Raw genomic sequence first — 72,089 nt, forward strand, 5'->3', positions numbered from 1 at the left:
CTTCACTGAGGTGCTCCAAGATTTGAACCTTCTGGACTCTTTTCACCTCACCACCCTCGGGAGGCAGCGTGTACCTGGAAAGAAGCCAGGCTGAACTGCTCGGGCAACATTTGGTAAGTGAATAGCTCCCCAAAGCGACTCATGGGGACACTCATAGTGTATTGCCACAGCCCTATCTTTTGGTGTTCAGGATTTTACATCTGCCTCTCTGTGCTTTCCTTCCCAGGAGCTTTCATGCCTTCCTCAGGCTGGATTCCTGGGAGGAGGCTGGGACGCTGTGGGCTGCAGGTTCAGAGTATTGCCTGTTATGTGCTCTGGCCAGCTGGATGGCTGGGTGTGCCGGCCTAAACTCTGTTGGTTCCTGCAGGACTGGCTCTGGTGCTGGCCCCATGATGGTTTTCCTCTAGGCTGCAAGCTGCGGCCATCATTTTCTGGACCACGTGAGTCACTGAGCCCTGGCAACATGGTGCCACCTGGTGTGCGCCATTTTGGCTACGGGCACTGGAGCATGTGACTCTGCCAAGATGATGCCCACCACTCCAACCACGTGAAGGGGCAGTGCCTAGATAGCTAGCCCCTGCTCTAGTCCCGGGGGCCACATGCTTCCCTTTTCCCCTCTATTCCCTTTAGCTTTCTCCTGGTTTTTCAAACAAGCTGTTTTAGTGTTTTACCATTGTGGGTTTGTTCCTTGCTACTGGCTGTTTCTCCACTGCCCAGGCCTAGGCCAAAGGCATACAGAAGCCAAGCCCGAGTAACTGTTAACTTTTGCCTTCCAGTGATGCTGCCACCGGAACTTTCTGGGACATCTCTTAATACAGTTCCACCGCCAGGATGTTCCAGCCTGAAATTCCAAATCTTTAAAGGTTCCCTGATCTGCTGAATAGACATTCCTTCCCTTCAGAGATTTGAGAGTCTGCTCCTGCCAGCAGGCACGTTTGAAGGCCATGGGGCCACACCACACAGTGGCCCTCCTAGCTTGTGATCTAGAAAGCGGTCGGACCAAAATGTCGGCTGTCACGACTGGTATTTGACCCCTTCCGTGGGCGAGGGCACCTGCCTGAGGCTTCAGATTCACGGCACTCCAGACGTGCTTGCTGAATCTGTGGTTATTGACCTTGAGGCATCAAGAGCTCAATAGCCTACTTGTTATGTGTTTTCTAGATGGGACTTACCAGCTCGATACCCAGAAATTGCCCCCTCAGATGTATCCTGTTCAATTGGGAAAGATTTGATCCGGGAAAGCTGGAAAAACAGAAGCTGATTACGCTATGCAATTCTATTTGACCACAGTATGTTTTTGAGAAATTGTGGCCAGCCAATGGTACACTTTCCCTTCGAACCCTGCAACAACTAGAACATTTTTGTGGAACAATGGAGAGGTGGTGGGAGAATCCGTATGTTAGCACATTCTTCCTTTTGAGGAAGAACAAAGATCTTTATTCCCGGGGCACTCAAGACCCCCTAAGGGACCCTGTACTAGAGGGCAACTATTACCCCAACCCTGAAACAGCCCAGAATATTCTACCTGAAATAGAGGCAGCAGGAGAACTTGATTCCCCAGGCAATTTACAAGCCTTTTACTCTAATTGAACCCAAGCAAATTAAAAACAACTTGGGCGGTTACTCTAACAAACATGAACAGTACATAGACCACTTCCACCACCTCACTCTAGCCTGTGATTTAACTTGGAAAGATGTTATGGTCATACTGGGACAGACTATGACAGACTTTGAAAAAGAACGAGTGCTTAAAGGTGCTAGGAAGTGTGCAGAGGACTTACATGTGATGAATGAAAAGTACTCTGTAGGGGAAACTGCAGTACCTTTAACAGACCTTGCCTGGAATCATAATGTGTAAGGAACTGCGTGTCCCCCTACCCTGGATTTGAGCCATGTACGACCTTTATGAATTTACTCTGTTTCCTGACATACAAACTGCCCTGTGATTTTACTGCCCTTTGTCTCAATTCCCACCAGAGGGTGACTGCCTGGACCCTTGCTAGGATTGGTGCTCTTTCACTAGCAGCTGCTATGTTCATTGGTTAATACGTGACTGGTGGCATCTCCAACCAGGCGTAAGGTATGCTTCATTAGCATACTTACCTGTTTGATCAGTTGCCCACCATTTCTTCCTTATTTGGAGATGCACGACAATTGGCTACCTCAGCTGTATCTTATTTTACATGTGACGTAAGGGTGCCTGCCCTTCGCTGGCTATTTAAGCCTCTGCTCTCAACTCAATAAATGAGGCTTGATCAGATTCCTGTCTTGCGCCCTTGTCCATCTTCATTCCCAGTCCCTCTTTCAGGTACCCACGTTGTTGATGTCCCACGGGATGGGACATTTTGGCGCCCCAACATGCCGCAAGAACGAGAGAAGCCTCAGCTCCTGCAACGCTGGCATCTGGCTGTATTTCTAAGCTGTATCACTGAGCTGAAACGCTGAAACAAAACGGTGCCACTGGTGCCCCACTGCTAACGCAGCCCCGCAACTGAGCTGACACTCTGGGCTGCTAACGCTGATGCTGAGCTGGCACTATCGCTGAGCTGCTGCTAAAGCCACGCTGAGCTGTTAACACCTGCATACAGAGCTGCTAGCATGGTTGCCAAGCGAAAGGCTCACGGTCGCTGAGCACTAGGCGCGAGCCCGACGCTGCCATAAAGCGCGCAGCCGCCTTGGGTCCCGCCGCCCGCACCCGCAGGCTCCCGCTGCGCCTGCCGGCTCCCACCGCGCTACACCCGCTTCCGCAGCTGCCCGCTGTGCCCGCTTGGCTCCAAAAGCAGGACTCCAAAAGCGCCGATTTGCAGTGATACTCTGCAACATCCAGCCGCCGTGCCTTTGTCGCTTGGAAGCTTTGAGATGCTCCTCATTCAAGCAGCCTGAAAATGAGGGAATCCACTGAGGATGCAGACAAGTCAGCAAGGATAGGCCGATCGACATATCAAGCCCACTACACCGTCGTTGTAACCTGCGACGACGAATAACCAGGTGAGTTTTTGTCTGACGATGGGTCAAGAAATTAGTCAGCATCAATTATTCATAGGACAAATTACGGTGATGCGTTCAAGGTGCGGGGAGTAAAGGTTAAAAGTTGTGATTAAAATCAGGATCCCATAACAGACACCACTAAGTAGCACAGCCGTGTTTATTTACAGAGAAAATTAAGAGTAAGTGGTGAAAATTTGGAAGTAATAAATAATGGAAGAGATTTCTAGTAAATAAAGATATGTATGTAAATATGCTTCAAAATATGTTAAAAGCCAAAAAAATTAAAATAAGCTACTAAAGATTAGAGAACTATTCAGATTTTGTGGCTAAGAAAAGTTCCCTCTGCTACTGAAGCCGCTGAAGGTTTGGAAAGCGGGCCGAAGCAGTTAGAGGGTGGGTCAATACATTATCATGATAAGGATTTAGGACTTTGAAACCTGGTGCAAGAGATTCAGTCCTGCTGGGATGAAACTATGGAAAATGTGGTAGCCTGGGAGCAAGAGTATGAGTCATTAGCTTGTTGTGGAAATCAAAATTTCTATAGAGTTTTCAAAATACAGCAGATATAAGCTGTTTGTGTGAACAATGTGTGTGTGTGTGCGCGCGCACGTGCACATATGTGTTTGTGTGTGTATTACATACTCTTTCTCTTGTATATACAGAGAGGTTTTTCTGAATGTTTATTTTAAGGATAAAATCACTTTTGCTTGTGTTTATTACTGTTTGAAGTTGAGTCTTTTTTAAGTATTTAAAAAATAATTATACCAATGGAACTACTCTCTCAAGGAAAATATTGCCATCATTTGTAGACTATGTAACCTTCAAGTATGTGCTAATTTTTGTCCCTTTGTCTAATTCAAATCAGAAATTTTATTAAAAAATTTAAAAATTGACTTTTTAAAAATGCAAATTCTGCCTTCCAGGTAGTGAGTGCTGAGACCTTTAAGAAACAAGGGCAACCTGTCGAATAATATCAAACTATGTTTAAACATTAAACCTTTCTTTACTCAGGGCTTGCTATAGCAGTTGCTTTGCAAGGAAAAACAGTAAAGGAGGATTAATGATACTGTGGAATTTATGGAAGCCCTGCAGCCTGGGCTCCCTTCCCCCTTTGCTATTCCAGTCAATACATATAAAATCATTCTAGATTTAAAAGATTGTTTTTATACCATTCCCTTGGATTCCAAAGATTATAAAAGATTTGATTTTAGTGTTCCTAGTGTTAATTTTAAGGAAGCTATGGAACGTTATCAGTGGAAAGTCTTACATCAGGGAATGTCTAATAGCGTCACCTTATGTCAAAAGTTTGCAACTGAAGCTATAAAGTCAGTAAGAACTTCTGAAACATCAGTGTTTATCATTCACTACATGGATGATATTTTGATGGCTCATAGGGACCAAAAGGTGGTTCTCTTTATTTTTTGACTTATTATGAGAAGCATTAAAAAGGCTTTAGTTACAGCAGAAGAAAAAGTATACGTTATTGAAACTTACAAATATTTGGAACATATTTTACAGAAAGGTTTTGTTAAACCCCAGAAGATAGAAATAAGAAATGATCACTTACAAACTTTAAATGATTTTCAAAACTTGTTAGGAGAAATTAATTGGCTTAGACCATATTTAAAAATAAGTACTGGGGAGCATAAACCTTTATTTGATATTTTAAAAGGAGATCCTGATCCAAATTCGACTCTGGAAATTTCCCATTTAGCAGAATTTTAAATTTAGTAAATTTATGTATTCAAGAACAACAAATAATGTACATTAATTATGGTAAACCTTGGTACTTTTACATCTGGTGTGTTATGGCAGAAAAGACCATTGTTGTGGGTATATTTAGCTTCTTCAAGAAAAAAAGAGTTCTGAACCCTTATTTTGAAGAAATAGCTGAATTAGTGATGAAAGGTCATGCCATGAGCCTGGGTTTAGTTTGGCCCACCCAGGTGTACCTCCAACCTGGCTTGGGGCTTAAGTATCAGCATGCTCAGTTTGGGGTCTTCATAGGTGTGTAATGGGTGCCTTACTTCTTTCCAACCACTTCAATAGGGGCCTTTCAGGCATGAGAGGGACAACTCCCTGTCCCTAAGTTAGGAACTTAGCAAGAGTATGTGTTAGAACTTAAATTTCTGATTTCTGCATTTGAGGAAAACTCTGGTTTACATTGGGAACACTAAATCTATTTCGGAGTCTTTTTCTAATTGGCAGAGATCCATATTTATACCCATTCCAAAGAAAGGTAAACCCACAGAATACTTAAATATTAGAACATTATGAATGATATCACATGCAAGTAAATTTTGGCTGAAAATTACTCAATAATGGTTGCAGATGTACATTGACAGGGAGCTGCCAGAGGTTCAGGCTGGATTCAGAAGAGGACATGGAACAAGGGATAACATTGCTCATGTCAGATGCATCTTGGCTAAAAACAGAGAATACCAGGAAGACGTTTACTTGTGTTTTGTTGACTGTGCCAAGGCATTTGATGGTGTGGATTGTAACAAACTATGGATAAGCTTGAGCATAATGGGAATTCAAAAACCCGTATTTGTGCTCATAGGAAACTTGTACATTAATCAAGAGGCCGCTATGCAAATAGAACAAAAAATACTGGAGGGTATAAAATCAGGAAAGGCATGGGACAGGGTTTTATCCTCTCACCATACTTTTCTATCTGTATGCTGCGCAAATACTCAGAGAATTTGGTTTACATGAAGAAGAATGTGTCATTGACTGCTGAGGAAGGCTTATTAACAGCCTGTGATATGCAGATTAATCAACCTTCTTGCTGTAAGTGAGGAGGACTCAATGTTCAAGGATTGCAGCCTTTAGGATGGATTACAACCCAGTGTAAAGAAGACTGCAATCCAGAAAACTGGACCAATAGGTAACATCATGAAAAATGGAAGGGGAAAATGATGTTGTCAAGGGTTTCCTCTTGTGTGTCTCCACATTCAATGCTCATGGAACCAGGAGTCAAGAGATCACAGGCTGAGCTGCATTTTGTAAATCTGCTGCACAGAGTCTCTTTAGAGGGTTGAAAACCATGAAACTTACTTTGAGGACTACGGTGCACCTGACCCAAGCCATGGTATGTTCAATTGCCTAATATGCATGTGAAACTTGGACAGTACATAAAGAAGACCAGAGAAGAATCAGTGTGTTTGAATTATGGTATTGAAGAAGAATTTTCAAGAAACATGGTGTGGTTGAAAGAACAAACTAATTGGTTTGGAAGGAGTACAGAACTAGAGTCCAAGATGTCAAGACTTCACCGCACATTCTTTGGGTATATTGTCTCTCTTTTCTCTTGTTAAAGTTGCCAATCATTTTTTTTATTTTTACAAAGCTTTTTCAAAGAACCAACTTCTTGTTTTATTGATTTTTTTTCTATTATGTGTTTGTTTTCCAATTCATTTATTTATATTCTAATCTTTATGACTCCTTTTCTCTCGGTGGTTTATTTTGTTGGTTTTGTTCTAATTGTTGAAGATGATGAGGCAATTTGCTGATTTTCATATGTGCATTGAATACTATAAATTGAATAGTATAAATTGCACTGGAATAATTATTTACTGTGTTGCTAAGGTTTTGATATTTTACGCATTTGTTCTCATTTGTTTCAAATTTCATCCCATATTCCATCTATTTCCCAGTAATTTCCAGTAATAGGTTGTTCAGTTTCCATAAGTTTGATTTTTTTGCCTGGGTTCTTTCTATGCCTGATTTACAATTTTATAGCACTGTGGTCTGAAAAACCTTGGAGTGCAGAATCTCAATATTTCAAAACATATTCAGGTTTGCTTTGTGACCAAACTTGTAATCTATTCTAGAGAATGGTCCATGTGTACTGGGAAAGAACATATACTGTGTTCTGTTAGGTGTTGTGCTCTTAATGTCTAGGAAGTTAAATTGGTTACTTATATTATTTAGATCATCCCTGAGTGTTTTACTGAGATTTTCCTGATAGTTTGTCTTTTCTCAAGAGTAATGTTATGTATTTTCTTACTATTATTGCCATATTCTATGTCTCTCTCTTCAACTCTATGAGTTTTATTAATGTTCTTTGAGGATCTTTCATTGGTTGGTATGTTTACGATGGTTCTATCGCCCGGTTTTATTGTTCCTTTAGTTAATATGCAGTGACCTTTTTTGTCTCTCATGATATTTTTTGGCCGTGAAGAGTAATATATCAGATTCATATGGCAACTTTTGCTTTTTTATGTTGACATTAGTTTGGTAATTTTTTCTCCATCCTTTGATTTTTAGTCTACTTTTGTCTTTCTCTCTAAAATGTGTGTCTTGTAGGCAGCAAATTGATGGGTTTTGTTTTCTTGCTGCTTCTCCTATTCTCTCTCATATTACTTTCATATTAACGTATTTCATTAGCATATTATTGAGAAATGTAAGTTTATTGCTTTCATTTTGCTGTGTAGTTCTGTGAGTATGTGTGTGTGGTTTTATTGATTTCTTTGCCGTCTTCATATTTCTGTGCTGTTTTGAGTATTGTTTCAGTGTGTTGATTCCTGGGTTGTGTTGTCTTTTATGTTGCTCTTACATTTGTCTCCTGTTGTTGATTCTCTGTCTAAAGTGTTCACTTTACTATTTTTTTGTAATGCTGATCTTGTTTTTACAAATCCCTTTAGTTTTTCCTTGTATGGAAATATTCTGATTTCTCTGTCATTTGAGGGATAATTTTGCTAGCTATAAGATTCAGGGAAGTTTTTAATCTTTCAGGGTTTTATATGTGTCTTCTTGCTTGCATGATTTTTGCTGAGAAATCCAAGCATATTCTTAGTGATTTTCCTTTCTAGGCGACTGTTATTTTTTCCATTGCTGCTCTCAGAATTCTCTCCTTCTCCTTGACATTGGGGGTCTCAGGATCGTGAATAGTTGTTTTCTCTTTTATAGTGTTAGGGACGTTTTCTAACCAGGTTTTCTTGTACTATTCTCTCTGTAGATCTGTTTGTTCCTGCTCCAGAATCTGAATGAGACAGACCTTGTTCTTGATAATGCCCCCACCCAATTTTTAGGCTTCCTCTGGATTCCTTTGTTCTTTTTGTTGATTATTTCTCTTAATGGTGGCAGTCAAGAGAGTTGTTTTCAAGCCTATTAAGTCTGATCGATTTCTTCTAAATTTTACTCTGCTCTTTACGATGTGGTCTAATTCTGTTATTTTATTATTTATCTTCTGAAATTCTATTGGGTGTATGTTTTCTACTTTTCCTATCCCTTCTATAGTTCCCTTGAACATTTACTCCATCTATTAAAAGTCCCTGAACATTAGTCTTCTGAATTCTATTGAGATAGTTAAGGTGTATTGTGCCAAACTGGCCGATAAACACATGTCGGCGTAATTGAACTGTGGACAGATAAATGGCTAGGTGAGCCTCGCCTTTCAAGTTCTCTGATCTCTTATTCTCTGATGCTTGGACCAGTGTGAAGCTGCCTTAGCTGGCAAGGCTCACTTCCTGTGAGACATCACTGAGGGGAAATCACATGGACTTACCCAGATGCAGTCCTGGATGCTGGAGAAGCAGCATGGAGACTCCTCCCTGCACTGAGATGCTTATCCCACCACTGCTTCCAAAGACTTTCTACCCATTGGCTTGTGACCCTTCTGCCTTCTGTGCCATTGCGTGTTTTAATGGGTTTCGATAGGACTTTGTAGATCGGTGTCGGACATAAGAGCTATGCCAAACTTCTGGGCTTGGACTGGACTGGGTTTGGTTGCTTTCTGAATGTACACTTACCCCATATATAAAACTCTTTTAACACACAAATGAGTTTCTGTGGATTTGTTTCTCTAGTTCACGGTCATTCCAGGGCTTTTTCTTCAGAAAATTTCTTTGGATCTGGGCGTTGTTCAGTTGTGTGTACTGTGTGTGTATGTTTGTGTGTGTGCTGTCATTGATGGCTGATTCTGCAGTGTTGCGGTGCAGCTGTTAGTTTTGTGGGGGTTGGTCGGTGGTGTGAGAATAGTTGATTTGAAGGGAGCAGCACTGTTCTGTTGTGGACAGGGTGGCTGTGGTTTGAAATCAACTCAATGGTACCTAACAAGAGCAACAAGTGGTGCCAAAAAGGAATAAGAGTGGAGAAAAAAGAGAAAAAAATTAAAAGTAGAGTAAGAGGGTAGATAAAAGGGAGAAAATACAAACAAAGAAAGGGGATGGAGAAAAACAGGAATGAAAGCGCTTGATCTCTCCTTCCCACACAAAAATTAAGATAAGGGGGAAGAAAAAGAAAAAGGAGAGGAGAAAAACTGGAGGGCTCTGTTTGCATGGGTTATTTCCTTGGTCTAGTAACTTTGTAGCTGTAGTCAGTGAGAGGACTGATGCAAGAGGGTCATGGTATCAGGAGTGCATGTAAAATTATTTTCGGTGGAGAGTGCACTGTGATGGACCAAGTCTTGCCTGTTGGCAGCCCTACTTGCTGGCAGGTCACAGAAAGAGCACTTAGCTGTGGGCTGAGCCTAAAGAGTTGGTGACTGGAAGCACAAAGAAATTTATCTCAGCCAAACCCTGCTTGTGGGTGGGCTGCAGAGTAATCACCAAGCTGTGGTTTGAACTTTTTTAGTGGGTGCCAAAAGAGTGCCTTGCCAGGCTAGCTCTGATTGCTGGCTGGCTGGTCACAGCGGGCAGTGACATCTTTATTAATACCTTTAAGTGGTCCTTTGTAGCAGATTCGCTAAGTGCGAGACATTGATTTCTTGACTGTTGTATCCATAAACACTGATAATCAATGCAAATGAAACAAAATCTTTGACTACTTGAATCTTTTCTCGTTTATTGTAATTTTATTTATTTGTCCAATTGTCAGGCTTTTTGTTTTCTTCACAATTAATTGTAATCCATACTGAAGGATGTACTCTTTAATTTTCATCAGCAAGTGCTGATGAAATTATAAAGTTCTCTTTATCATTCACTACCCTTTTGCTATACTTGAACAACGAACTTGGACAATGAACACATTTCTATGAGCACAACGAAGTTTTCTGAAATTCCCATCTGAAATGCTATCCATAATCTAGGAGGCTAGAATTCTGAACTCAGGAAACCAGCTCTAGGAAAAGGCTTTCGCTGTGTATCAGCCCTATAGAAAGGTCCTCATCTCTTCTAACCATCTGTCTCTTGGTTCCTTGTTGATCTTCATGCTTTCTTTCTTGCTTGTTTGTTTGAGTTTCAAAATATGTGATATTTTCATACTGCAAATATGATTGGCTTAAAACACACCATACACTAGTATAGTCCTGTGAACATAACAAAAGCCTACTCCCTACAAGGATTCTATCTGCAAGTACAGGAGTTTAGGACTAATAACATGCATTTGGTGGTGATGGGAGGGGGCATAATAGAAAAACAAAGAAAATTGTGTGTATAGATCCAAAGGATCTGATTGTCTCCCGGGGAAGGAATCTGATTAGATAGTGTTATATAACTAATCAATGAAAGGGGATACCTTTTGTTTGCTTGCTTGTTTTTGTATGGGTACAACTATGGCTTCACAAAAGCGGTGACATTGCTTTGTATTTTGAAAGATGAGGGTCAAGTGACAGGCAAAATATCCAAGACAGATGGAATAAGAAATATTCATCTGTTTCTTAGAGATAAAAAAGGCATGGTTACTATTGATTTGGTTTCCATTTAGTCTTCTGATTCACAGTGACCCTGTGTGTACAGGAAATAACTGTTCTTTAGGTTTTCAAGGTTGTAATCTTTAAGAAGTAGATAGCTGGGCTTGATCTTCCAAGGTATCTCTTTGTGAGTTCAGACTGCCAACCTTCCAGCCAGTATGCCAGTGCTTAACCCATTTTTGATACCCAGGGGGTGAGGAGAATGGGACTTTCTATTCCCATAAAGGGTTACAGTTTTGGAAACCCACAGGAGCCGTTCTATGCTTTCCTATGGTCACTATGTGTCGTCATCAACAAAATGGCAGTGAGTTTTGTATTTTTTAGTTGTAGACACAGAAGAAGCCCTGGTAGTACAGTGGTTACTTGTGCTGCTAACTGCAAGATTAGCAGTTCAAAACCACCAGCTGCTCCTTAAAGACTGGGCTTTAAGAATTATAGGCCATAAAGAATTAAAAGCTCAGAAAATCACAGGAACAATTATTTTGAGGGGGCGGATATGTACATTTTCCTAATTTTCATCAATTAGAAAACCCTCTAAAATAATAGGAAACTCAAGTTAGTAAGAGTACGCTGGAGCCTTCCATGGTAGTGTACTAGTGCTTCAGCTCCCTGCTGGATTAGGGAGGGGTGAATGGACAGAAGAGAGAGCAAGAGCCCAGGAATCCTCGGGGGACTAGTACAGAGCTCTTCTCTCTGGAAGTAACTGAATTCTGTTGAGTGTGGAAATCCTCAAATGAAAGTTTGGAAGGTGGGGGGACCTGCTGAGATGTGAGGTAAGGGAAGAGAAATATAAGATAAGAACATGCAGTCTTAACTTGAAAAGATTCCTTTTAAAAATGAAAATCAGATTTCCTACAAAAAACATTATTGAGGGAACTGGGAAAATCTTAAAGGGTGGCCTGCTCCCTGTCAGCCATGTTTAGGTCACAAGGAGGACCACTCTGTCACTGCAGATGCCCAGTGGGGGACCTTGCACTAAGCAATTTCATCCTGAGGTTTTCAGAGGTAAAGCAGCAGGGTTTCTGGGGCTAGGCAATAATTAACAAACTCCAGGGGGAAATAAGGCCAACAATGCCCATGGGTGAGTCTGGGTAAATGATGCTATTCAGCAGCTTCTCTGAGATTTCCTGTTTCCCCCCATCAGACGCCTGGGGGAGGCTGGGTGCTCTAACCCCTTCACTCTCTAGCCCTGGGGCAGGGACCTCACCAAGAACCCAGAGGGAGTCATCTTGGCACAGGTACACTTTTTGGGCCCACCCTCTTGAGGCCCACATACAGGAAGCCCTACAAGTTTGGGCAAGTTCATGGATCCTCATCCTCAATAGCACACAAGGTTCAGCACTCCCCACCAGGATGACCAGATGCCAATAGGGCCCGGCAGTAGATGGATTCCATGGTGACCGGCATGGCTATCTTCTAATGCTGGGGTAGAGAAAGATTCTGCCTAGACTCCAGTCTGAGCTCCTCTGGTCTCTTATTGGCATATAGGGTCCCTGAGATCTCACAGACCCTCCATTTAAGGTGCTCTGGGAGGGGTAGGCATCCCCCAATATTTGTCTTCACATAATCAGGACAGCCACACTGCTCGGTAGCTCTTCAACCCTGGCACTGTGCATATCAGCTAACTGCAGGCTGAGAAGTCTGGTAACATCCAGGTCAAGCACCCCGGAGTTGTAGATGGGGTGCAGGGTGCTGTCCCAGAGAACAGGAGTGGGAGCCATCTGCCCTTCCTGCCCCAGATCCGGGTGGAGCAGCCAGCAGTCACCTTTCCTCAGGCCTGCCTTTAGGAGTCAGCCTGGATATTGCTGAGAAGTTCCACTTGCTAGGCCTCATGCAGCATGGGCTGGATGCACCCGTCCGAACCACACACACCCCCACCCCCACCTCTGACTCCCATTTCTTTTGCTTGAAATCAGGGAGACAGGGATATCAGGCTCCACTTCCATGGCCTCCTCTTCTAGAGTCTTCTTGAAGGCCACCTGGGCTGAGGACAGTGGGAGACCTGCTGGGGTAGGGATCCAGGCTTCAGGGATTGAAGCGAGCCTTTACCCCCTGCTTAATTGAGGCCACTCACTGCTGCACCCCTCCCAGTATCAGATAGGCAGCACCTCCATGCTGGTGGCCAGGATGATGAGCCGGTTGCTCAGAACTGAGACAGATACATGCTCTGGAAGAGCATGAAGAGGATCTGCTGCTGCTCAGCTGCCTGGAGAGCCCCAGGAGCAGGAACTCAGAGGCACTCGACTGGTCTGCTCTACTCATAGGTCTGGGATCAGATGCAGAGAAGAGAAAGAATGGAGAGTTCTGCAGGGACAAGTCAGGCTCCAACTATGGGTTTGTTTACTTCATCAGAGTTGCTCAGTCAGAATCTGCCCCCATTCCTACTCCACCAACTTCTGACTCACAGTTTTAAGTGATGGTGGACCCACTTGATTCATACATTTTATTTTATTAAAAAATAACACAAAACAGGTACAGGTGCCTGCTCAGCCCATCTCTATGGCAGTATTTGTTTCAGTGACCATTTCCCAGTCTGTTTTTCAGTCTTTAGTAACTCATAAAAAAGACAAGAGAATAAGAATTGTATGAGCCCCCAATAAAATGATCTTTTAAAAAGACAAGAGAAATAGCTGATTATTATTGAGTTTATCTCAATATACAATCCATGGATATAGAACTTCCATTATTGTTCCCTGGATCTGCAGGATTTAACAAAGGGAGTTCCTAAAAGATCTTCATGTCTTACTAAGCAATATTCATATCTCTTTGACCATGAGCTTACCTGAGAGAAGTTGGTATCATAGCAATCATGTGTTCTCCACCCCTCTATGACTGCTCAATGCTTCTATATGTTGTGGGGACTAGAAAGCCTTGGAACTGTAAGTGGGTCCTGAACAAGTGAGGGGCAGGGATTCATGGTTTTACCCCTCTGTACAGGAAAGCACTTTGGGGGAATCTCAGAGAGGCATTTACAGAGTCACCATGACCGTCGGAACCATATTCCCTGAAAGCCTCATTAGACACAACAAGAGAATCATTGTCCCTTCTACCATTTTGTCTCTTTGCACCTAATAATGATGACATTGAGTGTTATGTAACTCCTCACTCAAAACTTTTAGATGAAACCATCTTAATGGAGACAAATCCCAAACAGAATTCCCTAGGATCTTAAATCTCATCACTTTGCTCATGTGGGCTTATCTCTATGGATTTAGAAATTCAGCTCCTAAATACTTTTGTTGTTACTTTATAAGCTCAGTAATTTGGGTTATTGTATTGTTGTTGTGTAAGCCTATTTGTTTGGGTTTGTTTTTTGTCTTCAGGTCTAGTCATCTGCATAGGCTTACTGATATGGTAAGAAGATGATAGAATGCTTCAATGCCTTATCAGTGGCTTTAGAGGTTGGTGAGTAAAGTTGAATAATAGATGTATTAACTGGACTGCCTCGTTGCTGTATTGTCCTGTCACAGACAACATTTTACTTCAAGATAGATCCTGAAATGTTCTTGTCAATCATGATTGTGATGACATGCCTCCTGATTTGGCATCACTGGCATAGAAAGCCATATGACTATCCAACTCCCAGCCAATACCAAATTGTCCAAAAATGACCAATACAATCCATTCTAGCTCACTAAGGCATACAATACTGATCTTTCTGAATTCCATTTTTTTATAATTTCTAATTTCCCTAGATTAACACTGAATATATTCCCTTTTGCAATTACTAATGGGTGTTTGAATCTGTTTAGTCTAATCTTGAGTTGTGCCCCATCTGCTCCATAAGGTCCTCAAAGGTGTGCTCCATACATATTATGATGGTTGCTTCTTATTTGAAAAGACAGCGTTTCTCCAGTCATATTTTGAGTGTCTTCCAACATGAGGGGCTCATCCTACAACATGATCTCTGACAAGTTTCAGCTGCCACTTGTGATGTTGTCTATGGCTCATCCCTTAGATGTGGAAGCATATTCCTTCTCCATAAGCTCTTTCTTTGTCTGAAAGCTCTGCTGAAACCTGCTCACATTGAGGGAACCTCCTGGTATTTGAAATACTGGTGACATAGCATCCAGCATCACAACAGCCACCAAAGTATGACCAACACAGTCCCATTTATGGTGCATTATTCCCATCCCCAAGCCCACTGAGGAGACCAGTTGAATTAAGTAATTGTTTTCCTTGAGTCTGAGGGCCTACCACTCATTATTCAGAAGGCTTAGCTAAAACCCATCCAGAAATTGAAAACACTCTTGACTCATGGAATACAAAGCAAAAGATAACAAATGCTAAAACAAACTAACAAAAAATTTACAAATATTAACACAGAAGGAGCAAGAGGGGGTTCAAGAACGTTTCTGGTCATTGGGTACATTCTCATTTCACTTACTATTGTTAATAACAATGCATAGTAAAAGGGAGGGAGGGGGGGAAAAAAAGGAGGACCTGATGCAAGGGGCTTAGGTGAAGAGCAAATGCCTTGAGAGTGATTGGGACAGGGAGTGTATGGGTGTGCTTTGTACAATTGATGTATGTATATGTATGGATTGTGGTAAGAGTTGTTGGAGTCCCTAATAAAATGTAAAAGAAGAAAAAAAAAAAAAAAGAAAATGATTAGGGCAAAATATGTACAGATGTGCTTTATACAATTGATGTATGTCTATGTATGGATTGTGATAAGTGTTGTATGAGCCCCTAATAAAATGTTTAAAAAAAAAAAAAAAAAAAAAAACAATGCATAGTGTTGTTTATTTGCAACTTGTTATGGCTCTGGGAATTGTAGGATGTTAAGGATGTCTTTAATTCCAGAAATGAAAGGAAAAATCTCATTGCCATAGAGTTGACTCCAAATCATAGCAACCCTGTATAGTGTTTCCCAAACTTTAAATCTTTAATGGAGGAGGCAGCCTTCAATTTCTCTAACAAAGGGGCTAGTGGGCTTGAACTGTTGTCAAGGCACTTAATAGCCAACACTTAATCCACAGCACCACCAGGGATACTTTTAAAAGAACTGATTTCACTTTATGAAGTTTTTCCTTTAACTTTTACATTGTGAATAAGGTAAAGGTGTACAGGGCAGATATCTGTTTTCCACACAACAATTGTGACTCAGCTCATCCATTGCAATTCCCCTCAATGCAACCCTGCTGATCCTACTTCATCTCTCTTTCCACCTTCCATTCCTCCTTCTTCCTGAATGCTCAGAATTTCATCCTTGTGTCCATGCTGATCCGAAATGAATGGTCATCCAAACACAGAGGTGAGTTAAGTTCATACATGAAGGGTAAGGGCTACATAGAGTGCTAGGATTGCCACCAGTCTCTATCAGATCAGTAAGCTTTGTCCCTTTTATGATTTTCAGTCCTGTTTCACATTTTTCTCCTACTTTATCCAAACCATCTGAATTAGATACTATTCAGAGCAGTTGGTAGCAACAGTGAGGCACCATCTACTTTTTCTCATCTTGAATAAAAGCCAGATCCCTGCCTGTTTTCAAAGACAAGCCAAAGTCCTCCAAACACAAGTTATAGGCACGGGGAGAGAGTTTCATTGTGAGATCAACAACATAAGGAGACAGAGGGATTGCTTTTCCAAACTGTGTCTTAGAATGGAGACAGGAGAGATATCTATATCTCTATCTATCATTTATCTCTATAGCTATATCATTTTATTGGGTGCTCTTACAAGTCTTATAACAATTCATCATCTGTATACATTCATCAATTGTATCAAGCACACTGGTACATATGTTGCCACATCATTTTCAAAATATTTTCTTTCTACTTGAACCCTTGGTATCAGCTCCTCTTTTTCCCCTCCTTCCCACACCCTCCCATCCTCATGAACCCTTGGTAAATGATAGGTTATTATCTTCATGTCTTACACCATCTTCTGTCTCTCTTCACCCATATTTATGTTGTTCTTCCCTTCTTCCCACACCTTACCCTTACCCTCACGGTATCACTACTTCAATTACTGGTTCCTAGGTGGTTGTTATCTGTCCTGACTTCCATACCACAAGAGCTCCTAACTGTACCAATATACATGCTCTGATCTAGCCAGATTTGTAAGGTAGGCGTGGGACCATGATAGTGGTGGGGAGGAACATTAAAGAACTAGTGGAATGTTGTTTGTTTCATTGGTGCTATACTGCACCCTGGCTGGCTCGTCTCTTCTTTATGGCTCTTCTTTGAGGGAATGTCCAATTGTCTACAGATGGGCTTTGGGTCTCCATTCTATCCCCCTCCCCATTGGCATTGCTATGACTGATTGTTTTGGATCTTCTGATGCCTGATCCCATAGATAACTTGTGATCACACAGGCTGGTGTGCTTCCTCCATGTGGGTTTCCTTGCTTCCCTGATAGATGGCCACTTGTTTAACTTCCAGCTTTTGAAACCGCAGATGCTATATGTACTTGGTTTTCTTTTTAAATATTTCTATATTTTACGTTATTTTAAAATCATTTTATTGGGGTCTTGGACAACTCTTATCACAATCCATACATACATACATTGTGTCGACCTCATTTGTAAATTTGTTGACATCATCATTCTCAAAACATTTGTTTTCTACTTGAGTCTTGGTATCAGCTCCTCATTTTTTACCTCTCCCTTGCCACCCCTGCCCTCATGAACACTTGATAATTTATAAAAATATTATTATTTTGTCATATCTTACACTGTCCATAGTCATTCACCCACTTTTCTGTTGTCTACTCCCAGGGAGGAAGTTATATGTAGATCATTGTAATCAGTTCCCCCTCTTCTCCCACCTTCCCTCTACCCTGCTAGTATCACCACTCTCACCAATGGTCCTGAAGGTATCATCTGTGCTGGATTTCCTGTGTTTCCAGTTCCTATCTCTACCAGTGTACATCCTCTGGCCTAGATGGACTTTTAAGGTTGAATTGGGATAATGATAGGGGGTGTGCATGCGGAAAGCATTTAAGAACTGGAGGAAAGTTTTCTGTTTCATTGTTGCTACAAAGCATGCTGACTGGGTCATCTCCTCCCCGTTACCCTTCTGTAAGGGGATGTCCAGTTGTCTACAGATGGACCTTGGGTCCCCAATCTGCACTCCCTCATTCACAATGATATTTTTGTCTTTGATGCCCCTGATAACTGATCCCCTGAACACCCAATGAACACACAGGCTGGTGTACTTCTTCCATGTGGGTTATGTTGCTTCTGAGCTAGCTGGTCACTTGTTTACCTTCAGGCCTTGAAGACCCCAGGTGCTCTATCTTTAGGAGCAGGACACCATCAGTTTCTTCAACACTTTTGCTTATGCACCCATTTTGTCTTCAGTAATGATGTCAGGAAGGTCAGTATCACAGATGTGTTCAGGGAAGACTTGAGTAGAAACCCAATGTTCATGCGCTACCTCAACACTTAACATATATGCACATAGACCTATATCCCTATCAAGATATATTAATATATTTCATAGACACATGCCAATAGATATAATCTCTATAAATGTCTTTTGCCTCCTAGTCCTTTTCTCAATTGCCTTTTACTTTAGGAAGAGATATATTTTATACATCTGAAAAATGAAAATGTCTGGGGAAAACATGAAAAATAAAAGAAATTTAGAAAATAAAACATTAAAAGTATTGCAACTATGTTTTAAGGAAAGGATTATTGGTTACTAGCCATCTACTAAACAACAACATTGTGATTAAGGTGAGAGGTGTAGTTTCTTCTTCTTATGCTGTTTTCTGCTCTGACAGTTAATCTCACCATGTCTACCAGTGAAACCACAATTAATTGATTTATATTGCTTCTACCTGGGACTCAAAAAACTTCATCTCAGTATGAGACACTACTATCCCCATTCTCTTGATGATATCACAAGCTGACTCTTTGTTTCAATTTTTACTACTAAAGAAACTAAATGAATTACAAAATAACTAAAGCAACCCTTATTAAAATAGAGAACTCTTACTGATACCTACACTATAAATAGATTAAATATTCCCCTTTACTGAAATCATTTCAATAAATATATACTGAATCTATAACTTCTACAGGTAAAGATAAAAGCAAGTTGATTCATAATAAATTCTGACAAGATTAAAAAGCTAATAAAGAGAAGTAGGCAAGACGGCATGGAGTCACAGCAGTTTACTGAGGCCCAGTGCAACATCACTGGTGTTGTGGAGACTGATCTTTACCTGGTCAATTAGTCCATTGAATTAATTGTTTCCACATGTCTTCCAATTTTCATCACTCTTTTCCTTCTGGACAAGAAAATACCAATAGTTGAAACTTAGATGGATCCTCTTGAGTTGTTAAGACTCCAGTTGCTACTAGATGTAGTTTTTGGAAATTATTTTTAGTCTCACTTTGGAAAGTTTAGGCAGGAAAATTAAAGATTTGTTCATTTGTTTCAGTTTTAAAATTTCATCCAGTTGGTGAGTTTAACATTGAACTTGAAGTTAGAGACAGGGATGAAAGTTCTCTTTTAAACAGTTAAAAAAAAGGGCATAGATGCAATTATCCTGGGCTAATGTGTAGAATTAAATGCAAGAAGTCCAAGCAAACAACTCAGGAGGACAAAAGACATACATGAAGGTGATAGACAAATATGGAGGAGGTGACAAAATAAATAGGACAATAACATCTGCCGTTTGGAAGTAATTTATAATGTGCTTCAATAAACTAAGAATGATGTCTTTAAAGTAAACCAAATACATATGTAAACAATACACATATGAATGGATTTTGAGCTCCCACTTTATTTTTGGCCCAATCTAAGAACATTTAGTTCTTATGACATGGCCCCTGCTCAATACCTACCCACTGAAGATATGAATGTTGTTACAAAGTGTGGTGAAGAAAGCAGATAGTGTCCAGCTATTAGAAAGAATAGCATTTGGGGTCTTAGAGGCTTGTCTGAAATCAATCAGCCATCTAAATGAGGTGTCCACTTGGAAGAATTATACCAGCATGTGTGACTCCAGAATTGTAAACAATAAAATTCCAATCCATTGGAGGGAATGGTATTAGGGCTTGACTTCTGATCACCTGGTTTGCCGAAGGCTGCAGATGACTGTGAAAGCCGAAATCCCATTTTCAGGGTTCCCATGTGGATTCAGCCACTGGCAGATGCCCTGTGACTATGACTGGTATAGGCCTTGTTATCAGACAGAGAATACTGCAGGGTGGCTTATGCAGCTGTTGTTAGTCAAACTGTGACACTGTCGGGGATCTCTGACCCAATGGATACTTAGTCCACTTTTTAATATTTTCTGTTTGTTATTAATTGAAGTTTTCCTTTGTTTCATTGTGTCACTGTAGTTGGCTCATTTGTTCATATTCTTTCTCAATTTTGTATGAATATATATGACACACAGGTTAGGTAAATGTACGGAGATAACACCTGGAACAAGAGATTCAAAGGGACACTGCAGGGAAGGCTGGCACTGATATAACAACCTGCACACGGACAAATGGAACAGAACTGAGAGGTGAGAAATAAACCCACACTACTAAAATGAGTACTGACAAGGGTACCAACCATTCAATGGGAATAAGAGGCTCTTCAATAAATGATGCTGGGAAAACTGGATTTCCAAATGTAATATGGTTCATAATTCACACAAAGCAAATTTAAAATGGTTTAAGGAACTAAATATGCATATCTTCAAATTTTAGAACAACAAACAGGGGCTATATTGCCAGGTCTAGCATTTAGCAATCCAAAACTCACTGCCATTGAGTCAATGCTGACTGATAGTGACCCTCCAGGGCTGTCAAAGATGGTAACTGTTTACAGGAGTAGAAAGTTCAGCCTTTCTCTCACAAAGCTGCTGCTGGTTTTCAACCCCACCCACAAGAATTCCAGCCCAACACTTAAATACTACACCATCCATACTCCTCTGCATTGAACAATAGATTATCTAATAATAATAACAGAAGCAACAAAAGACAGATTAAATAAGTAATAACTATTACAAATTTAAAACATTTGTTGATCCTAAGACTTTTGTAGAAGTGAGAAGACAAGCTAATGTATGGGAAAATATCATTGGTGAATCAGATATCCAAGAGGAATCTAATATCGTGTATGTGTGTGTGTATGTGTTTGGAGGGGGGGTACACACAAAAATAAGTGCACTGATGATGTATTGGGTTACGAATTTGGCCGCTAACTAAAAGGTCGGCAGTTTAAACCCACCAGCCACTCCTCAGAAGAAAGATGAGGCTTTCTGCTCTGAGTTTACAAACTAAAGAGAAATAACCCTTCCTAGCATGGGCAAAGCACCTGATTAATATTTCACCAAGGAGTATGTTCAAATAGTCAATAAACTCTTATGTATACATGATATGGTCTAGCCAGATTCATGAAGTAGAACCGGGGTAATGACAGTGAGGATGTGGGGAAAGCATTAACTAATTAGAGGAATGTTGAGAGTTCTTGACACATGGAATCCAGGACAGATAAACCTCTCTGGAACAATAATGGTAGTAGCAGCGATACCATGAGGGTGGGGGGAAGGGGAGGAGAGGAAGTTGGAACTAATTGCAATGATCAATACACAGACACACATACCACACACACATACCTAGGGGACAAACATCAAAAACATGGGTGAAGGGAGACAGCAGGTGGTGTAAGATATGAAAATAATAATAATTTATCAATGGTTCATGATGGTGGGGGAGGAAAGGAAACACGAGGAGCTGACACCAAGGGGTCAAGTATAAAGATAATGTTTGGAAAAGAATGATGGCATCATATTTACAAATGGCCTTCATACAATTAGTTGTTATAAGAGCTGGAAGAGTCTCCCAACAATGATTTTTAAAAAGAGTCAACAAACACATGCAAAGATGCACAGCATCAATAGACATCATCAGAGAAATGCAAGCAAAACCAAAAAGAAACACGAGTCCACTCCCACTGGGATGACTAAGACAAAAACAAATACAAAACAACAAATGTCGGGAGGATGTGAGGAAATAGAGGTCTGGAGGGAATGTAAAATGATCAAGTCATGTAGGCAACAATGTGATAGCTCCTCAAAAAATTCAGAAATGAGCCCCTACCTGAGCCAGAATTTCAAATTCTAGGACGACATCGAAAATACTTGAAAGCAAAAACTGACAGGGACTTGTACAGCAGTGTTCAGTGCAGCACTACCAACAATAGGGGAACGATCTAAATGGCCACCAGCAGATGCAGGGACAACCACAATTGTGTCCAGATACACTGGAACGCTACTCAGACAAGGAGAAGTGCAGTCTTGATATATGTGACCATATGGATGGCACAGGAAACCATTGTACTGCGCAGAACCAGCCAACCACAGACACATAATATATACTCTCAATTGGAAAAAGGCAAGTGTATAGACAATAAAGCATATTCGGGGTTACCAGGGATTATAGGAACACTACAGGGGTCCCCTGTAGACAGAATACTCATATAATGTTGATTAAGGATAGGTTTGCATAGCCTATTATGGTCACTATATCGTACCTTTGTCAAAAATTTAATTTGCAAAAGTCATGGGACAGATATAATAAACACCAATAACAGAAGAGGGAAAAATAGGAGCTGCTGATCCAGCTTATGCACAGCCCAAAATGGCATGGGATGTGATGTTTTGGATTATAATCTTAGGATTCTGGTGTCAAGGGACATCTCAGTCAGATGACCTAAGAACGTGGTTAATGCTCTGTTCTACTGCACACTTCACTGTATAGTGCCTCAGATTGAACAAGTGTGTAACTGGACATTCAAAACACAACAATTGTCCTCTATTGGATTGTGATACAAGGAAGAAGGATACTTAGGAATCAAAGTATGGTGGGGAAGGTTTGGCTAACTTTCTCTTGGAACCACCACTGCCTCCTTCCCATGAAACCAGAAAAACGGATTTATTTTGATCAGTTTCCATAGAAGAATTCTGATCTAAAGAGGGGGAAGTAACGAGCAGAATTTAAAATGATAGTGCAATCAAGACTTCCTGGAGTCATTCCGGTTGAGGGAACCCCTGCCACTCTTCTCCCGAGATCATCTTAAAATCTTAAACCAAAAATATCCCATGAAATATTCCTAGAAGCAAATAATCATTTAGATTAACTATAGAATGTTATGCCAGGAGCACTGTGCTCTTTTAAGGACAAACTCAGTGTATGAGTCAGTTCTGACAAATAGCAGCCCTATAGGACAGGGTAGAACTGCCCTTATGAGTTTCTGAGACTGCAACTCTTTATGGGAGTAGAAAGCCCTGTCTTTCTCCCAAGGAAGGGCTGGTGGTTTTGAACAATGGACCTTTCCATAGCCCAACAACTAACTTTTAATCATTACACAAGCAGGGCTACTTTTTAAGAACTAGCTCTTCCCCACCCCCACCCCCCGCCAAAAAAAAAATGCACTAGCTCATCAAAATAAAACCCACAGTAACTAGCAAGGCAAGATAGGAACCTCAGGGGCCAGTGTGTGTATGCTAATGAGGAAGTATAATTCTGAAAAGGAGGGTGAGAACGGTTGCACAACTTGAAGACTATAATCAATGCCAGGAATTTGCATGTGCAGACACTATTGTACTGGTATATGCTTTGCAAGTACAGCAGAGTAAACAAAATTAAAACAAACAAAATATTGCAGCCTTGAGATCTTATAGGACAGTCCTACTTGTCCTTGAGTTTGCTATATGTCGTAATTTATTTGATAGAAAATTGTTGATGTATGATTTTACCAATATCTTTTTTTTAGTCCAGGTTGACTAGAGAAACAAATCCAGAGACAATATGTGTATGAGACAGAGCTTTATATGAAGAATAATTACATATTAAGAAAATGTCCAAGCCCAGTCTAGATCGAGTCCCTAAGTCTGATACTACCCCACATGTTGATACTAGTACATAAATTCCTCTTTAGACTCACACAGCCATGAAATGACGCCAAATGCAGGAAAATCACACACCAGAGGGTGGAAAGTCTTGTGGACCCAAGTGGCTCCTCCAGATCCAGATCATCAGCGTAGCACCATGTGGCTTGTCAACAGGAATGACTTGCATAGATGAGTATATCTGGCTTCCAGTGAGCTATTTATCTCCTTTCTGACTCCCAAAGAGGTCATCACGCTGCAACCTCATTTACAGGCTAGACTCAACCCCTTCACAGTTGACCAGAGATTATGTAACTATCACGATCTTTAAAAGTTCTTCTTATCAAGCGGGTGAATAAGAAAATGTGGTGAAGAAAGCTGATGGTGCCCTGCTATCCAAAGATATAGCATCTGGGGTCTTAAAGTCTTCAAGGCAAACAAGCGGCCAACTAGCTCAGAAGTAACAAAGCCAACATGGAGGAAGCACACCAAACTGTGCAATCATGAGGTGTTGAAGGGATCAGGTGTCAGGCATCATGAGAACAAAAACACATATCATTGTGAATTAGGAGGGTTTGGGGGTGGAGACCCAAAGCCCATCTGTAGGCAATTGGATATCCCCTATGGAAGGGTCACAGGGAGGAAACGACCCAGTCAGGGTGCAATGTACAATGATGAAACATACAACTGTTCTAGATTCTAAATGCTTACCCCACCCACCACCACCACTATGATGATCCCAATTGTATGTTACAAATCTGCCTAGACCAAAGGAAGTACACTGGTACAGATAGGAACTGGAAACACAGGGAATCCAGGAAGGATGATCTCTTCAGGACCAGTGATGCTAGTGGGGATACTGGGAGGGTGGAGGGAGGGTTGCTTGGAAAGGGGAACTGAATAAAAGGATCTACAAATAACCTGCTCCCTTGGAGATGGACAACAGAAAAGTGGGTGATGGGAGATGTCAGACAGAGAAAGATATGACAAAATAAGAATTTATAACATACGAAGGGTTCATGAGGGAGTGGGGAGCAGGGGGAGAGGGGAATATTGAGGAGCTGCTGCCAAGGGCTTTGGTGGAGAGCAAACGTTTTGAGAATGATGAGGGCAATGAATGTACAAATGTGGTTTACACAATTGACGTATGCATGGATTGTGATAAGAGTTGTATAAGCCCCTAATTAAATGAGGGGGAATGGGGAATTAAAAATAAATAAATAAATTGCTACCAAAAAACTCGAGAAAAATGATTTATTTTTAAAAAAGAAAAGAGAAGAGCACTATCAATATTAAAATGGCCACAGAACAAATCTCACCCCTGGAACATGTAAGAATCATTTGTGCTTAGTACCCATTCAGGTCGCGTCAGGAGGGAGGTCCAATGAGAAGGTTCACATCTTGACTTGCAAGTTACTACTGAGTTTTATTTGAAAGAACTCATCCTTGAAAAGGAGCCCTGGTGATATCATGTTTACAAGTTGGGCTGCTAACTGAAAGGTCGGTTTACCAAAACCACCTGTTGCTCCTTGGGAGACAGACAGGGCTTTCTTCTCCAATGAGGAATTACAGTCACAGAAACTCAGGGGGGACAGTTCTGCCCTGTCCTCGAGGGTTGCTATGAGTCGGAACTGACTCAACGACAGTGAGACCATCCTTTAAGGCCTTACTGCTAATGACATCAATGTTTCATAATTAATATTAACTATTATTTACTTTTAAGACGATTTCATGGGATATTTTGGTTTTATGCTTAAAGATGATGTCAGGACAAAAGTGGCAGGGACAGGAAGTTTTCTTGAGGCCAAACTGGGGCTGGAGAAACAGCTTCTGTTTACTCTGTACCAATCTTCAGTTCGGCTCCTGGTCTGCCTCAGTGGTGGAAGTTCAGGTCACACCCGTGAAAGCAAAGCTGAGCTGTGTGCTTAGAGGAGACCCAATAGCATACTGTCAGATGTCTTCATCATGAGTTCTCTTAGAGGACAAGCTGGTAAACCAAGGTGATGGAAGCAGGGGGAGGGGAACCTTAACACCTCTGCCCAGTTCCTCACCTCTTAGAACCCAATCTGTGTTGATCTTGAAGACAAATGTCAGGCCTGTTCCCATTTCCCTGCTCAGTGCCAGCTCCCATACATCTTAGCACCCACATACTCCACATGGTGATGTCACAGGCTGACTACAAAGACCTGCCCTGGTCAATCATCACAGGACACGTTCATTTATGACCATTTCAGTGTTTCAAGGACATCGTGAGTATATTGACTATACAAGGCAATTGTCTTCGAAATAAGTTTCAGGTTACATTTAAGTTCCATGAAGTGTTAATACACAAACACAATGACTGCTCAGAACATTTTCCTAAAGGAGGCTAATCGGAATCAGTAGACAGTAAGATAAGCATTGAGGAGATTGTACAGCACTATGGAAGTTGACTAAATGAAATGGGATAGCTGGGACATTATGCTTGCTGCAGTCAGGACCAGTGACACCCAGGACGACCATCAAGGAGATGGATTGGCAGACTGGCGGCAACCATGGGCTCACAGACAACCATTGTGAAAGGGGGCCTGAGACCAGGCAGTGCTTTGTTCCTTTGCACACGAGGTCGGTATGGGTTTGAAATGGAAAATATGTAAGAACAACAGAGCCTTCAATGGACCCTTCCCCTGTCGAACATAGAGACTTTCATGGGACCTCAGTATCATACAAAGTGACCATAATGGAGTTAAACCCCAAAAAATACTATAGTCATATCTGAATATAGACAAAGTATAAATATTATTGAAGATACAGAAATGACAAAGCATCACCCATTCTGACTGATATGGGTGACAACTTACTCCTTACTAATTATAGTTTTCACTTCTCTCTAGTCTCCTGCAGTCTAGAGAAGCTATTGCTGTGCCCAATAAGAACTGCTGCTACCTTCAGCCAACATCAAGTACAGATCACAAGAACCCTTACAAAAATCAGCTAAAACACAAATTCTGGAAGACCTTTCTAACACCCTGAGATAGGGACCTTCCTCGATGAAAGCAGTCTTTCTTAATGAAATGAGCAATGAGCCCGATAAGATAATTGTGGGTTCTAGTGGTTTGGACTGGAGGGTATGGACAGTTGGACTAGTCACATTGGTCAATAAAAAATTGTCTTCACCTCTTTCACTTTCATTATGTTCCCAAACATTATATCCAACTGCCTCCGTTTCAAGAAAAAAAATTACTGAACAATGATATTCCTGACAAGGAAAACCTTTTTATACAATAGTTCACAATCCAGGGTAAGTTTTAGGAATATGCGTTTGCATCCCCCTGCATCATTCCCAAGCTCCAGAGAGAAATATCACTCACGTTGGGAAACACTGACCCCTATCCTTCCTCAACAAATGTGTGGATGAACAACTGCTAAGTGCCAGAGACTAAGGAAAGGAAAAAATGTTTTATTATATTCTATGACATGCATTTATGACATTTAGAACATATTCGTTGTTGAAAATTAAAAAAAATAATATAAGTTACTTTTGTTAGGGCCCCCTTCATGTCCTTGTTTCTCAGGCTGTAGATGAAAGGGTTCAGCATGGGGGTCACCACCGTGTACATCACAGCAGCTGCAATGTCATTCTCAGCCGAGTGGGAGGATGCCGGGGTGAAATACACAGCAATTATGGTGCCATAGAAGAGGGACACCACAGCCAGGTGGGAGCCACAGGTGGAGAAGGCTTTCCACTTGCCCTTTGTGGATGGGATTCTCAGGATTGCAGTGGTGATGCAAATGTAGGAAATCAGGATGCAAACCAATGGGATCGTTATTACCAGACCCCCCGCAATAAGAATGATCTGGTCATTGATGTATGTGTCAGAGCAGGAGAGTTTCAAGAGAGCGGCCACATCACAGTAGAAGTGGGGGATCCTGTTGTCTGCACAGAATGAGAGGGGAGCCATCATCAGGGTGTGCAACAGAGCATGCACATTGACAATGCCCCAAGACCCAATGACCATCAGGGCACAGAGCTGATGGGTCATCTTTGTTGTATAGTGTAAGGGGTGGCATATAGCAACAAAGCGATCATAAGCCATCACAGCCAGAAGGAAATTGTCCATGACAATAAACACAATGAAAAAATACATCTGTGTGAGACACCCAGGGAAGGAGATGGCCTGACGACGGAGTATGTGATTGGACAGCATATTGGGGACGATGGTGGAAGAGAAACAGAGGTCCACAAAGGACAAGATGCTGAGGAAGAAGTACATGGGGCTGTGCAGGCGGGAGTCTGTGCTGATAGCCAGGATGGTGAGAAGGTTGCCCAGTACTGTGGCCAGGTACATGCTCAGGAATATGGTGAAAAGGATCTGCTGCTTCTGGGGCTGCCTAGAGAGCCCCAGGAGAAGGAACTCAGTTACAGTGGACTGGTTTGCCCGACGCATGATCATGAAATCAGGTGAATGTACAACAGCCATTCAGACACCTAGACAGGAGTAGTTAAAAATGTGACAAAGTCAATGCCAGACTAAGGTAAGTTTACAAATCAGCACTAGAGTTGCTAAAAACTTGGTCTGACCACTGCACCTATACACCCAAATTTCCATAATCAGCCTGACACCATTCCTACTGGATTCCGTGACTCTTGCTTCTTTAAAGTTGAAAATCACACAAGAATACACAAAGTTCAACTGGGTGAATACATTCCTATCTGCATATATATTATCTCTCCAACCGTAATTCCTTTCTAGCTCCATGGCAGAGAGAGAGAGTGAAATTGAGACAGAGAGAGAGAGAGAGAATCACAACTATTACTAGTTACCCTGAGTCCAAAAGAGGGTCGTTATCTTAAAAAGCAAATATTAAGATATCCGTTGTTTTAATCTTACCTGTTTTTTTCAGACATGTTTCACTTCTGCATGACTAATCAATGCTTCCTTTATTATAAGGTTTAGAAGTTGTTACAAATATAGGGAGGCTCTGAATACATGAGGAGCAGGCGTTCATGGTCTTAGTCTTCTGTGCAGCAAATTGTTTGGGGAAAATCACAGAGTTTGCCTTTACAGGAGTCTTTATGGTCAGTGGTGCCAGATTCCCTAGAGACTCATTAGACAAAAGAGGAAAATAATTGTCTCACTTTCTTTGGGGACCCTTTAGACCGGACAATGAATATTACATAATTCCTAAATCAGAATTTACAGATGAAACTATCTTAATGCTTAAGATAATCCCTAAACAGAATCCCCTGGGACATCAAGCATCATCACTTTGCTCATGTGGGCTTCAGTTTGTGGACTTGGAAATTCTATTCATAAATACTTTTCTTATCATTTCTTTGGCTCAGAAAGTTGGGAATTACAGTTGTTTTTGTGTGAACCAGTTTTGTTCAGGTCTAATCATCTGCGTAAGAGTGGCATGCTTCATCTAGCTCAGAAGCAAAAAACCCCACATGGAAGAAGCACACCAGCCAGTGCGATCATGAGGTGCCAAAGGGACGAGGTACAAGGCATCATGCCAAAAAAAGGTATATGTATATATATATATATGTGTGTGTGTGTGTGTGTGTGTGTGTGTGTGTATACATAACATATTGAATGAAGGGGGAAGTGCAGAGTGGAGACCCAAGGCCCAAGTGTCAGCCAATGGAGATCCCCTCACAGAGGGGTTTAGGCAAGGAGATGGGTCAATCAGGGTGTGAGGTAGTACCGATGAAGAACACAGCTTTCCCCCAGATCCTGGATGCTTCCTCCCCCCAACTACCATGATCCGAATTCTACCTTGCAGGGCGGATAGGGCAGAGGTTGTACACTGGTACATATGAGGGCTGGAGGCACAGGGAATCCAGGGTGGATGATACCTTCAGGACCAAGGGTGTGAAGGGCAATGCTGGGAGAGTGGAGGGTGAGTGAGTTGGAAAGAGGGAACTGATTACAAGGATCCACATGTGACCTCCTCCCTGGGAGAGGGACGGCAGAGAAGGGGGGGAAAGGAGACTCCGGATAGGGCAATATATGACAAAATGACGATGTATAAATTACCAAGGGCACATGAGGGAGGGGGGAGCGGGGAAGGAGGGGAAAAAAAGAGGACCTGATGCAATGGGCTTAAGTGGAGAGCAAATGCTTTGAGAGTGATTGGGGCAGGGAATGTATGGATGTGCTTTTATACAATTGATGTATGTATATGTATGGATTGTGATAAGCATTGTATGAGCCCCTAATAAAATGTAATAAAAAAGAGTGGCATGCTTTTAAGTGTTGGACTACTAATTTCCAGGTCTGCAGTTCAAACTCACCAGTCATTTCACAGGAAAACAGTGAGGCTGTCTGCTCATGTAAAGATTTATTTTCTCATAAGGCCTATATTTGAGTCACTATAAGTCAGAATTGACTCAATGGAAGTGATTGATCTGGGTCTTGACATCTGTATAGACTGACTGGTGTGCTTCACAGCTGAGATGCTGGAGAACATTGGTTCTTAATCCTTAAAGCATTTTGTGTGAAGGGTCGTCTCTTTGCGATGAGGTGATGAGGTATAGTGACAAGGATATCAGGAAGAGCACAGCATGTCATGACTGAGGAAATCCAGGGTATGGAGCAGATTCCCCTTGAGATGTCCTCCCAATCACAGCAAGTCATCATGTTCTCCGAATTCCCTTAAACCAGAGTGTCAAATGTGTGTCACCTTGCAGCCGAATTTATACCACATCATTCTTTCCTGATGACTCCACTGAGGGTCCCTGATTGGATGAAGGAATAAGGAACTGAGTAGAGAACATATAGGCCATTATCAATAAGGGTTGGTCTGAACATAACCATCCATAAGCTGAAAACTCTCCGCCTCATCCATGGCCTGGAAAGCAAATGTCTGTAGAGAGGGGCAAAAGATGCAAACACAGACAGAGGGGTGGAGGGAAGATGGAGAATGCACTGATGGCTTCCAACTTGGGGCTCGAGACTTTCCTAATAATTTGACACATTCTGACAGTGCTCACTGTTGTCAATGACAAAGCATAGCCCCCCAAGCCCTACTTAACTACTTGCACTTCTTGAAGGGTTTGAAAATCATAAGATGCTTTTTTAACACCAGGCAGTAAATCCTGCTAAATAAGTTGGAAAATTTCATTTCTTGGAGTGGGATTTAAGAAACTATTTTTGGTCGCATGTGGGAGGGCATTGGAAAGATCACCGAGATTTATAGTATTTTTCCCTTGGACTTTTTAATACAGTCTGCTTGGTAAGCTAAATTAGGGTTGGAGATGGAGACAAAGACTGAAGGTTTCCTTTAAGCAGTTGGAAGAAAAAGAGTGGATATACTTGTCCCAAGAGAAATTATGAAAAAAATTCAAAAATAAATTTCCAGAACCCAAAACATGATCCAAAGAAGGTAGAGGAAGAGATGAAAAATTAGACGGGAAAACAGGGAGAACATCATGTGGAAGATGCTAAAGGACACATGCATTTATAAACACGGAGTGATGAACAATGCCAGTGCACGAGAAATCAAGTAAGATGAATGGGTGACTTCACTGCATTTATAAAATTACGTTTTAAATGATATACTAAAGTTTGTTTTCAAGGATTAGTTGATGACGTGAAAACTGGACCAGACACTACTCCCTGTCAACCAGTAAGTGTTCGTTTTCATACTGGACCTGTTGTTCACGTCATTGAAATGTTCCCCTAGGTTGGGTTCTTTAAAATCACACTTTATTTTGTGTGCTGGGTACAAGGTGTTTATCAGAGATGAACACATGTGGAAGGGGCTGGTGCAAGCAGGGTTGTGCACTGGGAAAAGTGAAATTCCAATATGAGCCTCACACAGACACGGCTTGCTCATTCGGATGCTTGAGCTCCATGTGGTCCATCAGAGTCAATGTCTCGGCTGAAAAATCAAGGCCCTTCTACCAGGATCATTCCCTGACCGTTGGCCAACAGGCAATGGTATGGACTCCAGAGAACCCCATTTACTGCCCAGATTACCCTGGGTGGAACTGAAGACGCGTTGACCTTTCCAGAAGGCTATCTGGGCAGCATTACTCTTTCCCCACCCCAAATGCTAAATAGCAGGCAAGGCTTACCCTTGGGAAGACTTAAAAACTTGAATTTAAAAATAAAATTTCATGCAGAACTTTGTGAAGGAGAGAATGTCTTGACTGTGTCACTTAGTGTGATCTTTAGTTACTTCTTTATGCTTTTCTTTTTGTCTTTCAAATCCTTGAGAATGTATAACTGTGTATCATTATTTAAGCCTTTCAAAATCCGATTATAACATTGATTACAAGGACTTTTAAAAATCATTTTATTAGGTGCTCATACAACTCTTATCACAATCCATACATGCATCAGTTGTTTAAAGACAGTTTGTACATTCATTGACCTCATCATTCTCAAAATATTTGCACTCCACTTAAGCCCCTGGCATCAGCTCCGCATTTTCTCTCTCCCTTGCTGCTCCCCACTCTCTCGTGAAGCCTTGATAAATTGTAAATTATTGTTGTGTCCCATCTTGCACTGTCTGATGTCTGCCTTCAAATACTTTTATGTTGTCTGTCCCCCAAGGACGAGGTTATATATAGATCCTTTTATATCGATTCCGCCTTTCCAAATAACCATCGCTCCACTCTCCTGGTATTTTCACTAGCACAACTGGTCCTGAAGGAATCATCCTCCTTGGATTCCCTGTGTTTCCGGTTCTTATCTGTACCAGTGTACATACTGTGGTCTGGCCAGATTCGTAAGGTAGATTTGGTATCATGATGGGGTGGAGGGGAGGAAGAATTCAGGAACTAGAGGAAAATTGTATGTTTCATCGTTTTACATTGCACCCTGACCGGCTAATATACTCCCTGCGACCCTTCCATAAGGGAATGTCCAATCTCCCACAGATGGGCTTTGGGTCTCCACCCTGCACTCCCCCTCATTCACAATATGATTTTTTGTTCTGATGATGCCTGATACCTGATCCTTGTGACACCTCGTGATTGCAATGCTGGTGTGCTTCTTCCATGTGGGCTTTGCTGCTTCTGAGCTAGATGGCCGCTTGTTTGCCTTAAAACCTTTAAGAATCCAAACACTATATCTTTTGATAGCTGGACACAATCAACTTTCTTCGCCATGTTTTCTTATGCACCCATTTACGTGCAACGATCATTATCAGGGATGTAAGAACCCAATGATAGATTTTTTTGTTTTGTCCTGCCTGAGACCTGATCCCTTCGGGAACTCGTGATCACGCGGGGTGAGGTTCTTCTTCCATGTGGACTTTGTTGCTTCTGAGTTAGATGGCCGCTTGAATACCTTCAAGCCTTTAAGACCCCAGATGCTTTATCTTTGGATAGCAGGGCACCATCAGCTTTCTTCACCACATTTACTTATTCACCCTCTTGATAAGAAGAAATTTTAATGATTGTGGCAGTTACATAATCTCTGGTCAATTTGTGAATGGGGTGGAATCTAGCCTGTCAAGGAGGTTGCAGCTTGATGACCCCATTGGGAGGGGGGGCATAAAAGAGATAACTAGCTCATTGGAAGCCAGATACACTCATTCCACTTGAGACATTCCTATTGACAAACCACATGGTGTTACACTAATGGAGCCAGCGCCTTGGAGTTGGAGGAGCCACTTGGAGACCCACGCCAGACTTGAGATGCTACCAGCACCACTGGATCCACAAAACTTTCCACAAGACCTTCCTGCATTTGGCGTCATTTCATGTCTGTGTGAGTCTAAAGAGAAAGTTGTGGACTAGTATCAACATGTGGGGTAATATCAGAGTTAGGGACTCGATCTAGACTGGGCTTGGATGTTTTCCAAATATGTAATTACTCTTCATATAAAGCTCAGTCTCATACACATATTGTCTCTGGATTTGTTTCTCTAGTCAACCTGGCCTAACACAATGATATTGGTAAAGTCATACATCAACCCTTTTCTATCAAATCAACTATGATGCACAGCAAACTTAAGGACAAGAAGAACTGTCCTATAAGATCTCAAGGCTGCAATATATTTGTCCGTTTTAATTTTATTTCATCTGCTGTACTTGCAAAGCACATACTAGTGCAATAGTGCCTGCACATGCAAACTCGTGGCACTGATTATAGTCTTCAAGTTGTGCAACCATTCTCATCCTCCTTTTCAGAATTATTCTTCCTCATTAGCATACACGAACTGCCCCCTGAGGTTCCTGTCTTGTCTTACAAGTTACTGTGAGTTTCATTTTGAAGAGCGAGTTTTTTCTCTTCCTTTTTTGCAGTGCTAGGTCTTAAAAAGTATCCCTGCTTTTTTAATGATTAAAGTCAGTTGTTGGGCTATGGAAAGGTCCATTGTTCAAAACCACCAGCCTTTCCTTGGGAGAAAGACAGGGCTTTCTACTCCCATAAAGAGCTACAGTCTCAGAAACTCATAAGGGCAGTTCTACCCTGTCCTATAGGGCTGCTATTTGTCAGAACTGACTCAAACACAGTGACTTTGTCCTTAAAAGAGCACAGTGCTCCTGGCATAACCTTCTATAGTTAATCTAAACTATTGTTTGCTTTTAGGAAGATTTCATGGGATATTTTTGGTTTAAGATTTAAAGATGATCTCAGGACAAGAGTGGCAGGGATTTCCCCAACCAGCATGACTCCAGGAAGTCTTGATTGCACTATCATTTTAAATTCTGCTCTTTACTTCCCCCTCTTCAAATCAGAATTCTTCTATGGAAACTGATCAAAATAAATGAGTTTTTCTGGTTTCATGGGAAGGAGGCAGTAGTGGTTCCAGGAGAAAGTTAGCCAAACCTTCCAAATCATACTTTGATTCCTAAGTCTCCTTCTTCCTTGTATCACAATCCAATAGAGAACAATTGTTGTGTTTAGAATGTCCACTTACAAACTTGTTCATTTTGCGGCACTACACAGTGAATTGTTCAGTAGAACAGAACCATGAAGCACGTTATTAGGTCATCTGACTGAGATGTCCCTTGAAACCAGAATCCTAAGATTCTAAACCAGGGGTCCTCAACCTATGGCCCGCAGGCCACAAGCAGCCCACCTAGGACATTTATGTGGCCGGCTGGGTGTTTTTGCCTAAGCCACCTGTCCTGCTTAGCATCAGAGTTGTCCTTGGCTGCAGTTTGCATGTGTGCTGCACTCTGAATCCCCTCCTTCTTGCCTCTCAACTCCTCCTCTCAGTCTCTGGTGTGATCAGAAGAGTCAAGAACTTGCCTGTGCAGAGCTTGTTGCTGCCCGAGGACTGAGGTTAGAGCAAGTTACAAATGGTTGGGATTTATTTTTTGAAGTTAGGAGGCCTATTTTTTATTTAACTTTGCATTTACTAGGTACCTTTTTGTTTTCGGTTAAAGTGGGGATATTAAACCTGAAGTAAGGAGGTCTATATTTTTTTAATGTTGCCGTTAGTAGCACCTCTTTGTGCGTGATTATGTTGGATCTTTTTAAACTGAACTTTGGAGTTCTTTTTTTTTTAATTGGTTAGTTGGGGGTGCTTTCTAAGGGGGTTGCATCACAGTGATGAAGCAAATAGTCAGCTGTCATTGCTAATGCAAATTGTCAGTGCCCAGAGGTAATGAAAATGGTCAGCACTCAGAGGTAATGCAAATAGTCTGTGCTCAGTGGTAATAATAATTGTAAGTGCTCAGTGTTAATGCAAATGGTCAGTGCTCAGTATTAATTAAAATTGTTGGTGGTCAGTGTTTTCGCAAATGGTCAGCAGTCGGTGTTAATGCAAATGTTCAGTGCTCAGTGTTATCGAATGGTGACACCAAACTGGTAATCTGCCTAGGTCCCCAAGGGAACTTAATCTGTCTCTGCAGACACCGAGGAGTGAGAAACACAATTTAATTGACAGTAAGTATATTTATATTTTGCTTACTATTCAGTTGTGTATGATGTTGTATGCTGTGTGCTCTGTAAGCCCCGGTTCACACTGTTGTGATCTCTGAGCAGTGTGAGCTCAGCCATGTGCTTGAAGGGCTAAACTCGCATTAGATTCGGAAGGAACAAAAGGCATGCGTGCCTTCTCTGTTCCTGCAGTAGAGTATGATTGCATGGGTCTTCTCAACCATATGATCTGGTTCCTGTGCGAGTTCATTGATGGCAGTGTGGTTCACACAGTGTGGTGTGAACTTGGAAGGTGGTGGAGGAACTGGCTCTGTAATCATGCTGGTCCCTGCACTGCACCAGTGTGAGCCTGAGGTAAAAGTAGAGTTCCACCAATATGGCCACTGATGAGGCTTAAATGATGTGGACTGCCAAGGGTGCATTGTTGGATATATATATATATATATATATATATATATATATATATATATATATATATATGCCAGAATATAGTGTCTGTGTTCAAAGAATACAATTTGCGTTGACACTATCAGAGTCAACATGAAGATAAATATGATGGTTTGGTCAGATTAGTGAGAAAAGATAAAATATTAAAACTGAAAAATACATTGACAACTCGACAAAATACTTTTGTGAAGCACAAGCAGCTAACTATTTCATCCCTGCGAGCAAGTTTAGAAGTTGCCAAACTAATGGCGTGCACTCCAGACCATTTGTGGAGGGAGAATTTGTTGAAGAATGCCTTCTTTCTGTTGCCAAAGACATGTGTCCAGAGAAGGCCGATTTATTTAGTACTGTGAGTCTTTCATTACCTACAACTACACGGAGGATCAAAGAAATGGGAGACAATTTACACCAGCATTGCAAAAGTCCGCAAAATAAACTTTCCTATTTTTCCTTGGCACTTGATGAAAGCAATAATGTTCATGGTTCTGCACAACTTCTCATGTTTATTCGTTGGACGAATGACTATTTCGAAGTCACAGAAGAGCCTGCTGCACTGCAAAGCGTCAAAGGAACAACTACAGCAGAGGAGATCTATGAGAAGGTTCACCACACTGAATGGTTTGGAGCTGGACTGGGATAAACTAGCCAGTGTGACAACTGATGGTGCTCCTAGCGTGGTGGGGTCTAAGAATGGAGTAACTGCTCACATTAACCAAGAGATGGACAAACATAAGCATTCTCATCCAATAGCCATACATTGCCTCATCCACCCACAAGTGCTGTGTAGTAAATCACTGAAGTGGGGCTCTGTTATGAAAATCGTGACACCTCGTGCTAACTTCTTTCGAGCTAATGCACTAAACCACAGACAGTTTCAGAAATTTCTGTCTGAGCTAAATGTTTCCTATGAACATGTTCTGTACCACACAGAAGTCCGTTGGCTGAGTCGAGGGAGAGTTTTGAAACATTTCTATAACTTACTTCCACAGATTACAGCTTTCTGCTTTCAAAAAACAAAGCAGTACCAGAGCTCAATGGAAATGGCACCTTGCCTTTCTGACGATGGAACAGAGCTACTCAGCAGGTTCAGTGTGCAACTTCAAGGGGAGGGGAAGCTCATCTGGGATGTGCAATCACAGGTGAAAGCACTTGAAGGAAAATTAGGCCCCTCATCAAACAACTCAAGGAGGGACATTGCTGCCATCTCCCCATAACTCAAAATCTGTTAGCGGAAAAACCATTGGTTGCATTCCCAAAGAAAACAAGTGTGGATTCACTGGAAAAGTTGCAAAAGGAGTTCCAATTTAGATTTAAAGAGCTTCATCTCCATGAACAGGACACACAGCTTTGCTGTAACCAATTTTCTATTGACCTTGAAAATGTGGATACAATTTACCAAATGGAACTTGCTGAGCTGCAGCATTGTGACTCTGAAAGACGCATTCAAGTCAAGCAGCCTTCCTAATCTCTATGCATCTCTCCCTCTGAGACAGATCCTAGTCTCAGGAACCATGCACTCAAATGGCAGCCATCTTTGGCAGCACTGATGTCTGTGAACAGACTTTTTCCAGAATGAAACATCTGAATTCTCCAACCAGATCTAGACTAACTGGTGCACACTGCATCACTTGGTACGACTAGCAGTGACAATTATGGAATCGGACACTGACCATCTCATTAGCATAAAGCAGGCCCCTAGCTCTCATTGAAATACTGTTAAGTTTGTTGGTTTAACTCTACTTGGTCTTCATTTTAAATATTGTTTTTGTTCCCATTTTGTTTATATACTTCAAAATAAGATATGTGCAGTGTGCATAGGAATTTTTTCAGTTTTTTTTGAAAAATGATAGTCCGGCCCTCCAACAGTCTGAGGGACAGTGAACTGGATCCTGTTTAAAAAGTTTGAGGAGCCCTGCTCTAAACCAAAACACCAAATTCCATGACATTTTTGGCTGTCCATAAGCAGAATCAGCAGCTCCTCTTTTCCCGACTCTTCTGTTAGTGGTTTTATTATATCTGTCACATGACTTTTGCACATTTAACCTTTGACAAGGGTACGATATAGTGACCATAATGGGCAGCGCAAACCTATCCTTAATGAACATTATATGAGTATTCTGTCTACAAGGGACCCCTTTAGTTTTCCTGTCATACCTGGTAACCGCTAAGAAACTTTATTTTCTATACACTTGCCTTTAATGTAACTGAGATTATGCACTATGTGTCTGTTGGTGGTTGGCTGGCTCTGCACAGTACAATGGCTTCCAGTGCCATCCATACGGTCACATATATCAAGCCTTCACTTCTCCTTGTCTAAGGAGAGTTCCAGTGTATCTGGACACTGTTGTGGTTCTCCCTGCATCTGTTCGTGGCCATTTAGATCATTCCCCCTCTTGTTGGTAGTGCTGCACTGAACTGAACTCTGTGTCAGTTTTTGCTTTCAAGTATTTTGGATATGGTCCTAGAAGTTGAATTTCTGCTCAGGTAGGAGCTCAATTCTGAGTTTTTTGAGGAGCTATCACATTCTTCCATATATGACTTGATCAGTTTACATTCCCACAGCAATTGATAAGGTTTGCATTTCCGCACATCCTCACCAACATTCGTAGTTTTGTTTTTGTCTTAGTCATCCTAGTGGGAGTGGAATGCCATCTCATTTTGTTTTTGCTTTGCATTTCTCTGATGATGTCTATTGATGCTGTGCATCTTTGCATGTGTTTGTTGACTCTTTTTAAAAATCATTGTTGGGAGGCTCTTCCAGCTCTTATAACAATCCAGACTTTAATTGTGTGAACCCCATTGGTACATATGTTGCCATCCTACTTTTCAAAACATTATCTTTCTACTTGAGCTGTTGGCATCAGCTCCTCATGCTTTCCTTCCTCACCCACTATCATGAACCATTCATGAATCATAAATTATTATTATTGTCATATCGTACACCATCTGCTGTTTCCCTTCACCCATGTTTCCCTTATTCATCACCCAGGTGTGTGTGTGTGCGGTATGTGTGTCTGTGTCATATATCGACCATTGCAGTCAGTTCTTCCCCCTACCCTCATGGTATCACTGCTGCTACTATTACTGTTCCTGAGAGGTTTATCTGTCCTGGATTCCATGTGTCAAGAACTCTCAACATTCCTCTAGATAGTTAATGCTTTCGCCACACCCACACTGTCATTTACCCCAGTTCTGCCTTACAAATCTGGCTAGACTATATCATGTATATATAAGAGTTTATTGGCTATTTGAATGTATTTTGGGGTGAAATATTAATTCAAGTGATTTTCCCATGCTATGATGGGTTATTTCTCTTTAGGTTGTAAACTCAGAACAGAAAGCCTCATCTTTCTTCTGAGGAGTGGCTGGTGGGTTTAAACTGCTGACCTTGCAGGTAGCAATCCAACTTGTAACTGAATACATCATCAGTGCTCTCATTTGTGTGTACACACACACACGTCATTAGATTCTCCTTGTATATCTGATTCACCAATGATATTTTCCCAGGCATTAGCTTGTCTTCTCACTTTTACAAATGTCTTATTATGAACAAATATTTTTTTAATTTTTAAGAGATCTCACATATTTAATTTGTCTTTTGTTGCTTCTGTTTTTATTTTTAGATATTCTATTGTTCAATGCAGAGGAGCGTGGACGGTGTACTAGTTAGGTGTTGGGCTGGAATTTGCATGGTTGGGGTTGAAAACCAGCAGCAGCTTTTTGGGAGAAAGGCTGAGCTTTCTACTCCTGTAAACAGTTACCGTCTTCGACAGCCCTGGAGGATCACTATCAGTCAGCATTGACTCGAAGGTAGTGAGCTTTGGATTGCTAAATGCTAGACCTGGCAATATATCCCCTGTTTGTTGTTTTAAATTTGAAGATATGTATATTTAGTTCCTTAATCCATTTTGAATTTACTTTTGTGCTTTGTGTGTGTGAATTATGAACCATATTTCATTTGGAAAACCAATTTACCCAGTATAATTGATTGAAGAGACTCTTATTTCCCAATGAATGGACAGAACTTAGTTGAGTAGTGTGGGGATATTTCTGGCCTATCAGTTCTGTTCCATTCATATGTCTGTTGGTTGTTATATCGGTGCCATCTTCCCCTGCAATGTCCCTTAGAAACCCTGTTCCAGGTGTTATCTCCATACTTTGACCTAGCCTGGATTTCATATATATATGAGAAAATACGAACAAATGTCCCAATTACAGTGACACAATCAAAAAAGGAAAACTTCAATAAATAGCAAAGCAGAAAATATTGGAAACTGGAGTCATTAGTTATTGGGTCAGAGATCACTGACAAAGTGTCACAGTTTGACTAACAACAGCTGCATAAGCCGCCCTGCAATGTAACAAGGCCTTTCCCATCTCTGGGTCATAGTCGGAGGGCTTTCACCAAGGGCTTAATCCACATAGGGGACCCAGCAAATGGGCTTTGGGCTTTCACTGTCATCTGCAGCCTTTGGCAAACCAGGTGTTCAGAATTCAAACCCTAATACCATTCCCCCCTCTGGATTGGAATTTTAAAGTTTACAATTCCAGAATCACACATGCTTCTGTGCTTCTTCCATATGGGCCTAGTTGATCCGTCCTTTAGATAGCTGCTTGATTTCAGACAAGCCTCTAACACCCCAGACACGACTCTTTCTGATAGATGGACACCATCTGCTTTCTTCCCCACACTTTGCTACAGCATTCATATCTCCAGTGTGTACGTATTGAGCAGCGCCATGTCATAAGAACCAATTGTTCTTAGATTGGGCCGACAATTAAGTGTGAGCTCAAAATCCATTCATATTTGTATGGTTTATATGTGTATTTGGTTCACTTTTAAAATGTCATTATTATTTTATTGAAAGACATTATAAATTCTAACCATATGGCAGATGGTATTTTCCTATATATTTTGACACATCCCACATGTTTGTCTATGACCTTCATGTATGTATTTTGTCCTCCTGAGTTGTTTGCTTGGACTTCTTGCATTTAATTCTACACATTAGCCCTGGACAACTGCATCTACCCTTTTCTTTAAACTGTTTAAAAGAGGACCTTAGTCCTTATCTCTAATTTCTAGATCTTAATTTAACTCACCAACTGGGTGAAATTTTCAAACTAAAACTAATGAACAAATCTTTGATTTTCCTGCCTAAACCTTCCAATGTGAGACCAAAAATAATTTTGAGAAACTTCGTCTAGTAGCTACTGGAGTCTTAAAAACTCAAAATGAGCCATCTAAGGTTCAACTATTGGTACCTTCTTGTCTAGAAGGAAAAAAGGGTGATGAAAATTGGAAGACTTGTGAAAACAATTCTTCCAATGCACTGATGAACCATGCAAAAGATAAGTCTCAACAACTTCAGCAATGTTGCCCTGGGCCTTAGTGAACTGGTGTTGTTCCATGCACTCTTGCCTACTTCTCTTTATTAGCTTCGTAATCTTGTCCAAATTCATGATCAGTTTACTTGCTTTTGATGTTTCCCTCTAGAAATTAGTGATTCATTTAATTTTTATTGAAATGATTTCAATCAATGAGAATATTTTATGTATTTATAATGTAGACATCAGTAAGATTTCTGCATTTTAATATGGTTTCCTTTAGTATTTTGTGATTCATTTAGTTTCCTTAGTAGTAAAAATTGAAGCAAAAAATCAGCTTGTGATATCCTCCAAAGAGAGGGGATAGTAGTGTCACCATATTGAGATGGATTCTTTCGAGTCCCAGGGAGAAGCAATATAAATCAATTACTTATCCTCCAGAGAGAGGGGAGAGTAGTGTCACCATACTGAGATGGATTCTTTCTAGTCCCAGGGAGAAGCAATATAAATCAATTACTTGTGTTGTCACTGGTAGACATAGAGAGATGAAACTGTCAAGGCAGAAACATTATGAGACGAAAAAACTACACCTCTCACCTTAATCAACATATTGTTGTTTAGTAGATGGGTAGTAACCAATACCCTTTTCCTTAAAAGTCTAGTTGTAATATTTTAATTTTCCTTTTTCAAATGTATAAAAATCCTTTCCTAAAATAACAAGGAAAAGAGGAAAGAAATAGGAGGCAAAAGATATTTAATAGAGGTATAGATATTGGCATGTATACATGGAATACATTAATATATCATGATACGGATATAGGTCTATGTACATAGGCTAAGTATTGAGATAACAGATGGACTTTGGGCCTCTACGCAAGTCCTCCCTGAACACATCATTGATGCTCACCTTTCAGACACCATCGCTGAAGACAAAATGGGTGCATAAGCAAACATGGTGAAGAAAGCTGATGGAGTCCAGCTATCAAAGGATATAGCATCTGGGGTCTTAAAGGCTTGAAGGTAAACAAGCAGCCATCTAGCTCAGAAGCGACAAAGACCACATGGAAGAAACACACCTGCCTGTGTGATCACGTGGTATCAAAACGAGCAAGTATCAGGCATCAAAGGACAAAAAATAATATCATTGTGAATGAGGGATTGCAGACTGGGAACCCAAGGTTTATCTATAGGTAACTGGACATCCACTTACAGAATGGTCGTGGGGAGGAGAAGACCCAATCAGTGTGCATTGTAACAACGATGAAACATACAACATTCCTTAGCCCTTAAATGCTTCCTCTTTTGCGCCCCACTGCCACCTTTCACTATCATGATCCAAATTCAACCTTAAAAATCCAGCTATACCAGACGATGTACACTGGTAGAGACAGGAACTGGAAACACAGGGAATTCAGGACACATGGTCTGTTCAGGAGCAGTGGTGGGAGTGACGATATGATACCAGGAGGATGAAGGGAAGGTGGGGTAGAAAGGGGGAACCGATTACAGGGATCTACATGTAGCCTCCTCCCTGAGGGACAGACGACAGAAAAGTGGGTGAAGGGAGACACTGGACAGTGTAAGACATGAAAAAACAATAATATTTTAAATTATCAAAGGTTCATGAGGGTGGGGAGGGAGTGGAAAAATGAGGAGCTGATACCAAGGGCTCAAGTAGAAAGCATATGTTTTGAGAATGATGATGGCAACAAATGTACAAATGTGCTTGACACAATGTATGATTGTATGGATTGTGATAAGAGTTGTAGAAGCCCTAGTAAAATGATGTAAATAAATAAAATAATTTGCAAAATTGAAAAAAAAACTAAAAGATATAGCATCTGGCATCTTAAAGGCTGAAAGTTAAACAAGAGGCCATCTATCAGCAAGCAACAAAGCACATGGAGGAAGTACACCAGCCTGTGGGATCACAAGGTGTCTATGATAGCTGATGACTATCAGAAGCTCCAAAACAATCAATCATATCAGTGCCAATGAGGGTAGAATGGAGACCCAAAGCCCATCTGTAGATAATTGGACATCCCCTAAAAGAAGGACCACAAGGCAGGGAGGAGCCATTCAAGATGCAGTATAGCACCAATGAAATAAACAACATTCTTCTAGTTCTTTAATGCTCCCTCCCCACAACTATCATAACCTCATGTGTACCTTCCAAATCTCTCTAGATCAGACCATGTACATTGGTACAGCTATGAGCAATTCTTACACACAATTCAGGACAGATAATCCCAACCCACGAACCAGTAATTGGAGTAGCAATACCAAGAGGGATGGGGAAAGGTTAGGGAAGAAGGGACGAACAACAGAAATGTGGGTGAAGACAGACAGCAGATGGTGTAAGACATGAACATGATAACCTATCATTTATCCAAGGGTTCATATGGATGGCATGGTGGGAGAATAGGGGAAAAAGAAGAGTTGTTAGCAAGGGCTCAGGTAGAAAGAAACTATTTTTTAAATGATGATGGCAACATATGTACAAATGTTCTTCATACAATTGTTATGATGCCTGGGCTTCCTTCCCTCCTCTGCTATTCCAACCAATACATATAAGATCATCTTAGACTTAAAAGATTGTTTTTATACATCCCGTTGCATCTAAATCATTATAAAAGATTCTGCCAACTTCAAAGAGCCTATGAAGAGAAATCATTGGCTTGTTTTGCCTCATGGCATGGTCCCGACTAATATGGGGGCGAGGGCATGTTTGTGTTTTTCCCAGAGGATGCTGATGGAGCGTGGTGACTGCCAGAAAGGTTGGTGCAGTTTGAAAACCATGCAGATGGTAATTTGCCTGAAGTGCTTCTGAGGACTTCACACAGTGAGCAGTACTAGGCTTATGTTCCTGATCCACCACTCTTACATCCTGCTGTCTGGGAAGGTCTGGAAACCATGGTGTGGGTTAATGACTCACGTCTTCCCTGTACAAGGTTAAGGAAAGGTAATCTCATCCACTCCTCAATCTTTTCCTTTTTTTGGACTAGCGACTTAAAAGAATAATAAAACCATATTGTGGAGCTCGTATCTCACGGACAAGCCCATCCAGTATAACATCACAAAAGAGAGATAGATCATCGATTGGTCCAGCAACCAGGAAAATACTCAAAAAATTACCGCCGAATGGAAAATAGAGACTACTTTGGGTGATGTGAAGCTTATGGGCCCTTCCACCAAACCGCAAGAAAACGTTACTGCCTGTGTACCATCACCTTATGTACTTTTGTCAGGGAATATTAGTATAGATCATGATGATTGTAAGTTAACATGTCTTGTATTAATTGTAATTGTATTACCTAGACCCCTGAAGGTATTGTCATCACAATTTTGTATCAACCTTCTTTTATTATGCTGCCAGTGAATTACAAACTGCCCACTTTGTAAATTAATTATGCAAAAATGTGACTAATGTGTAGGGTACTTAAGAAAATATAGACAAAAAGTTAGAACAAAAAGTTAATGCTCTTTATGACATGGTCACAACAGAGTGTATGTATTGTGGATCTTATGCATACTCCCTATGATGCTGTGCAAGGTTATGGTTGAATTATTGGCCTTAGGAACAAAGCTTCATGAAGTGCACCTGTTCACTTTGCCCCCTCTCCAAACAGGGGTGTAAGGCAGAGGCTGGTTAATCAGAGATGGGTAAGATCAAGTCTGAGTCTCTCAACCTAAAACAGGTCATAGTCGCCTGGAGGACTGTGATTGATGACGGGTAAGGGCGATTTCAGGATTTGACAACCTAAGACAGGCACAGTCATTTGCCGATGTTTTGAGTAAAAACATCTTCAGTAAATAAAGGGGGGAGTGATGTTGAAGGCCATTAAGACCCAGCCTTAAACAAGTGAAAATTCTCATGACCTATGTGTCAGTGTTTACTAATTTCTTCTGTGACTTAACATTTTGAACAGACTGTCAAGAACAAGAAAGTATGCAAGGTCTGGGAAAAACAGGTTGTTTTAATGTTCTCAAGGATGTATGGCTTGGCAGAAGATAAAGTTACTATGTGTATCAAATGTGCTTGCTTAACAATGAGATAATTAACACTGGGTTGTTTCTGCATGAATATAAGGAATATGTTATTTTTATTATTTTGGAGTTTTTTTGCCTTTTATTACCTTGTTATCTGCAGTGTCTTCAAACGATTCTGGCACAAATTTCGGCACAAGTTCATCTGAACAGACTTGAGTTGAATCAAGTTCATGGAGTTAACCCCTCCACAAAGGGTGAAGAACGAGCAGTCAGTGATGGGTAAGAGGATTGAGTTCAGATGCATCAACCTAAGACAGATCACTGTTTTTAAGTAGCAGTACACCCAATGACGGGTAAGATCATCAGAACCTCTCCCTACCTAAGACAGATGCAGTCCCGCTTTGCTCAAAAAGGGGGGAGATGTAGGAGGCCTCAACTGATCAAGGTGTTTATTGATGGGTGACCAATTAGTTCGCTGTGCCTCTGTGTCGTTGCAGACAAAAGCATTGCAAACTAACTCAGTTCTTTATGACCTTGCAGCTAAAACCATTTCGAGATAACTCAGTTATTTAAGACCTCTGTAAGATTCTTTTGAATCTTGCATATCCATGTGCTTGTCTTAGAACTTAGTGCTTTGATTATTCAAATGTCAACAAAATGTGACTAGTTAAAGAACATTTACATAGATACGAGTTTAAGAATGTTTTAAGTTCTTTCATGTTTGTTTTGTAACCAATCCCTTGTAAGAAGAGTACAAAAACCAAGCTTTTAATATACTCGGTACTTCAGTCCATCAGACAGTTGTCCTCCCAATCCCATGCTTTGTCCATGTCTCATTCTTTCCCTTTCATCCACACGCCTCATTTCAGACACCGTTTGATGCGGCATAGTTGGTGTAATCACCCACAGACTTGCACGTTACTACTCTGAGTTTTATCTGAAATAGCTAGTCCTTTAAAAGGAGCCCTGGTGATATCATGTTTACAATGTGGCTGCTAGATGAAAAGTCCATTTTCCAAAAGTACCTGCTGCTCCTTTGGAGACAGACAGGGCTTTCAACTCCCATGAGGAATTATATTCGCAGAAATTCAAGGGGCAGTTCTGCCCTGTCCACGAGGGTTGCTGTGAGTCAGAACTGACTCAACGACAGTGAGACCATCCGTTAAGGCCTTACTGCTAATGAGATCAGTTTTTCATAATTAATTTAAGCTATTATATACTTTTAAGGAGATTTCATGGGATATTTTGGTTTAATGCTTAAAGATGATGTCAGGACATTAGTGGCAGGGATGAGAACGTTTCTTGAGGCCAAGCTGTGGTTGGTTAAACAGCTTCTGTTTACTCTGTACCTATCTTCAGCTCGGCTCCTGGTCTGCTCAGTGGTGAAAGTTCAGGTCACACCCGAGAAAGCAAGGCTGAGCTGTGTGCTGAGAGGAGACCCAATAACATACTGTCAGATGGCTTCATCATGAGTTCTCTTAGAGGACAAGCTGGTAAACCAAGGTGATGGAAGCAGGGGCAAGGGAACGCTAACAGCTCTGCCCAGTTCCTCACCTCTTAGAACCCAGTCTATGTTGATCTTGAAGACAAAGGTCAGGCCTATTCCCATTTCCCTGCTCAGTGCCAGCTCCCATACATCTTAGCACCCACAAAAACCACATGGTGATGTCACAGGCTGCCTGCTAAGAGCTTCCCTGGTCAATCATGACAGGACACGTTCATTTAGGACCATTTCAGTGTTTCAAGGACATCCTTCGTGAGTATATTGACTCTGCTAGGCAATTGTTTTAGAAATAAGTTTCAGGTTACATTTAAGTTCCATGAAGTGTTAATACACAAACACAATGACTGCTCAGAACATTTTCCTAAAGGAGGCTAATCGGAATCAATAAACAGTAAGCTAAGCATTGAGGAGATTGTACAGCACTATGGAAGAAGACTAAATGAAATGGGATAGATGGGACATTATGCTTGCTGCAGTCAGGACCAGTGACACCCAGGACGACCGTCAAGGAGATGGATTGGCAGACTGGCGGCAATCATGGGCTCACAGATAACCACTGTGACGGGGGCCTGCTTTATTCTTTTGCACATGAGGTCGGTATGGGTTTGAAATGGAAAGTATCTAACAACAACACAGCCTTCAATGAACACACCCATGTTGAACATAGAGAATTTCATGGGACATCAGTATCAAACAAAGTGACCGAAATATAGTTAGACTCCCCACAAATACTATAGTCATAATTGAATATAGACAAAGTATAAATATTATTGAAGATACAGAAATGACAAAGCATCACCCATCCTGATGGATAGGAGTGACAACTTACTCCTTACTAATTATAGCTTTCACTTCTCTCTAGTTTCCTGCAGTCTAGAGAAGCTATTGCTGTGCCCAATAAGAATTATCGCTACATTCTGCCAATATCAAGTCCAGATCACAAGAACCCTTATAAAAATCAGCTAACACTCAGATTCTGGAAGACCTTTCTAACACCCTGAGATAGGGACCTTCCTCGATGAAAGCTGTCTTTCTTGATGAAATGAGCAATGAGCCCGATAAGATAATGGTGTGTTCTAGTGGTTTGGACTGGAGGGTATTGACAGTTGGACTATTCACATTAGTAAATAAAAAATTGTCTTCACCTCTTTCACTTTCACATGTTCCCAAACATTATATCCAACTGCCTCCGTTTCAAGAAAAAAATTACTGAACAATGATATTCCTGACAAGGAAAACTTTTTTATACAATAGTTCACAATCCAGGGTAAGTTTTAGGAATATGCATTTGCATCCCCCTGCATCATTCCCAAGCTCCAGAGAGAAATATCACTCACGTTGGGAAACACTGACCCCTATTCTTCCTCAACAAATGTGTGGATGGACAACTGCTAAGTGTCAGAGACAAGGGAAAGGAAAGAAATTTTTATTACATTCTATGACACGCATTTATGACGTTTAGAACATATTCGTTGTTGAAAATTTAAAAAAATAATATAAGTTAATTTTGTAAGGGCCCCTTTCATGTCCTTGTTCCTGAGGCTGTAGATGAAAGGGTTCAGCATGGGGGTCACCACCGTGTACATCACAGCAGCTGCAATGTCCTTCTCAGCCGAGTGGGAGGATGCCGGGGTGAAATACACAGCAATTATGGTGCCATAGAAGAGGGACACCACAGCCAGGTGGGAGCCACAGGTGGAGAAGGCTTTAAACTTGCCCTGTGTGGATGGGATTCTCAGGACTGCAATGGTGATGCAAATGTAGGAAATCAGGATGCAAGTCAATGGGATCGTTATTACCAGACCCCCCGCAATAAGAATGATCTGGTCATTGATGTATGTGTCAGAGCAGGAGAGTTTCAAGAGAGCAGCCACATCACAGTAGAAGTGGGGGATCCTGTTGTCTGCACAGAATGAGAGGGGAGCCATCATCAGGGTGTGCAACAGAGCATGCACATTGACAATGCCCCAAGACCCAGTGACCATCAAGGCACAGAGCTGATAGGTCATCTTTGTTGTGTAGTGTAAGGGGTGGCATATAGCAACAAAGCGATCATCAGCCATCACAGCCAGAAGGAAGTTGTCCATGACAATAAACACAATGAAAAAATACATCTGTGTGAGACACCCAGGGAAGGAGATGGCCTGACGATGGAATATGTGATTGGACAGCATATTGGGGACGATGGTGGAAGAGAAACAGAGGTCCACAAAGGACAAGATGCTGAGGAAGAAGTACATGGGGGTGTGCAGGCGGGAGTCTGTGCTGATGGCCAGGATGATGAGCACGTTTCCCAGGACTGTGGCCAGGTACATGCTCAGGAATATGATGAAGATGATCTGCTGCTGCTGGGGCTGCCTGGAGAGCCCCAGGAGGAGGAATTCAGTTACAGTGGATTGGTTTGCCCGACCCATGATTATGAAATCAGGTGAATGCACAACAGCCGTTCAGACACCTAGGCAGGAGTAGTTAAAAATGTCACAAAGTCAATGCCAGACTAAGGTAAGTTTACAAATCATCAATAGAGTTGCTAAAAACATGGTCTGACCACTGCACCTATACCTCCAATTTTCCATAATCAGTCTGACACTTTTCCTACTGGACTCCGTGACTCTTGTTTCTTTAAAGTTGAAAACCACTCAAGAATATACAAAGTTCAACTGGGTGAATACATTTCTTTCTACTTATATATATTTTAACTCTAACCCCTATTCCTTTCTAGCTCCTTGACAGAGAGAGAGTGTGTGTGTGTGAAATTGAGAGAGAGAGAGAGAGAGAGAGAGAGAGAGAGAGAGAGAGAGAGAGAGAGAGAGAGACAACTATTAGTATTGTTACCCTGAGTCCAAAAGAGGGTCAATATCTTAAAAAGCAAGTATTAAGATATCCGTTGTTTTAATCTTACCTGTATTTTTCAGACATGTTTCACTTCTGTATGACTAATCAATACTTCCTTTATTATAAGGTTTAGAAGTTGTTACAAATATAGGGAGGCTCAGAATACGTGAGGAGCAGGCGTTCATGGTCTTAGTCCTCTGTGCAGGAAACTGTTTGGGGAAAATCACAGAGTTTGCCTTTACAGGAGTCTTTATGGTCAGTGGTGCCAGATTCCCTAGAGCCTCATTAGACACAAGAAGAGAATAATTGTCTCACTTTCTTTGGGGACCCTTTAGACCGGACACTGAGGACAATGAATATTACGTAATTCCTAAGTCAGAACTTACAGATGAAACCACCTGGATGCTTGAGATAATCCGTAAACAGGATCCCCTAGGACATCAAATATCATCACTTTGCTGATGTAGGATTCAGACTATGGACTTGGAAATTCCATTCATAAATATTATTCTTATCATTTCCTTGGCTCAGAAAGTTGGAAATTGCAGTGTTTTCTGTGTAAACCAGCTTTGTTCAGGTGTAATCATGTGCATAAGAGTGGCATGCTTTTAAGTGTTGGACTACTAATTTCCAGGTCTGCAGTTCAAACTCACCAGTCGGTTCACAGGAAAATAGTGAGTCTGTCTGCTCATGTAAAGATTTCTATACTCATACGGCCTATATTTAAGTCACTATGAGTCAGAGTTGACTCAATGGAAGTGATTGATTTGGGTTTTTGCATTAGTATAGACTGACTGATGTGCTTCACAGCTGAGATGCTGGAGAACATTGGTTCTTAATCCTTAAAGAATTTGGTGTGAAGGATCGTCTCTTTGCAATGAAGTGATGAGGGATAGCAACAAGGATATCAGGAAAAGCACAGTATGGCATGACTGAGGAAATCCAGGGTATGGAACAGATTCCCCTTGAGATGTCCTCCCAATCACAGCAGATCATCATGTTCTCCGAATTCCCCTAGACCAGAGTGTCAAGTGTGTGTACCATTGCAGTCCAATTTATACCATATCATTCTTTCCTGATGACCCCACTGAGGGTCCCTGATTGGATGAAGGAATATGGAACCAGGTCAGAGAACATATAGGCCATTATCAATAAGGGTTAGTCTGAACATAACCATCCAGAAGCTGAAAACTCTCCACCTTATCCATGGCCTGGAAAGCAAATGTCTGTAGAGAGGGGCAAAAGATGCAAACACAGACAGAAGAGTGGAGCGAAGATGGAGAACGAACTGGTGGCTTCCAACTTGGGGCTCGAGACTTTCCTAATAATTTGACACATTCTGACAGGGCTCACTGTTGTCAATGACAAAACATAGCCCCCCAAGCCCTACTTAACTACTTGCACTTCTTGAAGGGTTTGAAAATCATAAGATGCTTTTTTTAACACCAGGCAGTAAATCCTGCTAAATAAGTTGGAAATTTTCCTTTCTTGGAGTGGGATTTTAGAAACTATTTTTGGTCGCATGTGGGAGGGTATTAGAAAGGTCACAGAGATTTATAGTATTTTTCCCTTGGACTTTTTAATACAGTCTGCTTGGTAAGATAAATCAGGGTGGGAGATGGAGGCAAAGACTGAAGGTTTCCTTTAAGCAATTGGAAGAAAAAGAGTGGATGTAATTGTCCCAAGACAAAGTATGGAAAAAATTCAAAAATAAATTTCAAGAGCACAAAACATGATACAAAGTTGTTACAGGAAGGGATAAAAATTAGACGGGAAAAAAAGGAGAACATTATGTGGATGATGCTAAAGGACACATGCATTCATAAACACGGAGAGATGAACAATGCCAGTGTACCAGAAATAAAGTAAGATGAATGGGTGACATCACTGCATTTGTAAAATTATGTTTTCAATGATATACTAAAGTTTGTTTTCAAGGATTAGTTGATGACGTGAAAACTGGACCAGACACTACTCCCTGTCAACCAGTAAGTGTTCGTTTTCATACTGGACCTGTTGTTCACGTCATTGAAATGTTCCCCTAGGTTGGGTTCTTTAAAATCACACTTTATTTTGTGTGCTGGGTACAAGGTGTTTATCAGAGATGAACACATGTGGAAGGGGCTGGTGCAAGCAGGGTTGTGCAGTGGGAAAAGTGAAATTCCAATATAAGCCTCACACAGACACGGCTTGCTCATTCGGATGCTTGAGCTCCATGTGGTCCATCAGAGTCAATGTTCTGGCTGAAAAATCAAGGCCCTTCTACCAGGATCATTCCCTGACCGTTGGCCAACAGGCAATGGTATGGACTCCAGAGGACCCCATTCACTGCCCAGACTACCCTGGGTGAAACTGAAGACGCGTTGACCTTTCCAGAAGGCTATCTGGGCAGCATTACTCTTTCCCCACCCCAAATGCTAAACAGCAGGCAAGGCTTACCCTTGGGAAGACTTAAAAACTTGAATTTAAAAATAAAATTTCATGCAGAACTTTGTGAAGGAGAGAATGTCCTGACTGTGTCACTTAGTGTGATCTTTAGTTACTTCTTTATGCTTTTCTTTTTGTCTTTCAAATCCTTGAGAATGTATAATAACTGTGTATCATTATTTAAGCCTTTCAAAATCCGATTATAACATTGATTACAAGGACTTTTAAAAATCATTTTATTAGGTGCTCATACAACTCTTATCACAATCCATACATGCATCAGTTGTTTAAAGACAGTTTGTACATTCATTGACCTCATCATTCTCAAAATATTTGTGCTCCACTTAAGCCCCTGGCTTCAGCTCCGCATTATCTCTCTCCCTCGCTGCTCCCCATTCTCTCGTGAACCCTTGATAAATTATAAATTATTTTTTGTCCCATCTTGCACTGTCCGATGTCTACCTTCAAATACTTTTCTGTTGTCAGTCTCCCAAGGACAAAGTTATATAAAGATCCTTGTATATCGGTTCTCCCTTTCCAAATAACCCTCCCTCCACCCTCCTGGAATTTTCACTACACCACTGGTCCTGAAGGGATCATCCTCCTTTGATTCCCTGTGTTTCCAGTTCCTATCTGTACCAGTGTACATACTGTGGTCTGGCAAGATTCGTAAGGTAGATTTGGTATCATGATGGGGTTGAGGGGAGGACGCATTCAGGAACTAGAGGAAAATTGTATATTTCATCGTTGTATGTTGCACGCTGACCGGCTCATATACTCCCTGCGACCCTTCCATAAGGGGATGTCCAATTGCCCACAGATGGGCTTTGGGTTTCCACCCTGCACTCCCCCTCATTCACAATGATATGATTTTTTGTTCTGATGATGCCTGATACCTGATCCTTGTGACACCTTGTGATTGCAATGCTGGTGTGCTTCTTCCATGTGGGCTTTGCTGCTTCTGAGCTAGATGGCTGTTTGTTTGCCTTAAAGCCTTTAAGAATCCAAACACTATATCTTTTGATAGCTGGACACCATCAACTTTCTTCGCAATGTTTTCTTATGCACCCATTTACGTGCAACGATCGTTATCAGGGATGTAAGAACCCAATGTTAGATTTTTTGTTTTGTCCTGCCTGATACCTGATCCCTTCGGGAACTCGTGATCACGCGGGGTGAGGTTCTTCTTCCATGTGGACTTTGTTGCTTCTGAGTTAGATGGCCGCTTGAATACCTTCAAGCCTTTAAGACCCCAGATGCTTTATCTTTGGATAGCAGGGCACCATCAGCTTTCTTCACCACATTTACTTATTCACCCTCTTGATAAGAAGAAATTTTAATGATTGTGGCAGTTACATAATCTCTGGTCAATTTGTGAATGGGGTGGAATCTAGCCTGTCAAGGAGGTTGCAGCTTGATGACCCCATTGGGAGGGGGGGCATAAAAGAGATAACTAGCTCATTGGAAGCCAGATACACTCATTCCACGTGAGACATTCCTATTGACAAACCACATGGTGTTACACTAATGGAGCCAGCGCCTTGGAGTTGGAGGAGCCACTTGGAGACCCACACCAGACTTGAGATGCTTCCACCACCACTGGATCCACAAAACTTTCCACAAGACCTTCCTGCATTTGGCGTCATTTCATGTCTGTGTGAGTCCAAAGAGAAAGTTGTGGACTAGTATCAACATGTGGGGTAATTTCAGAGTTAGGGACTCGATCTAGACTGGGCTTGGATGTTTTCCAAATATGTAATTACTCTTCATATAAAGCTCAGTCTCATACACATATTGTCTCTGGATTTGTTTTTCTAGTCAACCTGGACTAACACAATGATATTGGTAAAATCATACAACAACCCTTTTCTATCAAATCAACTATGATGCACAGCAAACTTAAGGACAAGAAGAACTGTCCTATAAGATTTCAAGGCTGCAATATATTTGTCCATTTTAATTTTATTTCATCTGCTGTACTTGCAAAGCACAATCCAGTGCAATAGTGCCTGCACATGCAAAATCGTGGCATTGATTATAGTCTTCAAGTTGTGCAACCGTTCTCACCCTCCTTTTCAGAATTATTCTTCCTCATTAGCATACACGCACTGGCCCCTGAGGTTCCTATCTTGTCTTGCAAGGTACTGTGAGTTTCATTTTGAAGAGCGAGTTTTTTTCTCTTCCTTTTTTGCAGTGCTAGGTCTTAAAAAGTATCTCTGCTTTTTTAATGATTAAAGTCAGTTGTTGGGATATGGAAAGGTCCATTGTTCAAAACCACCAGCCTTTCCTTGGGAGAAAGACAGGGCTTTCTACTCCCATAAAGAGCTACAGTCTCAGAAACTCATAAGGGCAGTTCTACCCTGTCCTATAGGGCTGCTATTTGTCAGAACTGACTCAAACACAGTGACTTTGTCCTTAAAAGAGCACAGTGCTCCTGGCATAACCTTCTATAGTTAATCTAAACTATTGTTTGCTTTTAGGAAGATTTCATGGGATATTTTTGGTTTAAGATTTAAAGATGATCTCAGGACAAGAGTGGCAGGGATTCCCCCAACCTGCATGACTCCAGGAAGTCTTGATTCCAATATCATTTTAAATTCTACTCTTTACTTCCCCTTCTTTGGATCAGAATTTTTCTATGGAAACTGATCAAAATAAATGAGTTTTTCTGGTTTCATGGGAAGGAGGCAGTGGTGGTTCCAAGAGAAAGTTAGCCAAACCTTCCCAACCATACTTTGATTCCTAAGTCTCCTTCTTCCTTGTATCACAATCCAAGAGAGAACAATTGTTGCATTTTGAATGTTCTCTTAGAAACTTGTTCAATCTTTGGCACTACATAGTGAAATGTGCAGTAGAACAGAACCATGAAGCACGTTATTAGGTCATCTGACTGAGATGTCCCTTGAAACCAGAATCCTAAGATTCTAAACCAGGGATCCTCAACCTACGGCCCGCAGGCCACAAGCAGCCCACCTAGGACATTTATGTGGCCGGCTGGGTGTTTTTGCCTAAGCTGCCTGTCCTGCTTAGCATCAGTTGTCCTTGGCTGCAGTTTGCATGTGTGCTGCACTCTGAATCCCCTCCTTCTATTTGCCTCTCAACTCCTCCTCACAGTCTCTGGTGTGATCAGAAGAGTCAAGAACTTGCCTGTGCAGAGCCTGTTGCTGCCCGAGGACTGAGGTTAGAGCAAGTTACAAATGGTTGGGGTTTTTTTTGAAGTTAGGAGGCCTATTTTTTATTTAACTTTGCATTTACTAGGTGCCGTTTTGTTTTCGGTTAAAGTGGGGATATTATTCCTGAAGTAAGGAGGTCAATTTTTTTTAATGTTGCCATTAGTAGCGCCTCTTTGTGCGTGATTATGTTGGACCTTTTTAAACTGAATTTAGGAGTTCTTTTTTTTTAATTGGTTAGTTGGGGTTGCTTTCTAAGGGGGTTGCATCACAGTGATGAAGCAAATAGTCAGCTGTCATTGCTAATGCAAATTGTCAGTGCCCAGAGGTAATGAAAATGGTCAGCACTCAGAGGTAATGCAAATAGTCTGTGCTCAGTGGTAATGATAATTGTAAGTGCTCAGTGTTAATGCAAATGGTCAGTGCTCAGTAATAATTAAAATTGTTGGTGGTCAGTGTTTTCGCTAATGGTCAGCAGTCGGTGTTAAAGCAAAAGTTCAGTGCTCAGTGTTATCGAATGGTGACCCCAAACTGGTAATCTGCCTAGTTCCCCATGGGAACTTAATCTGTCTCTGCAGATAGCCGAGGAGTGAGAAACGCAATTTAATTGACAGTAAGTATATTTATATTCTGCTTACTATTCAGTTGTGTATGATGTTGTACGCTATGTGCTCTGTAAGCCCCTGTTCACACTGTTGCGATCTCTGAGCTGTGTGAGCTCAGCAATGTGCTTGAAGGGCTGAACTCGCATTCGATTCGGAAGGAAAAAAAGGCATGTGTGCCTTCTCTGTTCCTGCAGTGGAGTATGACTGCATGGGTCTTCTCACCCATATGATCAGATTCCTGTGCGAGTTCACAGATGGCAGTGTGGTTCACACAGTGTGGTGTGAACTTGGAAGGTGGTGGAGGAACTGACTCTGTAATCATGCCGGTTCCTGCTCTGCACCAATCTGAGGTAAAAGCAGAGTTCCACCAATATGGCCACTGGTGAGGCTGAAATGATGTGGACTGGTAAGGCTGCGTTGATGGACTCTGATCAGACTGTATTAATGGGCAGTGCAGTCTATATGCCTCTGTGTGGGCAAAATTATTGCTGATATATATATATATATATATATAGATAGATAGATAGATAGATAGATAGATAGATAGATAGATAGATAGATAGATAGATAGATGGATGAAATAGCAATTTGGAATCCCTAAGAAACAATGATATCAAGAAGGAGAGAAATTGATTTGGAGTGTAAGATATTCAAAGAACACTGGTCTTATGATTACTTTTTCATGCAGTACAAGGAAAGAGCTGTGTGTTTGATATGCCAGAATATAGTGTCTGTGTTTAAAAAATACAATTTGCGTTGACACTATCAGAGTCAACATGAAGATAAATATGATGGTTTGGTCAGATTAGAGAGAAAAGATAAAATATTAAAACTGAAAAATACATTGACAACTCAACAAAATACTTTTGTGAAGCAGAAGCAGCTAACTATTTCAGCCCTGCGAGCAAGTTTAGAAGTTGCAAAGCTAATAGAGTGCACTGGCAGACCATTTGTGGAGGGAGAATTTGTTGAAGAATGCCTTCTTTCTGTTGCCAAAGAGATGTGTCCAGAGAAGGCCAATTTATTTAGTACGGTGAGTCTTTCAGTACCTACAACTACACGGAGGATCAAAGAAATGGGAGACAATTTACACTAGCATTTGCAAAACTCCGCAAAATAAACTTTCCTATTTTTCCGTGGCACTTGATGAAAGCAATAATGTTCATGGTTCTGCACAACTTCTCATGTTTATTCGTTGGATGAATGACTATTTAGAAGTCACAGAAGAGCCTGCTGCACTGCAAAGCGTCAAAGGAACAACTACAGCAGAGGAGATCTATGAGAAGGTTCACCACACTGAATGGTTTGGAGCTGGACTGGGATAAACTAGCCAGTGTGACAACTGATGGTGCTCCTAGCATGGTGGGGTCTAAGAATGGAGTAACTGCTCACATTAACCAAGAGATGGACAAACATAAGCATTCTCATCCAATAGCTGTACATTGCCTCATCCACTCACAAGTGCTGTGTAGTAAATCACTGAAGTGGGGCTCTGTTATGAAAATCGTGGCACCTCGTGCTAACTTCTTTCGAGCTAATGCACTAAACCACAGACAGTTTCAGAAATTTCTGTCTGAGCTAAATGTTTCCTATGAACATGTTCTGTACCACACAGAAGTCCATTGGCTGAGTCGAGGGAGAGTTTTGAAACGTTTCTATAACTTACTTCCACAGATTACAGCTTTCTGCTTTCAAAAAACAAAGCAGTACCAGAGCTCAATGGAAATGGCACCTTGCCTTTCTGACGATGGAACAGAGCTACTCAGCAGGTTCAGTGTGCAACTTCAAGGGGAGGGGAAGCTCATCTGGGATGTGCAATCACAGGTGAAAGCACTTGAAGGAAAATTAGGCCCCTCATCAAACAAGTGAAGGAGGAACATTGTTGCCATCTCCCCATAACTCAAAATCTGTTAGCGGAAAAACCATTGGTTGCATTCCCAAAGAAAACAAGTGTGGATTCACTGGAAAAGTTGCAAAAGGAGTTCCAATTTAGATTTAAAGAGCTTCATCTCCATGAACAGGACACACAGCTTTGCTGTAACCAATTTTCTATTGACCTTGAAAATGTGGATACAATTTACCAAATGGAACTTGCTGAGCTGCAGCATTGTGACTCTGAAAGATGCATTCAAGTCAAGCAGCCTTCCTAATCTCTATGCATCTCTCCCTCTGAGACAGATCCTAGTCTCAGGAACCATGCACTCAAATGGCAGCCATCTTTGGCAGCACTGATGTCTGTGAACAGACTTTTTCCAGAATGAAACATCTGAATTCTCCAACCAGATCTAGACTAACTGGTGCACGCTGCATAGCTTGGTATGACTAGCAGTGACAATTATGGAACCAGACACTGACCATCTCATTAGCATAAAGCAGGCCCCTAGCTCTCATTGAAATACTGTTAAGTTTGTTGGTTTAACTCTACTTGGTCTTCATTTTAAATATTGTTTTTGTTCCCACTTTGTTTTTATACTTCAAAATAAGATATGTGAAGTGTGCATAGGAATTTTTTCATAGTTTTTTTTTTTTTGAAAAATGATAGTCCGGCCCTCCAACAGTCTGAGGGACAGTGAACTGGATCCTGTTTAAAAAGTTTGAGGAGCCCTGCTCTAAACCAAAACACCAAATTCCATGACATTTTTGGCTGTCCATAAGCAGAATCAGCAGCTCCTCTTTTCCCCTCTTCTGTTAGTGGTTTTATTATATCTGTCACATGACTTTTGCAAATTTAACCTTTGACAAGGGTACGATATAGTGACCATAATGGGCAGCGCAAACCTATCCTTAATGAACATTATATGAGTATTCTGTCTACAAGGGACCCCTTTAGTTTTCCTGTCAAACCTGGTAACCGCTAAGAAACTTTATTTTCTATACACTTGCCTTTAATGTAACTGAGATTATGCACTATGTGTCTGTTGGTGGTTGGCTGGCTCTGCACAGTACAATGGCTTCCAGTGCCATCCATACGGTCACATATATCAAGCCTTCACTTCTCCTTGTCTAAGGAGAGTTCCAGTGTATCTGGACACTGTTGTGGTTCTCCCTGCATCTGTTCGTGGCCATTTAGATCATTCCCCCTCTTGTTGGTAGTGCTGCACTGAACTGAACTCTGTGTCAGTTTTTGCTTTCAAGTATTTTGGATATGGTCCTAGAAGTTGAATTTCTGCTCAGGTAGGAGCTCAATTCTGAGTTTTTTGAGGAGCTATCACATTCTTCCATATATGACTTGATCAGTTTACATTCCCACAGCAATTGATAAGGTTTGCATTTCCGCACATCCTCACCAACATTCGTAGTTTTGTTTTTGTCTTAGTCATCCTAGTGGGAGTGGAATGCCATCTCATTTTGTTTTTGCTTTGCATTTCTCTGATGATGTCTATTGATGCTGTGCATCTTTGCATGTGTTTGTTGACTCTTTTTAAAAATCATTGTTGGGAGGCTCTTCCAGCTCTTATAACAATCCAGACTTTAATTGTGTGAACCCCATTGGTACATATGTTGCCATCCTACTTTTCAAAACATTATCTTTCTACTTGAGCTGTTGGCATCAGCTCCTCATGCTTTCCTTCCTCACCCACTATCATGAACCATTCATGAATCATAAATTATTATTATTGTCATATCGTACACCATCTGCTGTTTCCCTTCACCCATGTTTCCCTTATTCATCACCCAGGTGTGTGTGTGTGCGGTATGTGTGTCTGTGTCATATATCGACCATTGCAGTCAGTTCTTCCCCCTACCCTCATGGTATCGCTGCTGCTACCATTACTGTTCCTGAGAGGTTTATCTGTCCTGGATTCCATGTGTCAAGAGCTCTCAACATTCCTTTAGTTAGTTAATGCTTTCCCCACACTCCCACTGTCATTGGCCCAAGTCTGCCTCACAAATCTGGCTAGACCATATCATGTATACATGAGAGTTTATTGGCTATTTGAATGTATTCCTTAGTGAAATATTAATTCAATTGATTTTCCCATGCTATGATGGGTTATTTCTCTTTCGGTTGTAAACTCAGAACAGAAAGCCTCATCTTTCTTCTGAGGAGTGGATGGTGGGTGCGTTTGAACTGCCGACCTTGCAGGTAGCAGTCCAAATTGTAACTGAATACATCATCAGTGCTCTCCGTTGTGTGTACACACACACACACACACACACACACACACACACACACACGTTATTAGATTCTCCTTGTATATCTGATTCACCAATGATATTTTCCCAGGCATTAGCTTGTCTTCTCACTTTTATAAATGTCTTATGATGAACGAATGTTTTTAATTTTTAAGAGATCTCACTTATTTAATCTGTCTTTTGTTGCTTCCATTATTATTATTAGATAATCTATTGTTCAATGCAGAGGAGCATGGATTTTATAGTAGTTAGGTGTTGGGCTGGAATTCTCGTGGTTGGGGTTGAAAACCAGCAGCAGCTTTTTGGGAGAAAGGCTGAGCTCTCTACTCCTGTAAAGAGTTACCATCTTCAACATCCCTGGAGGGTCACTATGCATCAGCATTGACTCAATGGCAGTGAGTTTTGGATTGCTAAATGCTAGACCTGGCAATATATCCCCTGTTTGTTGTTCTAAAATTTGAAGATATGTATATTTAGTTACTTAATCCATTTTGAATTTGCTTCCGTGCTTTCTGTGTGTGAATTAAGAACCATATTTCATTTGGAAATCCAATTTACCCAGCATAATTGATTGAAGAGACTCTTATTTCCCATGGAATGAACAGAACTTAGTTGAGTAGTGTGGGGTTATTTCTGGCCTATCAGTTCTGTTCCATTACGCTATATGTTGGTTGTTATATCGGTGTCATCTTCCCCTGCCATGTCCCTTTGAATCTCTTGTTCCAGGTGTTATTTCCATACTTTTACCTAGCCCAGATTTCATATATATTTAAAAGAGAATATGAACAAATGTCCGAATTACAGTGACACAATCAAACAAAGGAAAACTTCAATAAATAGCAAAGCAGAAAATATTGGAAACTGCAGTCATTAGCTATTGGGTCAGAGATCACTGACAAAGTGTCACAGTTTGACTAACAACAGCTGCATAAGCCACACTGCAGTATTGTCTGTCTGATAACAAGGCCTTTCTCTGGGTCATAGTCAGAGGGCTTTCACCAAGGGCTTAATCAACATAGGGGACCTGGCAAATGGGCTTTGAGCTTTCACTGTCATCTGCAGCCTTTGGCAAACCAGGTCATCAGAAGTCAAGCCCAAATACGATTCCCTACTCTGGATTGGAATTTTATTGTTTACAATTCTAGAATTACACATGCTGGTGAGCTTCTTCCATGTGGACTTTTAGTTGACATCTCATTTAGACGGCTGCTTGATTTCAGACAAGCCTCTAGGACAATAGGCGCTATTCTTTCTGATAGCTCGACACCATCTGCTTTCTTCCACACACTTGGCTACAGCATTCATATCTTCAGTGGGTAGGTATTGAGCAGGGCCATGTCATATGAACTAATTGTTCTTAGATTGAGCATACAATTAAGTGTGAGCTTAAAATCCATCCATATGTGTATGGTTTGTATATGTATTTGGTTGACTTTAAAGACATCATTATTATTTTATTGAAGAATATTATAAATAACTTCCATATAGCATATGGTCCTATTTATTTTGTCACATCTTTCATATTTGGCTGTCACCTTCATGTATGTCTTTTGTCCTCCTGAGTGCTTCCTTGGTCTTCTTGCATTTAATTCTACACATTAGCCCTGGACAATTGCATCTACCCTTTTTCTTTAAATTGTTTCACAGAGGACCTTAGTCCTTATCTCTAATCTCAAGTGCACAATTAAACTCACCAACTGGGTGAAAATTTCAAACTAAAACCAATGAACAAATCTTTGAATTTCCTGCCTAAACTTTGCAATGTGAGACCAAAATAATTTTTAAAAACTCCAATTAGTAGGTACTGGAGTCTTAAAATCTCAAGAGGAGCCCTCTAAGTTTCAACTATTTGTACCCTCTTGTCCAGAAGGAAAAAGAGTGATGAAAATTGGAAGACTTGTGAAAACAATTCTTCCAATGCACTGATGAACCATGCAAAATATCAGTCTCAACAACCTCAGCAATGTTGCCCTGGGCCTCAGTGAACTGGTGTGACTCCATGCACTCTTGCCTACTTCTCTTTCTTAGCTTCGTAATCATGTCCAAATTCATGATCAGTTTACTTGCTTTTGATGTTTCCCTCTAGAAGTTAATGATTCATTTAATTTTTATTGAAATGATTTCAGTCTATGAGAATATTTAATGTATTTATAATGTAGGACTCAGTAAGATTTCTGCATTTTAATATGGTTTGCTTAGTTCCTTTGTAATTCATTTAGTTTCCTTAGCAGTAAAAATTGAAACAAAGAATCAGCTTGTGATATACTCCAGAGAGAGGGGATAGTAGTGTCACCATAGTGAGATGGATTCTTTTGAGTCCCAGGGAGAAGCAATATAAATCAATTACTTGTTCTGTCACTGGTAGATATGGTGAGAAGAAATTGTCAAGGCAGAAACATCACGAGAAGAAGAAAATACACCTCTTACCTTAATCACAATACTGTTGTTTAGTAGATGGGTAGGAACCAATACCCTTTTTCTTAGAACCTACTTGCAATATTTTTAATGTTTTTCCCCAGACATTTTCCTTGTTGAAATGTATAAAAATCCCTTCCTAAAATAACAGGGGAAAGAGGAAAGAACCAGGAGGCAAAAGATATTTAATAGAGGTATACATATTGGCATGCATACATGAAATACATTAATATATCATGATAGGGATATAGGTCTATGTACATAGGGAAAGTATTGAGGTAGCAGATGGACTTTGGACCTCAACGCAAGTTGTCCCCGAACACATCATTGATGCTCACCTTCCAGACACCATCGGTGAAGACAAAATGGGTGCATAAGCAAACATAGTGAAGAAAGCTGATGGAGTCCAGCTATCAAAGGATATAGCATCTGGGGTCTTAAAGGCTTGAAGGTAAACAAGCAGTCATCTAGCTCAGAAGCAACAAAGTCCATATGAAAGAAACACTGGCTTGTGTGATCATGTGGTGTCAAGAGGTTCAGGTATCAGGCATCAAAGGACAAAAAATAATATCATTGTAAATGAGGGCGTGCAGACTAAGAACCCAAGGTTCATCTGTAGGTAACTGGACATTCCCTTACAGAAGGGTCATGGGAGGAGAAGACCCAGTGAGTGTGCAGTGTAGCAATGATGAAACCTACAACTTTCTTCTAGCCCTTAAATGTTTCCTCCTTTGCCACCCACCCCCACCTTTGACTATCATGATCCCAATTCAACTTTAAAAATCAAGTTATACCAGAGGATGTACACTGGTAGGGACAAAAACTGGAAACACCGGGAATTCAGAACAGATAGTCCATTCTGGACTAGTAATGGGAGTGACAATATGATATCAGGAGGGTGAAGGTTAGTTGGGGTAAAAAGGGGGAACCGATTATAAGGATCCACATATAACCTCCTCCCTGGGGGACAGACGACAGAAAAGTGGGTAAAGGAAGACACCGGACAGTGTAAGACATGACAAAATAATAATAATAATTTTTAAATTATCTAATGTTCATGAGAGTGGGGAGGGAGGGGGGAAATGAGGAGCTGATACCAAGGGCTCAAGTAGAAAGCAAATGTTTTGAGAATGATGATGGCAACAAATGTACAAATGTGCTTGACACAATGTATGTATCGATGGATTGTGATAAGAGTTGTAGAAGCCCCAGTAAAATGATGTAAAAAATAAAATAATTAGCAAAATTAAAAAAGAAAACCTAAAAGATATAACATCTGGCATCTTAAAGGCTGAAAGTTAAACAAGAGGCCATCTATCAGAGAAGCAACAAAGCACATGGAGGAAGCACCCACCCTGTGTGATCACAAGGTGTCTATGATAGCTGATGACTATCAGAAGCTCCAAAACAATCAATCATATCAGTGCCAATGAGGGTAGAATGGAGACCCAAAGGCCATCTGTAGATAATTGGACATCCCCTTAAAGAAGGGCCACAGGAAGGGAAGAGCCATCCAAGATGCAGTATAGCACCAATGAAATAAACAACATTCCTCTAGTTCTTTAATGCTCCCTCCCCACCACTATCATGACCTCACGTGTACCTTCCAAATCTCGCTATATCAGAGCATGTACATTGGTACATCTATGAGCTGTTGTTACACAGAATTCAGGACAGATAACCCTAACCCACGATCCAGTAATTGGAGTAGCAATACAATGAGGGAAGGGCAAAGGTGGGGGAAGAAGGGATGAACAACAGAAATGTGGGTGAAGACAGACAACAGATGGTGTAAGACATGAAGATAATAACCTATCATTTATCAAGGGTTCATGAGGATGGGAGGGTGGGGGAAGGGGAGAAAAAAAGAGGAGCTGATACTAAGGGCTCAAGTAGAAACAAAATATTTTGAAAATGATGATGGCAACATATGTACAAATATTCTTGATACAATTGTTGTATGGATTGTTATAGGACCTGCAAGATCCCTCAACAAAATGATAAAGATGCAGAGATAGATAGATATAGATATCCCCTCCTGTCTCCATTCTAAGAGGCAATTTGGAAAGCAATCCCTCTGTCTCCTTACGTTAATGATCTCCCAATGAAACTGTCTTTCTCTGTGCCTGTAACTTGTGTTTGGAGGACTTTGGCTTGACTTTGGCAGCAGGCAGAGACTTGGCTTTTATTCAAGACCAGAAGAACTAGATGGTGCCTCACTACTGCTGCCAACTGCTCTGAATAGTATCTAATTAGGAAGGTTTGATAAAGTAGGAGAAAAATGCAAAACAGGACTGAAAAATCTTAAAATGGACATAAAAGCTTACTGATCAGATAGAGGCTGGTGGCAATCCTAGTACTCTGTGTAGCGCTTGCCCTTCATGTCTGGACTTAACTCACCTCTGTGTTTGCATGACCAGTCATTTCAGATCAAAGGAGGAGCATGGATACAAGGATGAAGGTCTGAGCATTCAGGAAGAAGGAGGAATGGAAAGTGGAAAGAGAGGGGAAGTGGGATCAGCAGGGTTGCATTGAGGGGAATTGCAATGGATGAGCTGAGTCACAATTTGTATGAATCGTCGAGTGGAAAACTGATTATCTTCCCTGTAAACCTTTACCTAATTCACAATGTAAAAGTAAAAGAAAAACTTCATCAAATGAAATCAGTTCTTTTTAAAGGATCCCTGTAGGTGCTGTGGATTAAGTTTTGGCTATTAAGTGCCTGGACAACAGTTCAAGCCCACCAGCCTCTTTGTCAGAGAAATTGAAGGCTGCCTCCTCCCTTATGGTTTTGGGAAACTCCATACAGGGTCGCTATGATTTGGAATCAACTCTATGGCAATGAGATTTTTCCTTTGGCTTCTGGAATTAAAGGCATCCTTAACATCCTATAATTCCCAAAGCCATAACAACCTGCAAATAAATAACACTATGCATTGTTATTAAAAATATCAAGTGAAATGAGAATGTACCCAATAACAAGAAGTGTTCATGAACGCCCTACAAGCAGCCAAGAATACATTCTGCAGCCTCTTGTTCCTTCTGTGTTAGCATTTGTATCTTTTTTGTTTGTTTTAGTATTTTTATCTTTTGCTATGTAGTCTATGAGTCAAGAATGTTTTCAACTTCTGGAAGGGTTTTAGCTAAGCCTTCTAAATAATGACTGGAAGGCCCTCAGACTCAAGGAAAATAATTACTTAATTCAAGCTATATCCTCAGGGGAGTTGGGGGTGGGAATGATGTACCATAAATGGCCCTGGGTTGGTCATACTTTGGTGGCTGTTGTGATGCTGGATGCTATGCCACCAGTATTACAAATACTAGTAGGTTTCCTCAACATGAACAGGTTTCAGCAGAGCTTCCAGACTAAGAAAAGATTATGGTGAAGAAATACGCTTCCACACCTCAGAGATGAGCCATAGACAACATCACAAGTGGCAGCTAAGACTTGTCAGAGATCATATTGGAGGATCAGTCCCTCATGTTGGAAGACAGACAAAATATAACTGGAGAAACGCTGTCTTTTCAAATAAGAAGCAACCATCATAATATGTATGGAGCACATATTTGAGGACCTTATGGTGCGGATGGGGCACAACTCAAGATGAGAATAAACAGATTCAAACACCCATTAGTAATTGCAAATGGTATGTATTCAGTACAACTCTATGGAAATTTGAAATCAGAAAAAATAAATGGAATTCATAAAGATCAGTATTGTAGGCCTTCATGGGCTGGAATGGATTGTATTGGTCATTTTTGGACAATTTGGTATTGACTGTGAGTTGGATAGTCATATGGCTTTCTAGGCCAGCGATGCCAAATCAGGAGTCATATCATCACAATCACCATTGACAAGAACATTTCAGGATCTATCTTGAAGCACAATGTTGTCTGTGACAGGACAATACAGCAATGAGGCAGTCTAGTTAATACAACTATTATTCAAATTTACTTACCAACCTCTAAAGCCACTGATAAAGAAATTGAAGAATTCTACCATCTTCTTATCATATCAGTAAGCATATGCAGATGACTAGACCTGAAGACGAAAACAAAAACAAAACAAAACAAAACCACAAAAACAATGTAATAACGCTAGTTGCTGAGTTAATAAAGTAAGAACAAAAATATTTAGGAGCTGTATTCCTAAATCCATAGAGATAAGCCCACATCAGCAAAGTGATGAGATTTAAGATCCTAGGGGATTCTTTTTGGGATTCTTCTACACTAAAATGGTGTCATCTACAAGTTCTGACTCAGGAGTTACATAATACTCAATGTCATCATTGTTAGGTCCAAAGGGACCAAAATGTAGAGGGACAATGATTCTCTTGTTGTGTCTAATGAGGCTTTCAGGGAATATGGTCCCAACAGTCATGGTGACTCTGTAAATGCCTCTCTGCGATTCCTCCAAACAGCTTCTCTGCACAAAGGAGTAAGACCATGAATCGCTGCCCTCACTTGTCCAGGACCTACTTACCATTCCAAGGCTTTCTAATTCCCACAACATATAGAAGCAATGTGCAGTCATAGAGAGTTGGAGAACACATGATTGCTATGATACCAACTTCCCTTAGGTAAGCTCATAGCCAAAGTGATATGAATATTGCTTAGTAAGACATGAAGTTCTTTTAGGAACTGTCTGTTAAATCTTGAAATGCAGGGAATAATAACAGGAATACTAAATCCATGAATTATATATTGAGATAAACTCAATAATAATCAGCTATTTCTCTTGTCTTTATTTAAACCCATTTTATTGGGGGCTCATACAATTTTATTCTCTAGTCTTTTTATGAGTTACTAAAGACAGGAAAACAGACTGGGAAATGTTCACTGAAACAAACACAGTCATAGAGATGGGCTGAGGATGCAACTGTACCTGTTTTGTCTTATTTCTTATAAAATAAAAAGTATGAATCAAGTGGGTCCATCATCACTTAAAACTGGGAGTCAGAAGTTGGTGGAGTAGGACTGGGGGCAGATTCTGACTGAGCAACTCTGATAAAGTAAACAAGTTCATAGCTGGTACCTGACTTGTCCCTGCAGAACTCTCCATTCCTAGGTTTCTCCCCATTCTCGGTCTTCTCTGCATCTGATCCTAGACCTATGGGTGGAACAAACCAGTCGAGTGGCTCTGAGTTCCTTCTCCTGTGGCTCTCCAGGAAGTCCAAGGAGCAACAGGAGCTCCTCTTCGTGCTCTTCCTGAGCATGTACCTGGCCTCAGTGCTGGGCAACCTGCTCATCATCCTGGCCATCAGCATGGACGCTCGCCTACACAGCCCCATGTACTTCTTCCTCAGAAACCTGTCCTTCATGGACATCTGCTTCACATCTACCACTATCCCCAAGATGCTGATCAACCACATCCTTGGGAGTGAGACAATCTCCTTCCCTGGGTGTCTCACACAGATGTATTTTTTCATTGTTTTTATCAATATGGACATTTTCCTCCTGACTGTGATGGCCTATGACCGCTTTGTTGCTGTGTGTCACCCTTTACATTACACAACAAAGATGACCCCTCAGCTCTGTGCCCTGCTGGTCTCTGTGTCTTGGGTCGTTGCCAACCTGCATGCTCTCTTGTACACTCTGCTGACAGCTGGATTCTCATTCTGTGCAGACAACAGAATCCCCCACTTCTTCTGTGATGTGGCTCCTCTCCTGAAACTTGCCTGCTCTGACACACACATCAGTGAGATGGTGATTCTCACGGAAGGGGGACTGATGACGATCACCCCATTGATTTGTATTCTGGTTTCCTACTTTTGTATCACCTGTGCTGTTCTGAAAATTCCATCAGCAAAGGGTAGATGGAAAGCCTTTTCCACCTGTGGCTCCCACCTGGCTGTGGTGTCCCTCTTCTATGGCACCATCATTGCTGTGTATTTCAGTCCGTCAACCACCCACTCGGCTGAGTATGACATTGTAGCTTCTGTGATGTACACGGTGGTGACCCCCATGCTGAACCCTTTCATCTACAGCCTCAGGAACAAGGACATGAAAGGGGCACTCAGAAAAATTATGGGCAGGAAGAGAGACTCTACCTGATGAAAGACCCATGGACAACAAATTATTATCAGGTATAGAAACCTTTGACCACTGGTGATAAGCTACTTTTCTGGATTTATAAATAATTTAGACTCAATATTCACAATAAATATTTATTGATGAACTCTTATTTAACTACAGCCAGTGGTAAGCAATGATAGTTGTTGTTAATTACCGGAATATAAAATGTTTTATGAAAAGTTTCACCTTAAAAAACTCCAAGTAACAATAATTTTTTCACTCCTCTGTTACAAATATCCTCAGAAGCCACAACCCCAAAGTGTTCTCACCCAGTTGATATGACTGGTCATGGCAACTCTATAAAATGGAGAGAATTGCCTCACAGGCACTGCAAGCCTGCAAGTCTTTCTGGGACAAGACTATTATATATTTCCCTTACATAAAGCCTGGTGCAGAATAAAATTCTACAAGAACAAAACATGCTCACGGCGTCATTCTGACTCTTAGAAACATTACAGGACAAAGTAAAATTACTTCTTAGGACTTCTGAGACTGTAAATATTTATGGAAGCAAACAGCCTTACCTTGCTTGCTCCAGTGGCATAACTGGTGGCATCAAACTGCCAGTCTTGTGGTTAGCAGCCCAACATTGACCCCACTGTCCCATCAGGGAGCCTTGGATCCAGAACCACCCCAAACAGATCACCTGCCTTGGAGTTGATTCCACCTCATGGAGACCCTATAGGATGTAGTAGAAATGCCCATATAGATTTTTGAGGTTGTCTAATTTTACATGTCCAAAGGACTCATCCTTTCCCTGCAGAGCGAATGGTGGTTTTGAACTTCTGACCTTGCAGTTTGCACCCCAACACGAAACCCACCAGGTCATCAGGGCTCTTTTCTGAATTTATAACCAAAACAAGGGAGCAAACAAACAAAAGTTACCGACATGGAGTCAATGTTGACTCGTAAGACCCTGAGAGGTCAGGTTAAACTGTTCTTGGCGGCCCTGGTTGCTAAGCTACAGGGTCGGGTGCTCCGGATGCAGAGGCAGCTGCATCCAAGACAGAAGCTTAAGTGAAGGAGGGAGGGTGCATTGCACCCGGCCAGGGCAGCACAAGTGGGTGTCTGTGCGGGTGCTTTCTCAGCTGGCCACCCCAGGGGCTCAAGCTGCCAGAGATGGGGACTGAAAGCAACAGATGAAAAACCCCACCAGCGAAGAAAGCTGATGGTGCCCGGCTATCAAAAGAGATAGTGACTGGGGTCTTAAAGGCTTGAAGATAAACAAGCGGCCATCTAGCTAAGAAGCAAAAAAGCCCACATGGAAGAAGCACACCAGCCAGTGCGATCACGAGGTTTCAAAGGGACCAGGTATAAGGCATCATGCAAAAAAAAAAAAAAGAATATGTGTGTGTATGTATATATATATATATATGTGTGTGTGTGTGTATTTATATATATACAACATTGAATGAAGGGGGAAGTGCAGAGTGGAGACCCAAGGCCCAAGTGTCGGCCACTGGAGATCCCCTCATAGAGGGGCTTAGGAGAGGAGATGGGTCAGTCAGGGTGCAAGGTAGTACCGACGAAGAGCACAGCTTTCCCCCAGATCCTGGATGCTTTCTCCCCCCAACTACCATGATCCGAATTCTACCTTGCAGGGCTGGATAGGGCAGAGGTTGTACACTGGTACATATGAGGGCTGGAGGCACAGGGAATCCAGGGTGGACGATACCTTCACGACCAAGGGTGTGAGGGGCGATGCTGGGAGAGCGTAGGGTGAGTGGGTTGGAAAGGGGGAACTGATTACAGGGATCCACATGTGACCTCCTCCCTGGGAGAGGGACGACAGAGAAGGGGGGGAAGGGAGACTCCGGATAGAGCAAGATATGACAAAATAACGATGAATAAATTACAAAAGGCACATGAGGGAGGGGGGAGCAGGGAGGGAGGGGAAAAAAAGAGGACCTGATGCAAAGGGCTTAAGTGGAGAGCAAATGCTTTGAGAATGATTGGGGCGGGGAATGTATGGATGTGCTTTATACAATTGATGTATGTATATGTATGGATTGTGATAAGAGTTGTATGAGTCCCTAATAAAATGTAAAAAAAGAAAAGGGAAAAGAAAGAAAAGAAAATGATTAGGGCAAAGAATGTACAGATGTGCTTTATACAATTGATGTATGTATATGTATGGACTGTGATAAGAGTTGTATGAGCCCCTAATAAAACGTTTTAAAAAGAAAAACCCCACCAGCAACATGAGGAGGAAGAGAGAAAGGAACTTGCAGTTGCAGCGGCCACTGCTTCAGGAAGACTCACAGAACAGAAGCTGCTGGGGTGCAGGACCCCAAACTGCCACCGACACGAGGGGGCTGTGTGGTCCCAGAGCCTTCAGCAAGACCACAGGGCCACGGGTGCGAGGAGGTCTTCGCCTTCTAGGCCGTGGTCAGGAGTGTTGCTGTCTTCTTCAGAACTAGTGAAGACCCTCAGAAAGGCTAAGCAGTGGGTTGTGGGTTCGAATGCACGTCTGGAGATGTAATAGTGCAGGGGTCCCCCTGGAGCCTGCAGGATTTTGAGGTGCTGCATATCTGGTCTTGGGAGGGGCGCAGCAGTGAGTGATCTTAAGCAGGGGTAAAGGCTCGCTCTAGCCCCTGGAACTGGACCCCTACCCCCAGCAGGCCTCCCATGGTCCTCAGCCCTGGTGGCCTTCAAGAAGACTCTACAACAGGAGGCCATGGAAGTGGAGCCTGATATCCCTGTCTCCCCGAGTTCAAGCAAAAGAAATGGGAGTCACAGGTGGGGGCTTGGGGGCGGGTGCGTCCAGCCCTTGCTGCATGAGGCCCAGCTCATGGAACTTCTCAACAAGAGCCAGGCTGACTCTAAAAGGCCGGCCTGAGGAAAGGTGGCTGCCCATTGCTCCATCTGGACCTGGGGCAGGAAGGGCCGATGGTTCCCACTCCTGTTCTCCCGGATAGCACCCTGCACCCCATCTACAACTCCGGGGTGCTTGACCTGGAGATTACCAGACTTCTCAGCCTGCAGTTAGCTGATATGCACAGTGCCAAGGTTGAAGAGCTACCGAGCAGTGTGGCTGTCCTGATTATGTGAAGACTAATCCTGGGGGATGCCTACCCCTCCCAGAGCACCTTTAATGCAGGGTCTGTGGGATCTCAGGGACCCTGTATGTCAATAAGAGACCAGAGGAGCTCAGACTGGAGTCCAGGCAGAACCTTTCTCTACCCCATCATAAGAACATAGCCATGCCAGGCACCATGGAATCCATCTACTGCCGGGCCCTATTGGGATCTGATCATCCTGTTGGGGAGTGCTGGACCTGTGTACTACTGAGGATGAGTAGCTACATGAATTTGCCCCAAACCTGGAGAGCAACCTCAATGTGGGCCTCAAGAGGTTGGGACACAAATGTATACCTCTACCAAGATGACTCTCTCTGGGTTCTTGGTGAGGTCCCTGCCCAAGGACTAGGGGATGAAGGGACTGAAGAACCCAGCTCCCCTTTCAACTGAGGGCGTGGGGGAAACGGGAAATCTTAGAGGAGCTGCTGAATGGCATCATTTACCAAGACTCACCCATGGGCAGTTTTGGCCTTATTTCCACCCTCAGTTTGTTAAACATTGATGAGGCCCAGAAACCCTGCTGCTTTACCTCTGAATAGCTAAAGATGTAACTGCTGAGTGCAAGGTCCCCTGCTGGGAGTCTGCAGTGACAAAGTGGTCCCCCTTGGGAACTCCAACATGGTTGACAGGGAGCAGGCCACCCTCTTAGATTTTGCAAGTTCCCTCAGTCATGTCCTTTGCGGGATTTCTGATTTTCCTTTTAAAAATGAATCCTTCCAAATTAAGACTTTATATGTTTCTGTCCTTTTTTTTCTCTTCCCATACCCCACTCCTCAGCAGTTCC

The 72,089-nt window shown here is 41.5% G+C and overlaps 3 protein-coding genes across 3 annotated transcripts; 1 reads left to right on the forward strand and 2 right to left on the reverse strand.

Annotated features, from left to right (window-relative positions):
- Positions 1-2,634: 2,634 nt before the first annotated feature.
- Positions 2,635-27,894, reverse strand: LOC142422830 (olfactory receptor 1f45-like). Its single transcript, XM_075528062.1, has 3 exons — positions 26,986-27,894; positions 21,181-21,193; positions 2,635-2,879 (listed from the first exon to the last, which is right to left on the reverse strand). Exons 1-3 carry the CDS (start codon positions 27,892-27,894, stop codon positions 2,635-2,637), a joined length of 1,167 nt encoding a protein of 388 aa, XP_075384177.1.
- A 20,103-nt stretch (positions 27,895-47,997) lies between these two features.
- On the reverse strand, positions 47,998-48,975 carry LOC142422831 (olfactory receptor 1f45-like). Its single transcript, XM_075528063.1, has one exon. The coding sequence runs from the start codon at positions 48,973-48,975 to the stop codon at positions 47,998-48,000; it is 978 nt and encodes a 325-aa protein (XP_075384178.1).
- Positions 48,976-67,262: 18,287 nt separating this feature from the next.
- Positions 67,263-68,204, forward strand: LOC142422832 (olfactory receptor 1F1-like). Its single transcript, XM_075528064.1, has one exon. It carries the CDS (start codon positions 67,263-67,265, stop codon positions 68,202-68,204), a length of 942 nt encoding a protein of 313 aa, XP_075384179.1.
- The last annotated feature ends 3,885 nt before the right edge of the window (positions 68,205-72,089 follow it).

This window comes from Tenrec ecaudatus, chromosome 12 (assembly GCF_050624435.1).
Source record: "Tenrec ecaudatus isolate mTenEca1 chromosome 12, mTenEca1.hap1, whole genome shotgun sequence".
In the NCBI taxonomy this organism is placed as follows: domain Eukaryota; kingdom Metazoa; phylum Chordata; class Mammalia; order Afrosoricida; family Tenrecidae; genus Tenrec; species Tenrec ecaudatus.

Excerpts from the sequence above, each read along its gene's own strand:
- LOC142422830 (XM_075528062.1), bottom strand. The coding sequence starts at position 27,894 with ATGCGTCGGGCAAACCAGTCCACTGTAACTGAGTTCCTTCTCCTGGGG.
- LOC142422831 (XM_075528063.1), bottom strand. The coding sequence starts at position 48,975 with ATGGGTCGGGCAAACCAATCCACTGTAACTGAATTCCTCCTCCTGGGG.
- LOC142422832 (XM_075528064.1), top strand. The coding sequence starts at position 67,263 with ATGGGTGGAACAAACCAGTCGAGTGGCTCTGAGTTCCTTCTCCTGTGG.